The sequence below is a fragment of the Notechis scutatus genome, chromosome 5 (assembly GCF_049901735.1).
Source record: "Notechis scutatus isolate UNSWTSFEM ecotype Mainland chromosome 5, rNotScu1.2, whole genome shotgun sequence".
Lineage (NCBI taxonomy): Eukaryota > Metazoa > Chordata > Lepidosauria > Squamata > Elapidae > Notechis > Notechis scutatus.
Window position 1 is genome coordinate 91,765,911 of NC_142013.1, and position 72,089 is coordinate 91,837,999.

The 72,089-nt window shown below is 39.8% G+C and overlaps 1 protein-coding gene across 2 annotated transcripts; it reads right to left on the reverse strand.

The window, feature by feature from the left end:
- Window positions 1–2,433: 2,433 nt before the first annotated feature.
- TMTC4 (transmembrane O-mannosyltransferase targeting cadherins 4) lies at window positions 2,434–55,748 on the reverse strand. Of its 2 annotated transcripts, none has more exons than XM_026668941.2 (18): window positions 55,583–55,748; window positions 48,876–49,091; window positions 35,695–35,810; window positions 34,311–34,527; window positions 29,938–30,025; window positions 24,129–24,226; window positions 22,043–22,135; window positions 19,121–19,282; window positions 18,238–18,440; window positions 15,749–15,920; window positions 15,526–15,657; window positions 13,079–13,158; window positions 10,885–10,992; window positions 9,866–10,007; window positions 7,334–7,448; window positions 6,299–6,411; window positions 4,725–4,794; window positions 2,434–4,197 (listed from the first exon to the last, which is right to left on the reverse strand). In XM_026668941.2, the coding sequence occupies exons 2-18, from the start codon at window positions 49,035–49,037 to the stop codon at window positions 4,052–4,054; spliced, it is 2,217 nt and encodes a 738-aa protein (XP_026524726.1). In that variant the 5' UTR covers window positions 49,038–49,091; window positions 55,583–55,748; the 3' UTR covers window positions 2,434–4,051. The 2 variants fall into 2 exon arrangements, with proteins under 2 accessions (XP_026524726.1, XP_087823439.1); XM_087967313.1 differs by having other exon boundaries at window positions 3,841–4,197; window positions 4,734–4,794.
- Between the last annotated feature and the right edge of the window lie 16,341 nt (window positions 55,749–72,089).

The following is a 72,089-nucleotide window of genomic DNA, read 5'->3' on the forward strand; positions in this document are numbered from 1 at the left end:
CAATAATTTTAAATGATTTAGGGCAGTAATTTAACTAATTGGTGATTTTTTTAAAAAAAGAAAATATACTTTTGTTAATATAAAGAAAGAGTAAAATATAAAAAAATTTAAACCCACAAATTTAAAATAAGCTTCACCTTATAATGTCTTGATTTTCTAATTCAGAACACAAAATGCAAAGCAATGATGCAGTGACCAGCAATTAGGGTTGTGCAAAAATGTCTCAAGATTAGAAATAATTTAAGCTTGAAACTCCCTGCTGTGTTTGAAATATTTGTTCTAAATTTGACATGGGCTGTCTGGAACCTATAGGAAATTATTTCAAATTTGGCCCAGAGTTTTTGAGCTTCAAATGGGACTTGAAAAATTTCTCACAAAGTTGGAAGACCTTGTGTGATCTCAAAACAACTGCTTCCACATTGAAAGAAGGTATTTGGAGGCCATTTCTACTCAAACTGGAAATATTTTGTCCAATTCTATCAGTAATATCCAGAGTAATATGCAATTATTACTGATACGATAAATACAGTACTACCTTATTTGGTTTCAGTTAAAGCAAATAAAGGGTTAGATTTAAGTAGGCAGAAAGAATGTGAAGAGAAGAAATTACAGGAGAGACAATTGGAAAGAGGAGACATTAGGGAAATAACCAGCATATAGAAAAGAGAAAATGGATAGCTCTCATGACAATCGTTCTATAATTATGTCTATGGTTCTCTTGATTTATTCTTTTAAAGAGCATGCTCTTATATCCTGTATTACCTGTTATAAATATTATCACCAAAGTCAAGTTTTACTTGTTCATAATATAGTGATCCTCTAAACCAGGGGTCTTCAAACTTGACAGCTTTAAGACTTGTGGAGTTCAACTTCCAGAATTCCTCCTCCAGTCATGTTAGCTCAGGAATTCTGGGAGTTGAAGTCAGCAAGACTTAAATTTGCCAAGTTTGAAGATCCTTGCTCTAAACGTCTAATGTTATGTGGGAAAGACCTTAGAAGAAATGACCAAGAAATGCTACCTAGGAAATGATCAGAGACAACATTGTCTCCAGCTGAATAGTGACAGGAGAAGATGTTCAGAAGAGACCCTAATTTTTTGGTTTGTAAAGGAGATGGTGGGAGAATGGTACTTTCAAACTTGCAAGATTCTGTTAATAAAAGAGTAGAATTTATTTATTTTGTTGTAATTCTTATCTGGTCCAGCTAGGAAGGCTGACAAAATGGGACATACTGTAGTTTCTATTCTAGTAAGCATCTGGGATGCTCTCATGGGCTGGTCTAAGACAGCTCTACTAGGAAAAGAACTGATAAGAAATAAAATCTCTTTCTCTCTCTCATTTTGGAGGGTGGTTATAACATCTTGAAAAGTATTCCTTTGCCCACTGTGTTCCCATAACAGAATAAATTATGCTATTTATGATCTAACAAATTCAGTTTTGCCATAAATTATCATCAAATGCTAGGAGAATTTTAAAATCTAGAAGATTTTGTAATCAAACCCCTTATTAAAATGCTGTAGGTCAGGAAAAACTCACTAACCAAATGGTTTTTTTGAATATCATAAAGCTTTTACAGCCTGTGACATTGATTTCTATTGTCCAATCAGATATTTTGTCTGACAAGACTGATATCTACATCATTTTTTAAAGTGTTTTTTTAAACAATAGACTTTTGAAGGCCAAGAGACCCTTAATACTTGTACATAAATAAACCGAACTGTATATGGGAACATAATTTGAATAAACACAGTTGTCACTTAACATATGCAAGTACTTCAGAAATGATTATATCTCTATCTTGAATCTGTTCATCTAATGTTGAACAAATGAGAGGACCTGAACATATTTAAAGCTGAAAAAACAAAATTACAATATCATGGTACCCTCAAAATTGCATTAAGCTACATGCATTGCAAAACACAGAGGTTTCCATTCCCAGAGAATTGCTCTTATTGAATGAGCATGAATCTGATGTAACCACTGTCTGGAGATATACATATCAGCAGGAAGAAAGGCAGCATGGAAAATGAAAAATAAATGCGGAACACACTTACTTTATTCCAGAATCTTAGCCCACAATTCCTACTACTTCTATAATGAAATGAATATGGCATGTGGACTTTCTAGCTATTTAAAATATTCTCTACAAAGGTGACCCCCAACCTTTTGGGCACCAAGCACTGGTTCCGTGGAGGGTGGTTTTTCTGGAGTGGTTGTGGTTTCACACACTACTTGGATCCTGCGGGTGCACAGATGAAGGTTTGCTCGCTTGCACAGCCTGGTTCCTGATGTGCCATGACCCGCTGCTGGTCCATAAACCAGGGGTTGAGGAACTCTGGTCTATAATTATCTTGTGGGATGGAATATTAATATCTAAAAAAATCCATGATGGCTAAAACAGTGCAATGCTGAATAGAATCTATTTGTTTGAATGTTTTAATAAAGTGTGTGGAACCTCTGATACAGAAGTCAAGAGGCTAAAGAATCCTTTAAAACTCCTCTTCCCATAGTGGTCCTTCTTTCAGAAGAAGCTGAAATTGGGGACTAAGAGTCTAGAATAAAGTATACGCATATCATATTTATTTCTTTTTCACTATCTTGGCTCAGTGCATATCCTTTTCTTTGTCTTCAGCACAGAAAAATAGACTCCACCAAGAATAAATATGGACATGGAAGAACAAACTATTTCCTGATCCTTAAGTTACTAGACAAAGTTAGATATAATACTTACAGGTGACCTTGCAATATATTTTTGGCATCTCTACACTCATCAAGAGGAAATGAAGAAACATCAAGAAATTGTATGGATTTAAGCTGTTCATAGGACCACAAAAACAGGCACCAGCATATCAAACCCATGGGAAAAAAACCCTTTGTCTGAAGTTGTAATGAAGTGTTGAAATAATTTATGCAACCTTCCAGACAGGCTCCTGCCCCCAATTTTACAACTTCAAAATAGCAAACCCTCCTTTGTATTCCAGTCAAACACTGACTTTAACCTGAACCTAGGAGCAGCATGAATTCAAAGAATTCTTGCAGTGGAAAAATCTCCACCGGCTATATCTCCTTTTCAGCAGGTTTATTTACAACCCATGGACAGCAATTAAAGCCTGGCCAGATGAAAGCAACTTCAACTTCTGTACTATCGAAGCAAATCATCTCTTCATCAAATATACAAATCAATCTTCCATGCTCCAAGTTCTGTCCTTATTACAAGGTCATCTTTCATACAGGTAATCTTTGACTTAACAATTGTCTATTTCAAGACGGTTCAAAGATATGACAGCCTGAAAAAAAACTTACTTACGACCCACCCTCAAAGTTACGACCATCAGACCACCTTTGCAATCATGTGGTTGCAATTTGGGCTCTTGGCAACTGGTGCACACTGATGACAGTTGCATCTTCTTGCGATCACGTGTTAACTTCTCAGCTGGCTTCTCACAGTCCAAGTCAATTGGGGGGCGGGGAGCCAGGTTTGCTCAACGACTTTGTAACTTGCTTAATGTCCATGGTGAAACGGTTGTAAACTCGAATCCAGCCATGGGATGTCTCGCTTAACAACCGCCTCTCTTTTGGGACTGAAATTACAGTCCTAATTGTAGTTGTAAGTCAAGGACCACACGTACCAGGACTGCACTGGAATTCCTATTGAAAGCTAACAGTTACCATCCATTTCCATTTCTGAAACTGGGGACAGGTCTCCGTCCATAGGCTGTGCTGAAGACTATCCTCCAACTCTTCATTTTAACGTGGACTCTACCAGTGCAAATGATTTAATATCAGTATAAACATTCATCAGATTTTATCATTGATTCGAAAACAAACAAACCGCAAAAAGGAGAAGCAAGCCCTTTTAATTCTCTAAATGAAATATTCTAAACTAAGACGTTATTTTCCCCCCTTTGAAATTTTAAGGCTAAATTTCAAGACACTTCAGAACGGCCGATGTTGTTATGTTCTGTAGTCTTGGGTGACAATGCCTCTCCCTGGTGATCCGTAGCCACGTTATATGCAATCTGCATTCAAAGCCTGAGAAGAAACCTCAAGCATCACCCTTTGTTTTGCAGTTGGTCCAGTTTCTTTTTTAAAAGGCTGTAGTTTTCCCTGGTCCCAGCTGCTGTGGGATCAAGCTTCAGAGAGACTTCATAGTGTTTCTTGGCTAAGTCAAAATTTCCCCAGCGATGGTACAGCACAGCTGAAACAGCAAAGAGGTTTTTTTTTGTTAGCAGCGTTGTTGACGAACAGACAATCTTGCCAATTACTTAGAAAACATTAAAACATTTGGTTGGCTGTCGGCACTGTGGCAGCCTGCTCTGTAGCCAGCTGGAGCAGACATGTTTGGAGCCACGCGGGCCAAGGAATGACAAGAGTAGATTGTGCTACAGCCATAAATGGCTTTTTTTTTTTTTTAATCAGGAGAGCTCATTGTGATTTGCAAGTAGAGGACAAACCAATTTGCCACCACTGACATGCACCACCTCTGGGCTGCAGCCGGTAGCCTGCATGGTTGGTCTGGGATACAATGTGAACAGCTTGACACTATTGAAAACCCGCTCTAAGAACTCCAGTATCTTGTTGGCAATTTGTTTAGCAAGCAGGCGGACGAGAAATCTAGCTTGCAGAAGAATGCCTGCAAGAAACTGAATGTGGAAAAAAAAAATTCAACCAGTGTCTGATTTTTTAAAAAAAAGTTTGCACCAGGGGAGCTATAAAATGTCTTACCCAAATTACCATGGTAACTGGCAGCCGTTGGATTGGCTTTAATTGCCTTGTGGAACAAAGCTTCAGATTCCTGAATAATTCAGAAAAAGAGATCAACAGGACAAGCTATTTTTGTAGTGCCTACAATGTCAAGTGCAACCAAACACTCCCAATTACCTCATGCTCTATGGTCTATTAATGTGATTATGTCACCCTATTTTTCCCCCACATGCATTCACACTTCTACTTCCCTCTAATGGGACAATTCACAGGCCGATCCAGCTGTTGGTTGGTAGTTTCTGTCAATTAGACAGTAATTACTTCAGTGTTGGTAAGAACACAAAAACACTTGTGGGCTCCATTATAAACCTCATACAAATCACTACTTAAAACCAACGCATGTACATTCAAACAAATTTAGTCTTAAGAAAATTGACGGTATGAATCTAAGATTATGATTGTGATTGGACACACAAGGAATTTGTCTTGGTGCAAATGCTCTCAGTGAACATAAAAGAAAATATACATTCGTCAAGAGATTATGTGGATTGTTCCATTTAGTTACTTCTAATCACATTATAGTATTTGTATTTGAGGTAAATTCACATATTTCATTTGTAAAATGTAGCAAAATCTCCCCTCCCCCCAGAGTCAACAACTCTAACCTAAAAGGATTTCTAGCTTGCCAAAATAATTTTCATTATTTCTCTAACAAACTTTTGTTTCCTATCTGTTCATAACTCTTCTCAATTTTCCCTTTTCCCTTGTGGCTGCAAATAACCTACCTATAGTCTAAACAATTAAAAACAGTGGGAATTGTCATGATTCATTTTTCAAAATGATTTCTATAAAGCTTCATGAATGACATCCTTAAGACTTTAAAGACTATATTCAAGCCAAATTCCTTTTGTTAAAGAAAGCAATTATTTAATAGGAAAGATAAAGAGAACTGTAACTGCATGCAACCTACATTGTTTTAAATGTTTTTATCATAATTAAAGCAGGAACAAATAACTATTTTGTATTTCCAACACTTTTTGAAATTGATGCTATTTTTATTACAAAAGGTAAATACATGTAAAAAGTAGCATCAAATTCAAAAAATTGTTGAAGAACAAAATATTTTTTCTATATTTATGGTTTGAGCTTTTCTTGCATATAATAATTATTTGTAATAACTGAGACATATTTGTATCTGGATTTTGGATTTCCCTAGAAGAGACTCATGCTATATTTCTATCTTCCCCCTAATTAAAAAGTAAAATAAAATAGTGCTTCAGTTTAGTCAGATTGAAAAAAATGAAATTGACCTGGTAACAGCTGTTTAGAAAGTGTCATCCCACAACCAAGCAAGCCATTTGAATAGGACTTACATTTTCTCTTAAGATCCCACCCCCTCCCCTGTGATTTGGGGGGGGGGGGAATCAACTCTGGGTATCAATACATATTTTGCTGTGTTGGCTTCCAAGTTAAACCCACTGCCAATCTTTTCACTGAATCACAATTATGAGGACATACTTAATCCCCGAATCATTGAGAAATAATATTTGTAGGAGTTATCTATCTACAATTTGTGATTAGAAAAAATGCTTTACCTTATATTTCTGTGATTTCCCCAGTACATTTGCCAGCGAAAACATAATAGAATGATCATTTGGTATTAACTCCAAAGCTTCCCTTCCAACAGTTTCTGCTTGTGCCAAGTTCCCTAGGAACAAATTAAAGGAGAGAACGAGATGGAATGAGGATGAATAATTATTTTTAATCATAAGAAGATGCTTAGCTATTTTCCTTAAAGAAAACAATTAAGAACAAATCAAATAATAAAAAATGAATTGCAAGTGAAGAGAAGACCATTAAAATTTGTACGGCATTTTTTTCTAGATGTAAAATATAAAATAAATATTTGGCTACTATGCTTTTAAATGCATTTAAAACAGCTTTATTAGGATGTGAATATAACCAGATTAAGAAATCTTCATATCAAACACAAAAATAAACTGAAGAACACCAACATGAAATGAAAGGTTTTTGTGAGCATCCTGGAGGCTGTTGGAGAAAAAGAATAGAAAGAACAACCAGCAGAATGAAAGATTTTCTAGCTGGTTAGTAAATTGACAGCAACTAGAATGATTCTTTCTCCTTTTTTTATTGAATTTTGTTTGAAGCTAATCAAATTAAGACTCTTAATCAATTAATTTCATACTGAAAGATCCAATCCATCATGAAATAAAACTGACGCAATACATTGTGAGTCTTTTTCAAAAGATGGTCGCCTGAAACCTCTGTATTTGTTATGATTCCAAATACTAGAATGTAATAATAAATTTATTTCTTGTTTAATTCTGAGATTTGGCCCCAAGTACTGAATCATTACTTGCAAAAGTATTTTGGAACACAAGACATTAATGGAAAACTGATGTCTAAGGACACACTTCTGGCACATTGGCAAGTTTATGTATAGTTTGTGAGAGATGCTGTTTTACAGCAGCTGTAAAATCTTGGGTTAGCGACGTTCTAATTCCTATTTTAGAATTAGAGCCCGAGATCATATAACAGAAAACAATGGGCTGGAAATCTAAACAAGTTGTAGAAAAAAAAAATACTCTGGAAAAAAAAGCGGATTGTACCTGTATTGTCGAGCAATATAATCATGTTGTTCCAAGCCAAACTATGTTGCGGTTTCAACACTGTGGCGTTTCTCCAAGCATTCAATGCATCTATGTGGCGATTCAGATCAGCATACTGAAAGGAACACAGTTGGCCGTGAGATAACAAGCCAAGAAAAGTAACCCTTGCTCAGGTCCCACCGTATGAGAGTCTCTGCACACCAAATAAATCTGCAATGTGAATAGCTATAATTCCAGAAAAATGTTTTTTTATAAATGTGAAAGAAACAAATCTACACTAAGAATTGCACATAATTGTGTACAGAATAGAAGAGTTTGTATATTTTCTGAACCTTTGCCCCATTTTCTACTAGACCTTCTGCTTAGAAAGGTCCCCAGTCTGTATGCCTTGGGGCTGTGTTCTGTTTTGGGTTTGACCCTTAAAAGGGGCTTCAAAGTACATAGCATCTCATAGACCCCCCCCCCACCTGCAATTCTTTTAAGAAGCTACCTCTCTTTCCAGGGTAGTGCCCATTGTGGGTCAGTGCTTCTGCGCCCTCCAAAAGCAGAGAGATTGGGAGTGTCCCCCAAAGGACCTCCCTCGCGTTTAAATCAGAAGGGCTGCACATTCTGATTTAAACATTTAAACCAGGGGTGTCCAACCTTGGCAACTTTAAGACTTGTGGATTCAACTCCCAGAATTCCTCAGCCAGCTTTGCTGGCTGAGGAATTCTGGGAGTTGAAGTCCACAAGTCTTAAAGTTGCCACGGTTGGACACCCCTGATTTAAACAGCTCAACATTCTGTGCTTCTCTTATTTCAGAAGGAAGATTAGCGTTTATCGATTGAAGAAACTGATTGACTTTTCCAACCGATGTAATCTAAGTGTCTTACATGTTGGAATGCAAAGCAAACAAGCGAGCAAAACAAACAAAACAAAACCACAAACAAAAACCACCAGCATAATAATAAGTACTGTGCAAAATTTGCCTATTATTTACATTTATCCAGTTACTGTCTGGAATATCAAGGTTGGTTTAGGAATAGACAAAGATGATCCACCCATAGTTTATAATCCACAACCTCAAATATGCTTTTTGTAACCTAAGGAGCTCCCAGGACACTTCTGGAAGGCGGGGGAAACCCACATTTTCAGGTTTGGGGGGGAATTTGAGTTTTGTCTAGCAACAGTGATCTTGGGGAGGCATAACATACCTATCTGTGGCATTCACACAGCATCACCAATCCCTAGTTGGTGCTAAGTTTTTGCATGACAGTACAGTATTAAGAAATAAAATTATTCCTCACCCCCCAAAAGACTGCCAAGAACAGCAGCTGGGAGAAAATTAGCAGTGGTATCTGCCAATTTATTACTGATTTCGTTAAAGAGCATTTATCCCTACTATTGTTTGATTAATACTCTCCTCTAGCCCTTTTCCCCTAGACTTTGAGATTGTTCAATTACAGGTAGCCCTCACGTTATGACCACAACTGAATCAAAAATTTTCTGTTGTTAAGTAAGGCATTTGTTATGTGGCCCATTTTACTAATTTCTTGCCACGGTTGTTTAGGGGAATCCCTGTAGATGATAAGGGAATAACTGGTTGTTAAGTAAATCTGGCTTCCCCACTGACTTAGCTTGTCAGAAGGTCATAAAAGCTATCACGTGTCTCCAGGATGCTGCAAACCATCATAAATATGAACCAGTTGCAAAGCATCTGAATTTTGATCATGTAACCAAGGGGAAGCTGCAAAGGTTGTAACTGAAAAAATGGCCATAAGTCTACATTTTTCAATGTCGTCGTAACTTTGAATGGTTACTAATTGAATTGTTGTAAGTCGAGGACTACCTGTACTTCAGTAATTATATAGGTCAGCGCCTCCCCAACCTTTTGGGCACCAGGGACCGGTTCTGTGGAAAGGTTTTTCCACGGACCAGAAGGGACGTGGTTTTGCATGCTGCCTGCATCCTGTGGATGGGGTTTCGCTTGTTTGTGTGGCCCGGTTTCTGGCATGCCACGGACCAGTGCCGGTCCATCGACCAGGGTTGGGGACCCCTGATATAGGACACAGTGTGCTGCTAATTTTTACCACTTTAATATACAGTTTTACATATTGTATATTTTTGTATATACAGTACAAGAAACTTTTAGTTCCTAAACAAGAGATTTTACTTGAGCATTTCTGGGACACCAGAAGAATCAATGTGAGCTTTGGTTTATATTTGTTCTGATGCAATCCTATATTATAATTCACTTCTATTAAAATTAAGGCTGCAACTTCAGTGTGTGAAAGAACCTAAAGAATCTTTCTAAACAAGTCCGAAGTCCAAGAAGGTACTCTCTAATAGGCAACTGATCAACATTCAAAACTCACTGCATCTTACGTATCAGTGTTTCCTCAAGCTTGGAAACTTTCAGATGTGTGAACTTCAACTCCCAGGTGTTTCTTGCTGGGGAATTCTGGGAGTTGACAACCAGAGAACTTAAAGTTGCTAAGGTTGAAAAAAGGCTGATCTGGGATCATTAGCAGAAAGATAAATAAGTACACTTACTAAGCGTCCTAGATTATAGTAACAATCTGGGTATTTTTTCCTGTGTCTAATTGCAGTCCAGTAGCTTTTCTCTGCTTCTTCATACCTTCTTAAGCTATTCTGCACTATCCCTAAATTCATCCATGCTGCTGCAAAATCAGGCCTAGGCAAAGAGAGTTGTGAACATTTTAGCATATTAAATACAAGTACAGCTTTGATGCCCCTTACTTATTTATAAAATTAAAAATGCAATCTGAATTTAAAACTGTAAAGCAATTTAAGTATTTTTGAAAACAAAACAATAATTTAATAACATAGTACATCAAGGACAAAGGGAGGGGAGAGAATAATTTAAATACAAGAAATAGAGACAATGCACTTAAAGCCAAGCTGAATAGAATTAACCTACAACTAAAGAGAAGGAAACATGTTCTATAATCCAGAAATCACTACGGAGAATCTTTGTTCTCATTGCTTCTCGGCCTTTTGGCTAAGATCAAGCTCAGAGAATCCTTGTTCTGTGCTCGAATTAACCTAAATTCTCTTGTTAGTGGGATTTAAAGAAAGGCATCTGAATACAGAAGGATGGTCCTTCAGCTACCTTCAATCTAAATCCTCCTTATGCCAAAGAAACAAACTAGAAGCCAATGACTGGTCCCCAAAGTTTACGACAAGAAATAATATAGCTCCATTTTGTAGTAGCAGTGCTATTTGCACAACCTTCAAGGGCAAATTTACTCAGCAAAACACTCCATTCCAAAGAAGGAATGTTCTGGGAAATTCTGGAATCTTCTCTCATCTCAACCAGACTTTTAGAGTCTAGACCATGTATATACACCATAAACCATTTATGAAAAACATCCTAAAAAAGACAGCTTTGTGCAATCTGGAGGAGGAATGTTCTAGAGTTTCCTCTAATGAAATACATTACACATAACTGCATCACAAAGTATATTTCAGAAGATTAACTAAGAAAAGGTCCAGGTAACACCACAATATGTTGGTGACCCACAGCTATATTTTTGGCGTTCAAAACATACTGTATTTGAACAGCTAGTGAGAGAAGTTCTTCAGCTTCATGAAGTTCATTTTTTTCTTTCAGGATATTTCCCAAGTTGTTCATAGCGTGTACGTATTTAGGATTCAATCTGGGATTGAAAAGACAAAAACAAATAAAAGAATTATTCAGTCGAAAGAACCAGCTCCCTTAATGTTGTCTACACAGCCATAATTCTTCTCTTCCACCTGTCATTTTTATAACATTCGAAGTCAGATGTAGGCATGTAATAACACCTCAAGCATGTATTAAACTGCCCTTATCATCCCACTCAGGACTGGATTACTGAACACCACCACCCCAAATCAAAACGAAACAAGATAAGAGAGGAAGGAAAAACCTCCAAAATGAACTTCAAACACAATTGTTTCCATGTCAATGCCTTTTTGTATAGCTTGGCTTTCATCTCATCAATGCTTTACTGCTCGCTAATGGTTGTAGAGGTAGTCCTTCACTTATGACCGTTCGTTTAGCAGCCTTTAAAGTTACAAATTAGTCACTGTACTTATGACCCTCTGTACTTATGACCCCCATGATCAAAATGTAAGAGCTGGACAATCACATCATTTATGATGGTTGCAGAGTCCCCGAGTCATATGACTGCCATTTGCAACTTTCCGTACTGGCTTCTGACAAAGTCAATGGGGAAAAGCCTGATTTCTTTAGCGACTGCAGTAATTCACCTAACATCTGTGGTAAAAAAAAAAGCTTGTAAAATCTGGCCGGACTGATTTAACAAGCACCTTGCTTCGTGAGAGAAATTTTGGCCCCAGTTGTGGTTGTAAGTCAAGGACTAGCTGTATTAAGGACAATACCAGAAAGCATAGCTTCACCATTAATTGAAATCTGGAACTAAACTTCCTCACTATTTGATTTTTTTTTAAAGGCAACCGATTTATTTCAAAAGAGAATAACCAACATTTTCTATGCTGTTTACAGTAATTCAATAATTCTGAATCTTTATGTCACTTCCAGGACACAACTGTCTTGCAATCTGCTATCCATGTGGTAGCACACATTCTAGTAATAAGATGTGGTGTCAACGTTCAAATTTGTCTTCAAATTTTACAGATATGTAATTTTATCCAGATAATACAATTGATGTTTTATAAAATATTTTTTCTGGACCACATCACCAATATTTTTAAATCACTGGGTTAGTTTCCAAATTCTGCTAAGCCACTTTTATTTTTTATTGTTTTATTAAACTAGATAACAGATAACAGATAATCAGCATTGGAAGGGATCTTGTAGGTCATCTAGTCCAACCCCCTGCCCAAGCAGGAGACCCTACACAATTTCTGACAGATGGGAGTCCAACCTCTTCTTGAAAGTCTCAAGTGATGCCGCTTCCACAACTTCCAAGGGCAAGCTGTTCCATTGGTTGATTGTTCTCACTGTCAGAAAGTTTCTCCTTATTTCCAGGTTAAATCTCTCCTTGTTCAGTTTCCATCCATTATTCCTAGTCTGGCCTTTGGGTACTTTGGAAAATAGCTTCACTCCCTCCTCTCTGTGGCAGACCCTCAAATATTGGAAGAATGCTCTCATGTCTCCCCTAGTCCTTCTCTTCCCTAGACTAGACATGCCCAGTTCCTGTAACCGTTCTTCATATGTTTTCGTCTCCTGTCCCCTAATCATCCTGGTTGCTCTTCTCTGTGCTTTTTCTAGAGTCTCAACATCTTTTTTATAATGTAGTGACCAAAACTGGACGCAGTACTCTAAGTGTGGTCTTACTAAGGCTTTATAGAGTGGTATTAGTACCTCACTTAATCTTGATTGTATCCCTCCGTTAATGCAACTTAGGATTGCATTAGCTTTTTTGGCTGCTGCTGCACACTGCTGGCTCATGTTTAGCTGGTTGTCCACTAAGACTCCAAGATCCCTCTCGCAGTTACTGTAAGGTAAAACTAGTTTTACCTTACTGTACTATAAAATCCCAGCCACTGTAACATGGTATATTGTTAAGCATTTAGTCTGTACTAAACTACAATGGTTCATTCAACAACAAATAGTTAAAACAAACACAGCTTAGAATGTATTTCCTTAATACATCCTCAATATTCTATTATCACGGCTGATGATCTTTCTGATGGTCAGGTTCTTACCCTGTATCTGATTTCTGCTTTTAAAAAACAAGCCAACAATTAAAAAAAACACACATTCCAAATCATCCATACCTTACAGCCTCTCTGTAGTAGCTGATTGCAGCACTTTGATTGCCATTATCAGCTAAGTTTTTGCCAACATTATAATGGACCTGGAAGGGAAGGTCAGAACGAAATCATTCTAGGCAGTGATTTTTTTCCCCAGTGCATATATGGCTTTTGGTTCATAGAAATTTGATCTGGATGATTGTAACAATTTTAATAGATGTGTATTTTTATTCATGTATTTTAACATGATGCTTGGTATGCCTATTGAAAAAACAATTGATTATGCGAGAGACAGATGTAATTATACTTCATAAAACAAGAGCTGGGGGGGAAAATAATAGAATATTGAAAGAGCTCTTAACTTTAAATGAAAAGGCTCTGGAGACTATCCAGATATCAGGAACACTTAATGGGACTCAGAACTTATCCTCACCACCAGCACCACTTTCAACGGCCATATCCTTATCAAAACATTCATGTACACCAGGTGGACAACTCCAGGAGAAATGCTACAACTATATGTATCCTAGTTTCCAAACTAGTGCTGCAGAATTCTAGCTTATTTGAAAGCCCAAAGATATTTTTCTATCAGATATCCTTGCTGCAATTTGTTGGAGAATGAAAAAAGATTCTCAATGGTTAATTGGTTTGATTATGGAACTTGTTCTTTGATAATGAAAATGCTACACAGAAAGTGACTAATAAGATTGCATTTTGATTACATATCTGAAGTCAAGTAATTCCCAAATGAAAATCAAATTGATGCTGATATTGACTATTGGCTGTGATGTTTATGTCAGATTTAAATTTACTATATTTTCAGTTTGTTCTATAATTGCACTTCTCATGTAGTCAATCTCAAATAAATAATGATTTCAAAATTAAATCTAAGAATTACAATCTTTGTAATTAAGAAAACAAAATTAGAAGTTTCATAAACAAGTTATGTGACTAGAATGGATTGCTTTCTGCAAGAAAAATGTTAGAAGACTAAGTTCAGCTGTGTGTTAGAATATGATTAGTCAATATATTTTCATGTTTTGTCTTGGTGGGAACTATACTCCAAATTAAATTGAAAATGTGTCCCCTGTTTCAGGAAATATTAAAACACAATACCAGATTCTATAAATATTTATTATAATTACTAATATAAGCCCATATCCATACAGAACACTAAGGGGAAGATCTATTGTTGGATGTAACAATCTAAGCAGAATATTAGCTCTTTATAGAACTAAAATACTTTTTTTCTGCTTTGTTTTGATTTACAATATCACATTTTCTTCATATTGAAGCTTATATTCCAGATTTTCTCTCATTAACCTGCCTTTTGACATATTCTAGAGGAAGACTTAAGGTAGAATAGTAATAGTTCTGCTGCTCACATTTTAGACATAAGCAACTGTAATGAGAGTAGGATGAAGATCATGTAACACCTGTGCCCAGTGAATACATTATTAACAGCTTTATTAACAATGTCCAGTTGCTTTTAATAATGCCGAAAATCAGGGATTGGCCCAATTTCTGAAACAGCACCTCTGCACAAATAACACAAAATCTGAGTTATCAGCAACTATCTTGTGCTCGTAAGTAAACAAAATCTTCAACACCAATTCACTCCTGAGGATACTAGCTTAAGAACTGTTAAGCTTAGAAGTAAAGTAGTATAATTTATTCATGGACCCTTCTTATGAACAGAACATCCAGATCAAAAAGTGTATGAAAGCATTGGAAGTTATTGATCTGCACAATAAGGGATATGTACGCCACAAAGCCACTTGTTCACTGGATTTATTACTCTTAAAAAATGCTGTACAACTTGCAACTGTGTGCCACACACCACTGCATCACAAAAGATCGTGTAATCCTCATCATTTTTTACCTCACTCAATCATCAACAATATTCAAATTAATTCTAGTGATGGAGAAGCAAAATCAATTTAAGGCCTGAAGGCAAAGCTTTAATTCAGGCAAGATGCCCATGGCATTTCAGAAATCAAGACTGTGTTAATTAGTGTGCCTATATCCAACCAATAAAATTGGGTGTGACATCCTCTCTAAAATACACAATGAAGATGTTCTTGTTTTCCTACTCACGAAATATGATATACTATTCTTATTATTATTAGCTATTACTAACACAGCAACTGTAACACAGCAACTGTATAAAAACCGTTTAATGTGACCTTGGACCTTTTATAGAATGTAATAGGAATTTTCTCCCTAGGGTCCTGTTTTCCAAGTAGGAAATGAAACAATAAAAATGTATACAGAAAACAAATGAACTGAGACAAATCAATAGGAATAAATGCCTTCACTAAATGTTCAGGTGCTATTATAATTATTAAAACTGCTGATATAATAGAGACTAATTCTAAGGTGATTTGGCAAGAAGTTAAATACCAGAAATGATAATTATTTGCCATAATAGAACAATAGAATTATTGTTTTTAGAAAACACAAACGCTTACTTTGGCATTCAGTGGACAAACAGACAAGGCACTTCTAAAAAGCTGCTCCTCCGATCTCCATTGGTTACTACGGATGATGCAACGCCACACATTTATCAGTAAGAGGCCCAGCAGAGCCGCAACCAACAATTTCTTGAGAAAGAAGACACATATTAGAAATCTCAGCTTTTAAATCTCTTTTCCATTTTTTTTTGGCCAACCATTAGGATAATGTTGTTTGTACCTTATTCTTAACTTGTTTACACAACAGGCAAAATCCATACGTAATCAATATGCAGTAACCAATACTGGGGAGATAGGTGACCCTCTCGGCAACAACAAACCCAACTCTAAAAAATAGGTTACTTGCAGGAAGAAAAGGAATGATGAGAAACCCCAATCCCAGGGTAAGGATTCTGAAATGCAGAAGAAAAAAAATATTTTACAACATGCAGTAAAACTCTTACTACAATACATAGGACACGAGTAAGTCAATTTAGATTTGCCCTGAGATATCCTAGCCTATCCAGCCCTACTTTGCCAGGGAGCTCTGCTATCCCCTTTCCATTCTTACCATATGGGTCCACAGGGGGAAGTTAGGAAGCAAGTGATGATGAAACATACCACAGCTACTGCAGGGGTGTCAAACTCAAGGCCTGTGGGTCAGATCCGGTCTGTGGGGTGCTTCAATTTGGCCTGCGGGGGCGGCCTGGAAATAGCAAAGGACCGACCTGCAGTGCCTCTGGCAGCTAAAATGGTGTGTGGCAGGGCTAAGTGTGCTCCCATGCCCATTTTCAAACTGGATGGCCTCCTGCAGCGCTTTGCCAGCCAAAATGGGCTGCGTGGGGGCTGTGCATGTGCTGTTTTGGCTGGCAAAGTGATGCAGGAGGCCGTCCAGGCTGAAAATGGGCCATGTGGGGGCCATGTGTGGACCCCTGGTGCCCTTGGCCAGCAGGATGCTACAGGAGGCAACCGTCCAGTCTCCCTCCCCCCGGCCAGCCCATGGAGGAGAACTACAATGCTGATCTGGCCCTCGAAGAAATCCAGTCTGACACCCCTGTCAAACTTAAGGAGATCAATTCCTAAGAACAAGCTTTGTGGCTTTATGCCACTAAATGCCTGTTGCATTTCCATAAGTTTCCATTCCTCAGAAAGAGTTATCGTGGGAAAATATCATATAGGCTTCTCAGCACGGTCCTTAACTTCCAGTATTAAAGGATTACAAACCATTTAGAAAGAAGTGATTCAATCTAATAATTCTAACTATGCAAAGTGAAGATCAAAACTATCCTCTTTATTTTGAAGAAATTATTATCTCTGTATGGTAGAAGATCCTGTGATGACTGCTATTTAACTATGAGCTTCACAGGTTTAATACAAGGTCTTTTTCATTATTCTTTTTTTATCATGGACCATGGCTTTCTCTTTTGGGTCTTTTTCCCATATCAATGCGTCGGCACAACAAATCAACAGCCTAAATCCAGCTATTTCCTTTTAACGTTCCGGGGATATTAAAGACCAGTCCTAGACATCATTCATATTGCATATCTGGAACAAACACATTTTGATGGCTGAGAAAAATATCAGTATCAAGGAAAATGCAAATATCCAAGTGTAATATAGTAAAGAAAAAAATATCTGTTTAGAGTAAAAATCTGCAGAACAGAAAGTGTGCAGGTATGTGGAGGGATGGATGGGTATTAAGCTAAATAAACTACATATTTATTCTACGGTCTCCTGGTCTTTTCAATTGCCTATTGAAAAACCTTCTGTAGAAATGGATCTCTCCTAAACAATGTGAGATTGAGTAGTGGAGGATTTGGCACAGGGACAGGATGACTGTCTTCAAATAGGCTTATACTGTATCATAAATAATCTCCCCCCAAAAATCATAGAACGAAAGTTTTCAATTTCTTCCCAGCAAATTAGCCCACTTCCCTTTCATTTACATTATCAAGACAATTCTTCCTTGCAAGTTATGGAACGATACAATAATGCACATAATGTGTTCAAGAACAGTTCAAGAACTGTCATGCACGTAAGATTATTATTTTTAAAATAATTCTTGTTTTAAAAATTGCAATCTCAAACAAAGCAAGTGTTCACAAAAAAATGTCTAATTTGAACCCCCGTCTCTTTTGTCAATTAAAACAATTGCAGATGAGACAATCATAACTGACTATCTAATCAACACAGAAGTGTAAATACTTTTACAGAAATCGTTTAACAATTCAATTCTGTCAAGCAACTTTCATTTGTTTAAAATGACAGGATGTTTTCCCACTATTTTCCCTGGATCTGCTTACCAACAAAAGAGTAATCATCCTGGGGCAAAATTCAATTTAAAACTAACACCGCCATTGTCAATAGTACTTTTTTTAGTCTCCTATTTTTTTTTGTTTTGCCAGAGGAACAGTGTTGAAAACATCACAGATCAATTATATGTTATTCTGAGCACAAATTATTATTTTTACCTCCTACAGAGTTAAGGAGCTCGAAATGTCCTCTCACGAGGAAGATAAAGCAGTCACTTTCCCCTTCAAGTTTTCCACCCCATGGCCAGTGGAAATGAAGATGGCTCAAATTAGGAAAGTACTGCTATAAATATTTATTGGCACTGTATTTGCTAAAAAAATATTGATTCCACAATTCCACAAAGAGGAGTGGCGGTAGATGTCATGCAGTAATGTCTTACCAACTCAGGAGAACCATAACGTGTTGACCCGAATTTACCTTCTCTTTTGGCCATCTTTCGAACCCAAAGCTTGACACGCCAGCACAATTAGGCACAGCCAAAGAAGCACCAGAGCAATTATTCTCCAGTCACTGACTGATTTAATAAGGGGTACGCAGCCCATTGACCAATCAAAACACAGCCACCAGGGACACAGCAACAGCCAAGCATTCAGAGAATAGTAGTAATTATAATTTACAGCCTGTCAATGAAAGGGAAAAATTTATGTATATATATAACAGCTTGTGGACATATCAAAAACAGAGAAGGGAATTAACATTTCACCAATGAATCTGAATTTCAAGGAAACATCTTCAGCTACTTAAACCAAATCGAACACAAGAGACTTCACAGAGATTCAACCAGCTGGTGAAATGTAAGTAACATAATGTTATCTCGGTGTGAGCAGAATTACCTTGCTGGTCAAGATGATTTCTCTTCCTTGGGAGGTTAGGAAATAATGTATGTGTGAATCACAGGCCACCATGGAAAGTTTAAAATTCAAGATGGCTGTTGTGACCACACAACTGGAACCAAGCCTCTTGTGTATATGTTATTAAAAGGGGCACAGATTCAATCTGGGGGATGACACCTCTGTTTTCTTTTCTTTGATTTCAATCCCTCCTCCTTGTTTTGGCCTGGTATGAATTGATCAATCACATGAGATCCTGGTCCACCCAGCCTCATTACAGTCTATTTTGATCAGCAACCATTTCCAAGATCTCTGCTATACGTATTTTTCCCAAACTATTATTAGCATGGATGGAGCTGAACAGGGAACTCAATTTATACAGCATATTCACTGTGCAACTGCTCTGTGCCGTGGTCTGATTTTTTTGTACAATCATTAATGTTGGCAAAATCCCATATTTTCCAGCTTACCCTTACAAACGGACTGGCTGCAAATGAAGCTGGGTTATCCACTTCTGTAAATGCTGGAGGTCCTGTGCCCATAATTTGCCAGCGGGCGTATAGAACAGTGGCTCCTCCAGATAACAAAAGAGTAATTCTGAAAAGAAGTCCTTTTCTAAACACCGCTAGGTTCTTTGAAGAAAAGGGAAATAATAATTATGAAAAAAAAAGAAAAGAAATCGAAGTTGTTAACTGCCTTTTACTCTTAAAAGTAGAAACGGAGCAGATAAGTATGCACAGACTGGGTAAGAATGAGAAACGTTAACTGGCTCTCATTAAAAACAATTGTAACAGCCATTAAAACAACTGTGGGAGAATAGCAATAGTATCAGACATATATACCACTTCACAGTGCTTCATAGCAGTGGTGGGATTAATTTTTTTTTTTACTACCAGTTCTGTGGGCGTGGCTTGGTGGGCGTGGCAGGGGAAGGATACTGTAAAATCTCCAGTCAGAGGTGGTATTGCTGGTTCTCCGAACTACTCAAAATTTCCTCTACCGGTTCTCCAGAAACTGGTCAGAACCTGCTGAACACCACCTCTGCTTCACAGCCCTCTCTGAGTGGTTTACAAATGTCAGCATATTGCCCCCAACAATCTGGGCCCTCATTTTACCGACCTCAAAAGGATGGAAGGCTAAGTCAACTTCTCAGCTGGTCAGGATCAAACATATAATAACAACCATCTGAACATGATACAGCCATCTTGCATGCTCCCCATGGGATCCCCAAGGTTTTTGGACAAACCGTGTTTTAATTGCTTTCCAGAAAGCTGGAAGCATAGATGGTTTGGATCATGGCCCAAATTACATTCCATAGCTGTACAAGAATAATGAATAAAAGATATTGATAATACAATTCCTCATTATAGAAACATCTATGTAGGTGTTACTGCTGGTTGAATTTATGTTTGATTATGTTTATAGTACTGTACCACAATAGGGAAATTTAAGAAATAATTCTATAAATGTCAATGCTTATCTATTTCACAAGCTTAATAATGAAATAAAGGATTCCACTTTTACTGAAATCAACAGAGAAGACTTTTGGAAAGAAATTTGGTGGAAATACTGCATTTGGCTAATTTTTTTAAAAAAAATTATTTAACATTACTTTCTACATCAGAGGTGTATTCAGCAGGTTCTGACCAGTTCTGGAGAACTGGGAGTGGAGAACTATTCAGAGAACTGATGGTAACCTTCCCGCAGGAGTGGAGAGGGAATGGAGATTTTACAGTAGCCTTCCCCTGCTATGCCCACCAAGGCACACCCACCAAGCCATGCCACACCCACCAAGCCCCGCCCACCGAACCAGTAGTAAAATTTTTTGAATCCCACCATTGTTCCACATGTATCGATACACTTATTTTGAATATGTCAATGTGAAAGTATACAAACCTCTATATAGTATTGCCATTGCTTTAACTGTTCATAATTTGAAAAAAGTATATCTTTACAATTTTGATAGATATTAAAAAATATATATAACTGTCATGTAACAGAATTCAATAGTAGTCTGGAATGTATTTAATTTTTTTTTATTTTATTTGACAGAGAATATTATTGGTGTTTAGTATTTGACATTAATAGCATTCTATAATGTTTTGAATTTGTTAGATGACATGCAATCCTTTATGACATCTGGCAGTTATGTGATACTACTATTCACTGTGTTTGATAACTGAGAAAACAAATTAAACAAGGAAGAAAGCCAATATTACAGTTAACAGTCAGGTTTCAAAAGCTGTGGACAGATGTCACATTAAAGCTTTGATATGATACTTAATTTGGTGTTTTATAAAAACATTCAGCCATATATAATGTTTATTTTTTTTTTACTGTTTATTAAACTTGCCCCCTATTGGTCATACAATATGATTGAAGTGTGAGGTAAAATAAAATATGCAGTGCTGTCAGATCTTTTGGTGAGAATACAAGTCACTTAAGTGAAATGGTAATGTAGAAATTTGATGAAAACAAACAAACAAACTTATTTGATGACTTCCATAGGGGCAATCAGAGTAATTTTTGCAGAGAAATCTCTCCTACGCTGACTTCCTCTACTGTTGCTTTCCAGAAGTTTTGGATTTTAGTTGAGAACCTTTATATCCAATCTATGTGCATATTTATGAAAAACCATGCTCCTTGCATTATATGTCATGCCTAACTGAATAGGTACATTAAATATTATTTAATATTACTACTTGCAGGAACTTCTAGATTATAATGAAAGATCCAAAGAAATCTATTGCGGGTGTTGGTGTATGTATTCTATTTCTAAATTTAACATTCTTATTCCAACTATCATTTTATTTGGAGGTAAATTCCACTGAAATAAATGGAAACCATGTGCTGAAAGCAAGATTAGGATAGGCAAGAGATTTAAGTAACTCAGTTGAACAGCATTTTGAAATAGCCTAGATTTAAAATAATGGCTTTTTAAGGTGGGGAGAGAGTGGGGGAAGGAGGGAGAGGGAGGGAGGGAGGGAGAGAGGGAGGGAGGGAGGGAGATTTATTGCATGCTAACATTCTCTACCAAAATCAAAAACTACTAACAATGGAAGCAAATGGTGATAGATAATGGTCAATGGAATTCAATATGAACTAGACTTAGAATTGCTTATGGGCGCAAAGGGACTCGAGACTGGTTGACCCTTCTCTTGGGCTCAGTCTGGTCATCTTTTACAGAAAGGCGGTTGTGCCCAACTGTTTTCCTTCCCCATAGCTTCTTGCTGGCAAGGCAATCAGTTGTGTGATGGCATGCGAGCTGCCAAGGGGTGGGAAGCATTGTCCTGACTTCTGACCCTAATGGGCAGAGGCCATTATAGTCATAACTCAAGGACTATCTGTATCTCACACAATACCTTATTCAATCTAAAAACAAAGGGACTTACCTCTACTGACTTGTCCTTATGAAGTATCTTCAAAACAACTTCCAAAATATTGAGCCTGTTGATCACGACAGCATCAAACAGAGCATTTAAACCCTAAAAACACAGAGAACCAAGTAAGAACGAGAGAAAGAATATATACAGTATATCTTCTTTGTATGTATGTATGTATGTATGTATGTATGTATATGTATGTGTATATATATATATATATATATATATATATATATGTGTGTGTGTGTGTGTGTGTGTGTGTGTGTGTGTGAGAGAGAGAGAGAGAGAGAGAGAGAGAGAGAGAGAGAGAGAGAGAGAAAGAAGATATATATACCGGTATATATCTGGGGTAAAAAGAAAATCTGGAAAAAGAGTGGAACTTTTGAAATATCCAGTATTTCCTATCTATGAACATTTCACAGTACGTTTATTAAGCATTTTTCTGAGACACTTTTTTGGTAAGCATTCTCCAAAATAATACAAATTATGTTATATGATTTCAATTATTTGTATGCACATGTGTCTGGGTGCACGAGATTATCCCAAAATAAAATCAACTTTATTTAGTGGTGTTTAGCATTTGGTAAATACGCAGCCTCATTTTCAGCAGTATAAAAGTTGTGAAGTCCAATCCATTTATCTATTATCAGGAATGTCCTGTTGATTTTAGTGGGACTTACTTTCAGATGACACAGGAGAGAACAGTAGTTTTAAAGTGGTAAATAAAAATCCACAACTTTTGTAGCAAATTGAAACGGATATTCAGGAAGACTCTCTTTTATCCAGTATTAAGGGCTCACAACATATCTGATAATCCAGTTAAACTCTGTATATGACCGTAAAAACTCTGAGCTCTGATACATAATATGGGAATATTCCCCATTTTGCAGGAAAATCATCTTATACATTTGTCTTGAGGAATTTAACAAATTCCAAACATATTTTTGTTTACAATTTTACTTTGGAGGAAATGGCAGTTCCACACAGACCTGCACAAGTGTGGTTTATTTCAATCAGTTAGCAAAAAAAGTTTGATCCTAGTTTAATCTAAATTTGGATAAACAAATGACAATTTCCCAAATCTGCAAATAATATAAAGGACCTGACTGCTGTCACATAAAAAGCTTTCATTCTCTTCAAAAGTCATCATTAATAAATCATTATTTAGCAATGGGGGTCAGGAGGTCAGTTGAGACCATGAGGTGATACTGATTTACTGTGGATTGGTGCTGTGCTCAGTTGCCACTATGTGCTTATTATATTGTTATTTTATATTGTGTGTTTTTTAAACTCTATCTTAGCTGCATAGTGATTTTAAATTGATTAAAATATACAATAAATCCATAATTCTTTGAATAAATAATCTGAACTACAGCAAAATGCAAATGTCTTGGATTAACCAGTAAATTGCTGGTTCTGAATTCTGGATCATTCTGGAAATTGATCCTGGCATTATTAGAAAATATTAAATAATGGAAGACTAACACATACACACATAAAACTGATAGATGAATCCAGTCATTTGTGACTTGTAAATCATTAATTATATTACAGCATACTAATATGGATAATAGAAATATAGGTATAGAGATATATTTCCCAGCAATGCAAGTTTGGTACGATGTTTTATAATTTAATGTTCAACATCCTAAGAAAAAACATTTTTCTCTATATATCAAAATTTTTACATTTTTTGACATGCTCTGTCAAATCTCATAAAATATGCTTAAATTATTTTTGTTTCACTTCAAATCATGTAACCCAAATACAGATGATGAGATGAATGCACTTTTTTGAACCATATTAATATACATTTGAAAATGTCCATAATTTTCCAGAAAAACCAAATCTTTGTCAATATAGCCAAACCATAATTAAATCAAATTATGGTTTAGTGCAATGTCTGGTCACTCATGACAGCAAGAATAATAATGAATAAGAGGAAGCAGAAATGTACCTTTTGAAAATATTCAGAGCAAAAGAAAGCTTGCTGAAATTGTCAGAAATCCTGAGTAATATGGAAATACAGGAAGTGCATCTGGGTACAACACCGTAGTTACCACTGAACTGAGTTGCGAAGAAATGTTAAAATTACCAGTACTGTGACTCCTTGTTCTTTGCACAGCATCGCCATAGTACCAAGGAGAGCACTCAGCAAAACCCAACCGATGGAGAACTGGGTTCCTTCTTTATCTATCAATTTTAAAAGAAAAGACAAGAGAGAGAAAAATGACAGTCTATACCAAGGGTGTCAAACTTGGGGTTCCCGGGCCGGATGAGTCACGTGCTACAGTGGTGGGATTCAAAAAAAATTACTACTGGTTTTGTGGGCATGGCTTGGTGGGTGTAGCATTGCTTGGTGGGCATGGCAGGGGAAGGTTACTGCAAAATCCCATTCCCTTCCCATCCCACTAACCTGCTTTCCAGCTCCGTTCTCCTGTGCAAGGCAACAAAAGAAGACCGAGCCGATCAGCTGGGACTCGTGAGACAGCGAATAGATGGGGGAGGGGCCAGTCAGTGGTGGTATTTGCCAGTTCTCCAAACTACTCGAAATTTCCGCTACCGGTTCTTCAGAACTGGTCAGAACCTACTGAATACCACCTCTGACGTGCTGGCCACGCCCACCCCGTTCAGTGAAGGGGGAAAAGTTGCAATATGTCACATGACGATGTGATGACATGAGTTTGATACCCCTGATGGTTTTTTCCAATGTTTTTTCAGTGATGTTTTTTTTCAATGTTTAAGTGTTTTAAAAGCACTTTCAGTGTGTGTTTTTTCCTTTGAGAGTGTACATGCATCTTTATTATATCTTTTATTTTTTATCTTTTTATGGTTTATTTAAAAGCAGCAGAAAAATAAAAAAAAAGATGTTTTTTTCACTTTTGTACACTAAATGCCCCATTGCAGATGTCTAAAGGACATGGTTCTCTTGTAATGTGCTTAATATTTTGGACCCAAGTAGACAACATGTTGGCTTGCTTTAAAATTTCTTTTAAAAACAGCCACTGTCCCTGACTTGGCTACTTCCGCAGAATGGATTTCTAACTTCTGAACTGCGTTCCTAAGCAAATCCACCTGAACTATCTTTACTTACCGCCATCTTAATAAGGAAGAAAGATAGTGGCAATACGTTGATCCTAAACTGATACGTTAGACCTCAATACCTCAATAGATGTAAGGTCTAGATAATTCCATTGCCCTAACCTTTTAGTTCATGCAAAATAGATGTACTTTTGGAGAGTAATTCATGAGAAATATAAGAGTTTCTTTTTTCAGATCTTTGCACCCAGGACCAGCCTGCTTGCTCCATGCTATCACACAGTTTGAAGAAGCTGGGTGCCCTTATGGCTAAGATTGAAGACATTTTGCTTTTTAAATCCATCAATATCAGTCAATCAATCCAATAACCTGTAATATTTTCATTGCCAGCATATTCTATAAAAACCAAGATATATGTTGCAATACTCGAAAACAATAAATGTAGCTTTTACATCTCAATCTTCAAAAAAGTAAAGCAACCAAAAAAAGTGCCAATTATGACTCCAAAGATACACACATGCCAAGTGTGTTAATCAGTTTAATGAAGCACACATTCTGCAACTATGCTGTTTCTCCCACCATGATCTCCTGTCAGAGAATGGAAATCATTTGTGGTTGGCACCTGAACCTAGTTTAAACTGGTACACCATATTGTGGGAAGGCATTCTGCCACCCTCAGCAGATGGTCACAAACTTAATGTATGCCAAAGATTTGCAGCAAGCATTTTGATTCCTGTTTCAAACACTACAATGCCCACAAGTGCTTCTGTTATTTTATAGAAGAAATCTAGCTTATGTAATTTGATTATATTCGTACTGTAAGGAATTTCTAGATTTACTTTACCTTTCAATGAAGTTGTTCCTGAGACAGAGGTCGTCTATAGGTAGTCCTTGACGTGTGACTATAATTGAGCTCAAAATTTTTGTGGCTAAATAAAATATTTGTTAAGTGAATTTTGTCCCATTTTTCGATCATTTGTGTAACGGTTGTTAAGCGAATCACTGCAGCTGTTAAGTTAGTAACACAGTTAGGAAATGAATCTGGTTTCCACATTGACTTTGCTTGTCAGAAGGTCACAAAAAGGGATCACATGACTCTGGGACACTGCAACCGTCATAAATATGAGTCAGTTGCCAAACCTCTGAATTTTGAGCACGTGTTGTCTGTGGCAGGGGTTGCCAACCTTTTGGACCTCAGGGACCACGAAACTCATAATTTTAAATCCTGCGGACCACTAATATGAATTTTGACTGATGTGGGCTTGCTGACATTGGTGGGAAAGTCGATCCCATATTCCAGAGCTGCAGTGGTCACAGGACTGGCCCTTTGGTCATCCCGGAGCAGCTGCTCCTCCAGTCCATGGCAGGCCGATGAACCCAGGTGGAGGAGCAGCTGCTCCGGGATGACCAAAGGGCCAGTCCTGTGACTACTGCAGCTCTGCAATATGGGACCGACTTTCCCACCAACGTCAGCAAGCCACCCCGGGGCAGATTTCTCTCCCCTGACATTGGTTTTACCTTCCGGTTCCAGCTGGCGTGGCTACTCAAGGTAAAGTTTGTACTCGGCCGAAGAGTGTGGGCCAGCGAGTGGGCGGGCCATGTAGACGGCACAGCCCTGTGTTTCCACGCAGCCTGGATTAATTGCTTTGGGGGGGGGGGTTCTTTGGGGGGGGGGACATTTCTCTGAAGACCACCAAAATTTTCTCACAGACCATCAGTGGTCCCCAGCCCACTGGTTGGCGACCACTGGTCTATGGGGTACTCTAAGTTTGAAAAACGGACATGTCACTTTTTTCAGTGCCTTTGTAACTGCACAGTTGCTAAATGAACTGTTGTAAGTTGAGGACTACCTGTATTTAGATTGCAAGCTCGGCTGAATATCCATATCTGAAGCCTCTTACTATGTTGAACGTCTGTAACTTGCAGTCTAAACAGACTTCAAAACAGGCAGTCCTCAATTTACAACCCTCCACATAGCAACCGTTCAAAGCTACAACTACAATGAAAAAAGTGACTTACAAGTGTTGCAGCATCCCCAGTCACATGATCAAAAATTCAGATGCTTGGCAACTGGCATGTACTTACGACAGGTCCTCATTTGCAACCTTCCCAGCTGGCTCCTACAAGCAAAATCAATGGGAGAAGCTGAATTCACTTAACAACCTCATGAGTTACTTAACAATTGCACTGATTTGCTTAACAATCAGGATTAAAAGGTCATAAAATTGGGTGGGACTCATTGAACAACCATCTTGTTTAACAACAGAAATTCTGGTCTTAAATGTGATTGTAAGTTGAGGACTACCTCTACTTCACTTGTTGTTGTTTTTAAAAAGAGTTAGATTTTTTTAAAATCAGTTTTTAATCTATTTAAATCATTTTTTAAAAAATTCCTTGACTTGACAATAGGGTAACCAGAAAGAGAGCAGGACATCCGAGGACAACTCTGATCTTTACCGGTGTGTTAAGGATCATGTTTAAAATAATGTGATTTTTCATTCCATTTTAATATCATTTTGAATGAATGAATGAATTCTTTATTGGCCAAGTGTGATTAGACACACAAATAATCTGTCTCGGTGCATATGCTCTCAGTGTACATAAAAAGAAAAGATACATTCATCAAGAATCATAAGGTACAACACTTAATGATAGTCATAGGGTACAAATAAGCAATCATTTTATATTTTATAACATTAAAATAACATTACATTATTTTAAGACGTTACCATTTGGGCCATGCGATAACAACAGTGAAGAAGAATGAAAGAAAACCCCACAGCTATTTTCTTCATCATTCGCAAGCACTATAGATTGGAAGTTTGTTTGGGTTGGCTAGCTCCTCCTGATGAAAATAATGCTGCATCCTCTCCCCTCGCCCTCCCCCCCCCTCAAAATCACAAAACTGAAGCAAGCAGTTTCTTCCCTCCGTTTGCAAAGTGGGGGGGGAAGGGGGGAGCATTATTTTTGACTGCTAGAGGGAGCTATCACAGTCACAGCTTCCTCTGCTAGCATCAGTGTTAAAACGCTGCTGTGGCTTTGTCTTTTATTTGAGCCCTTGCACAGGGGAGGGAAAGAGGCCATGGAAAGAGGCTGAGGAAGACATCAAAGGCTGGCTTGGTCCTGCTTAAGCATTAATACTAACTACAGCTGAAAGTCTAGTTGCCATGTGAAAAACTGGAAAGAAGAGACTGGGAGGCCCACCTTCCTCAAAATAATAAGAGAACCCTAGGGATTCCTATCGCTCCCAGCACCAATGTCTGAACCCAACGTTTATTTTCTAGGCAAGGAGATGAGTCAGAAAACACAGAATAGGAAAGCTCAAAGCAGCCTAAGACATCTTAACCAAATGTTTGTACACCATATAAGGCATGGGTACATAAAATGCATGCTACTGATGATATATATGGACGTCTAAAGGACCAGCTTTAAGGTTTGTGTACTTCAGCTCCTAGAATTCCCCAGCCAGCTTGGGGAAATTGAGTCCACAAGTCTTAAAGTTGCTAAAAGTCTTAAAGCTGCTAAAATTGGACACACATACCCCGGGTCTAAAGCCTTGTCCGCACAGCATTCCTAGAGTTAATTAGCTTCTTTAAAACAGTATCAGCATGGAGAAGTGGTTGGTTTTGTCTATGTTTGGAAACTAAGCAGGTTTCAACTTGGTTAACATTTATTGACATTCTAGGACTACATGCTAGACTGGAAATTAAAAAAAAAAAACTTCCAGAAGAAAGAAAGAAATGGTAAAATATTTCCATGAGGCTGATCAAAAAAAAAAAAAATGGCATTGCAACAATTACAAGGAGTGTAAATCGACTCAAAGGTGAAAACAAAATATAACTGAAGTTTTCCCCAAACATAGGAAAAGTTTTAATTGCAGAAGTTCTGAAAAATCACGCGTAATCTCTATGTATAATAGTGCAAATTTATTTTGGCTCCTTGTTGCCTAAATTTCCAAGATTCTTCCAATCAGTCATTGAAATTGAAAATGAAAAATCAAGGCTGTCGCTAATTAAAATACTGTTAACTCATACGTGTCGTGCCCCCCATCAGAGCCTGAATCCGCAGAGGAAGATGAGCCAGAACTGGAGAAGGCGGAGATCAAGGGGGCGGCTTTGTTGGCTTGGGAGGAAAATGGGGAGGAGCAGGCCCAGTCAGATCAGGGCCTTTCAGGATTGGGATGGCTTGTAGGCAGGGAGTAATGGGGTTGGGGGGGGCAGGATGACCAAGAGAGGCTAAGCATTGAACATGAGAGACAAAGCTCAGGCGATGAGCAAGGACCAACCCGCTCCTGATCCTGGAGCACAGAGAGTGGAGGGAAGGTGAGAACAGGGCAGACTGACGCGACTACTCGGGAGAAGACTTCCCTGCTCCACAAGGCACACCTGGAGACTGAGACTTAAGGAGATGCTGTGGGAAGGGAACAAATGCTAAAATTCCTGGAGTGTTGAGTGCCAATGTTTGACCTTTCCTGGAGTCCTTGCCTTCTTTCTGGATTTCTTGCTTTGCAGCCATGGTGCTCACAGCGTTGGGCTGGATTATTTGCAGCTTGAGGTGTGTGTGTGTGTGTATGTGTGTGATCACTTTGCTCTGGGACTTGCCAGAAACGTGGGAGCATTTGGTGAAACTTGGAGCAATAAAGGGGTGGTCTGAACTGCCAGCTGCCCGTGTTACCTCTGTGCAGTGCCCTGGTTCGTCACAATGCAGGTGAGTTGGGAATGGAGATGAGACAGACAAAGCAACATTTTGGACATGCTGATTTCTGAAAAGAAACCATTCCCCAGTCTTCAAACTCGGGCCTTATGTTCATGTTTATTGTCCGCTGGCATAGCCTACCCAAAAATGTTCAGGAGGAAAGTACTTACTCTCTTTAAACGCTTTGCAGTAGCCAAGAAAAGATAACAGGAAAAACAGGGCACATAAGAGGTCTGCTCTGCCAACGATCCCTGCAATCTTAAAATGGAAAGGAAGAAGAGTTCAGGGTTTAGTAAACAAGCCTCTTACCCTCCACTCAGACAGCAACAGTCTTTTAATTTATAAGTAGTCCTCGACCTAGAACAGTTCATGTAGTGACCATTCAAAGTTACAACGGCACACAAAAAAGGTGACTTCTGACCATTTTTCACACTTACGACCTTTGTGGTATCCCCATGTTCACCTGATCAAAATTCAGACGCTTGGCAACTAGTTCATACTAGTACACATTGCTGTGTACCAAGATCATGTGGTTCCCTTTTGCGACCCCATTGACAAGCAAAGTCAATGGGGAAACCAGATTCACTTTCTACAATCTGGTTACTAACTTATCAACTGCAATGATTCACTTAAGAACTGTGGCAAGAAAGGTCATAAAATTGGGTCATAAAACTCACTTAACAAATGTCTCACTTAACAACATAAATTTTGGGCTCAATTGTTTTTGTTAAGTTGAGGACTACCTCTTATACAACCATCCATACCAGAGTTCTGGGCAAAGTTGTGCCAATATAATCAGAGCTACACTAGACTGAGAACCTTTTCATTTCAGTACGAGTTAATGAAATGCTTCACCTCCTCCCTAGGTCACCCTAACTCTACTAAGAAGTAGAGAGAAGATACAACAATTTGCAAAATCCAAAAACCCCTGCCATTATGAAACACTTTGGGGCTCCATTTTAAATTTCATATACCAGAGGCCCATGATGGCGAACCTATGGCATGTGCCACAGGTAGCACGCAGAGCCATTTGTGCGAGCACGCGAGCTGCAGGCAAATTTACCTCACTGCGCGCCTCACAGCTAATTTTCGGCTGATTTGAGGCCTTTTTCAGCCTCCAGAGACTTGAGCAAGGCTTCTGCAGGCTTTGCAGGCTGAAAACTAGGCCCATTTCATCACGCCCTGTTTTTCCAGAAATACTGGAAGTGACGAAACGGACCTAGTTTTCGGGCTGCAAAGCCTGCAGAAGCCTTCCTCAAGCTTCTGGGAGACCGAAAAGGCCTCAAACCGGGCTAAAATCAGCTGTAAGGTGCAGTGCAGGTAAGGTGGTAGTGGTGGTGGATGGGTGGATGGGGATTGCACGCGTTATGCGTAGGGGGTGGGGCGGCACATTGCCTTCTGGGTGCTGGCATACGAGTGCGAGCATGCAAGTGCACGTACAATTTTTGGCACAGGAGCCCAAAAAGGTTAGCCACTGCTGTCCTAGGCAATGTATGTCTCTTCCTCACAAATATGCAGTGAAGTGTGAAATGTATAACATTTTTATGGAAAATGAGTTTGTTAATAATGAAAAATGTATACCAACTAACCCAATATTAGAGAAGTCTCAGAAGTTCAACATTAAATTTTTTTCATTTGATTACCCTTTGCAAATGTGTGCAAGAAATCTATATATTGTTTTCAAATATTTGTGTGGGTTTATGTGTGCTTGTGTGTTCATAATAAAAATAACAGCCGTATATTTTTATAATTGGGTTCTCAAGAATGATTATACACAGTAGTTCTCAGTTTACAACAGTTCATTTAGTGATCATTCAAAGTTACAACAGCACTGAAAAAGTGACTTATGACTGTTTTTCAGTCACGACCATTGCGGCATCCCCATAATCAAGAGTGGGATTCTACCGGTTCTGTCTGGCTCTGTAGAACCGGTAGCTCTGAAGACCAACAGACATAGAACCGGTTCTGTGTCTGCTGCTGTTTTGGCCCACCCACCCGCCTGGGCTCTTACCTGACCTTTATTTCCTGCTTTTTCAACCTCAGCTGCTTTGCGTGGCACAGCTGCGGTTGAAAAAGCAGGGGGAAAAAATGCTTTTTCAACTGCTGCGCACTCATGCGCAGTGCTGCTCAGCTGCCCAGGCAGCAAGCTGATGATGATTCACACGCGCGCATGCGTGCAAAGCACGCACGTGCATGCAAATCGTAAATCACTGAATCGGTAATTACACCAGTTGGATCCCACCCCTGCCCATAATCATGTGATCAAAATTCAGATGCTTGGCAATTGGTTCATATTTATGAACTTTGCTGTGTTCCAAGGTTCAGCGTTCCCCTCTTTTGACCTTTCTGACAAGCCAAGTCCATGGGGAAACCAAATTCAAAGAACAACTGGGTTACTAACTTATCAACTGCAGTGATTAACTTAACAAATGTCATAAATGTAAGTTTGGGGCAAAACTTACTTAAGAAATGTCTTACTGAACAACATAAATTTTGGGCTCCATTGTAGTCATAAGCCGAGGTCTACCTGTAGTTTTTGAAGATCAAACTCAGATTCACAGATTCTAGCCCAACTTCCTACCTTTGTAGGAATTTGCTCTTAGAGTAAGTGAGATAATAATGTTGCTTATGCTCTGAGTCAATTTTCTCTAACTGGGGTGATATCCAAATGTGTATTCTTCAGCTCCCAAAACTTCTCTTCTAGCTTGGGAGAGGGTGAGGGATCAAGGTTGTGAAAGGATACTCAAGGATACCAGAAAAATTTCCAATGGATGACAAACTTACCATGATTTATCCTAGGACATTTTTTTTTTCTTAAAAACCTATCCCACGTGCCCTTTAAAAGTATTTTCTAGTGCCCCTGGCAATATCAACCAATAGTGGCATGAAATCCCTGAGAGCCATTTAAGCAATCACATGGGGTGGAATGACTGAATTGTGTAGCCTGGCTCTAGTCAACCATCAGAGGGAGAAGACAAATCCTTCCTCTCAACAATATTCTGAGAAGAGAAGTCATGATGTTTTCCCTTCAAAATACACCAGGGAGGAAATCATGAACTCAGAGATGTCCACTGGCAGACTGGAACTTCTTTATGAGCCACAACCCACCCTTCTTCGGCCATTTCCTATACTTTTGATAAACAGCCTGGAGGACACAGGGGAGCATTCAGGAGACCTCAATGTCTGTGAATGTTTCCCTCTCCTCACATACATCTTTGTAAAATCATTAAAAAAAAGGGAATCTCGCAAAAACCAAAAAAGCATAGGTCTACCACCCACACTGTGTAGTGTGTTACTAATATGTACAGGCCTCACATGCAGGCTCAAGAACAAACGCACCCTCTTGGTTGACCTGCTCTGATTTTACTCTTGCACAAACTCTCCTTGACCTCCCACACTGACTGACAGTGACATGTGTCACTGTTTAACCACAGGATCTTCATCCGATCTGCACCCCCCAAGAGTTGCAGATTTCAGAGTCACGGCACTTTCTCAAATAGGAGATCCACACTCTACCAACCCCTCTGAGCAGAACCAATTTCAGATGTTGTAGTTGTCATTAAAAAACAACAACAAAAACAAACCATTTCATAGCAAGACATTGCTTCACATATGTAAATGGCAGTCATAGACAAGACTAGATCAAACGTAAAGGCCCAAAGCATCTGACAGGATAAGCAGTGATAAACAAAATGGTGTCTCCAGACATCAACCTAAGCAGACACCCATGGCTCCCTACCTTATCTCAGTTTTATGAAAACACCTTATCTTCATTGGCATGTTCCAAATGTGAAATATTGCCCCCAAAATTGCTTAGTATAAACAATTCTTACCCCCCCAAAGACTACTCAACTAACAACTGAATTGTGGCATCAGATTAAGTCTCTGTTCAGAAGTGCATGGAATGGCTATCCTCTTCGTATGATATGGGAAAATAACCATAGGCCTCCGGCTTCTATCCCAGTGTTAAAATCTGAATACCATAGTTCTTGTTTCTCAGAGAACCCTTTAAAGAAACAGATTGCAAGGATCTGCTTCTGTCTGAACCACATAAAGTAGATCATATGAACTGCTCCTGAGAAATTTGTTTCAAGAAAGACATTGGATATAACCAATGCAGCACGTTTTGGGAGGTGTTTCGGTAGGAGATTGACTACCAAGGATTCATAAAAACTAGGGATTCTGCCATACAACAAGTACTTACACTTTCTCCTAGTGAAATGCTATCATAGATCTCCCCAATTATGGATACACCATGCTGTCTTTATGCCAATCAAGATACACTTTAAAAATAAATAATTATATAAGTTATCAGCATCTTTTGAAACCAAAATCTCTCTGAGGGATTAGTAATATACCAGAGATGTCAACGCAAAGGACATGAGCGAAGAGAAGTTGCAACATAAAATCAGGTATGTTGTATACAGACACACAAACAGAGGAGTGCATAAAAGACAGGTAATTTGCAAGCATACAAAAGATTAGATGATGGAACCCTAACGCTTCTGAGCACTTCTCAACACCTGAGTCATTAGGTACTTACACATTCAGTGTGCACAGGATGTACGGCAAACAGCAAAGCCGCTAGGAAGGAGGATTTTGGGACAAAGTTGAGCCTTCTTCCTTTATTGGTGTAGTGCAGCCCACCCAATAATATTGAGAAGACATCAACAATTAAGACAGAAATAATACAATGGAGTATTATATTGATGATATGAAAGCCGAATGGGTGGAAGCCTCCAGCTAAAAGGTAATTAATCCTATACAAGGGAAGACAAAAAGAAAACAGTGAAGTTAAAAACAGGAATAAATGAAATTAGAATATGTTGAAATAATCCAAAAGAGTGCTTTATGTGTATGCACAGAGATGGCAGTGCCTGTGTAACTTAGTATAGAGGAGACATTGAAGGGAAGTGACAAACAGGGATGCAAAAGGCAAGCAACTTAACACTTGGCCTAGAAACTAGCACTCCTGTTTCTGAAGCATAAAAAAATAGGAAAACAGGTTCTTCTCAATCCAGAAATAGAAGATCCTTTTTAGAGTTTTTGGTTCTTTCTTCTTTTTCACATGCGTTCTCCTTTTCTTTTCGACTTCCCCAACCAGTGATTCAACCTGAATTCCAGGATAGTTTCTAAACCTCTGTTAGTACCAGAGCAACATTAAAATAGTAGCAATCAAGAAGAGTGGTTTGAAGTCAACTTAATGCGTAAACGGTAGACTACGTGTCCTGCACGCCAAAGTTCCCAAGTTTAATCCTAGGCAATTCCGAGTAGGAGTGGAAACCTTGCCCCCATTCAATATATAGTAACATGGCACATTGAGTGGAAATGCCCCTATTTATTTATGTTTATAAATAAATATCTACATTGGAACTTATCCCATGACCACCAGTCCATGGACTTGCAAAGGAAGGTTGGAGATTACTCACTTCTTCCTCAAGAGATTCTGAGTATGTGGATGTGACAGCAACTGTACTATAGTGGACCATATATTCCAATGAAAACCATAACACAATGGCAGCCTTCCAGCCAAGAGAACAAGGCAAGCACTAATGAAACTACATGTTGTGTTAAAAAGTTGCTAATATGGTTTGTGGAAGCAAGCACAGTATATTCAGGATTCTTAGTGATCTAGAAATGAGGCCCAAATTTTACTTATGAGATACTTCCAACTGTCCGTAACAGAAGAAGCTATTCTATACTAGGATGTTCATAGTTGAGGAACCCCAAATAATGGTCACATATTATAATCCACCAATAGATTATGCACCCAGATGGGAAAATCAACCTATATTTAAAACACTAAATGACACTTTATTTCACTAAATAGTCAGTATCTCAATTAATTTTATCCCCATTGATGACTCCAACACCACCAACACCCCCAAAGAAAGAAAACAATCTTAAGATAGCCTAAAATGTCTCACCTGAAAGTCAGTACAGTAAGTGGTCGATAAGATTTGTGGCTTGTATTGCTATTGAGTTTATTCCCCCAAAAATCATGATGCCACAGATCACCAAGTGGGGTTTCAGCCCTTAGATCCTGAAAGAAACGAGGCCCAAATTTAGGTGATCATCATGGCTCAGAATCTGAGCTCTAAAGCTCTAAATCAAAAGAATTGTTCAGCTGAGATTGTGCCTAGATTGTGTATATAATCCTTTCCAATGCTCAATCACTACTTTTGAGTTGGAACAACACTCTTTGAAACTTGTTTAATGACAAAAAAAAGATTCTGGAAAATGAGCAATTTCATTCTTATTTCAATGTCTGTAAAACATTTGGATAAGGTGGGGTAAAACACATTAGAAATTAAATAATGTGAAATAACTACTTGACAATTTCACAACATCAGGCAAAGAAGGCAAGTGCATTCCAACTTAAGAGAGCTGTATCCATGCAGTAGATCTCAGGCTTGACGAAAACTCTCTTTAGCAAGATGGCAGATTGACTGATTATGAGCCATCAAATTATTTTTTACTCCTAAAGATCAATCAATCAGAATAGAGCTGGAAGGGACCTTTGAGGTCTTCTAGTCCAACCCTCTGCTCAAGCAGGAGACCTTGTATCATTTCGGACAAGTGGCTGTCCAGTTTTTTCTTAACAACCTATAGTGATGAACCACCTATAACCTCTGAAGGCAAGCTGCTCCACTGGTTAATTGTCCTCATTACTAGGAAGTTTCTCCTTAATTCCAAGTTGCTTTTTTCCTTGATTAGTTTCCATCTATTGTTTCTTGTCTTGCCTTCTGGTGCTTTGGAAAATAAATTGACCCTCTCTTCTTTATGGCAGCTCCTCAAATACTGCTATCATGTCACCCCTATTCTTCTTTTCTCTAGACTGGCTATATACAACTCCTGCAACCATTCTTCATATGTTTTTGTCTCCAGGCCCTGAAACATCTTAGTTTGCACTTTTTCCAATAATTATTAAATAATATATAACAATAATTATTAAATAATAATCATGGAAGTCACAAAATTACACCAGGAAAGAAAGGAAATATTCTCATATTCTCTCTTTGAGGGAGATGGCTAGTTCAGAAATGTGCAATATAAATTTAAAAAATGTACCCCCCTTTTTAAAAAAACCCACTATATACCATCATTTTCAGCCTGTTACAGCTTTGTATAATCAAGCCTTCCCACAGAATTGCCATTATAAGCATATGGTAGTGGAAATTTTGAGTAGTTCGGAGAACCGGCAAATACCACCTCTGACTGGCCCCACCCCAGTCTATTCTCTGCCTCCCGTGTCCCAGCTGATCAACTGGGTCTTCTTTTGTTGCCCTGCACAGGAGAATGGAGCTGGAAAGCAGGTTAGTGGGGTGGGGAGCAGAGGTGGTATTCAGCAGGTTCTGACCAGTTCTGGAGAACCGGTAGTGGAAATTCTGAGTAGTTTGGAGAACCGGCAAATACCATCTCTGACTGGAGATTTTACAGTATCCTTCCCCTGCCACGCCCACCAAGCCATGCCCACAGAACCGGTAGTAAAAATTTTTGAATCCCACCACTGTTTAACACCTTGGACACCTAGGGAGCACACTGCTCAACACAGAAAGGAAATGTATTATATAAAACAATAAAAAATATTTTTTTAAAAAAGAAGAGGCAACTTTCAATAATATTAACAGAAGCAACAGAGGAGAAAAAAACTATTAGGCATGATAATGTTTGTATCCATTGCCAAGGTGAGGTTATATACCTACCCAAATACATGCACACGCACATATACACACATGTATGTGAAAGAAAGAAGGGCTAACGATGTATTCCATCCTTTCAGGAATGCATTTTTACACATTGTTTTGCATCTAGGTTCATGAACTTCGAGTATCACTCTGCACAGCACATACATTTGGAGTTCTTCCATCCATTTGGTTGTCTTAGTTGACTGTACAAGAGGCAAGAACTAAGACGATGTATTGCCTTCAGGAGCAAGATCAGTTGTAGAAAACGAGAATGCGTATCAGAGATAGGCAAGGTAGCATTTTCCAGGTGTTTGGGACTTCAAGTCCTTTGCCTCTCACCTTTTATGGCAAGTAGCAATAAACCATGAGTTGGAGTTCCAAACATCTACAGCAGTGATCCCCAACCTTTTTGACGCCGCGGCCCGGTACCGGCATCAGCTGGGCGCCGCCATCTTTTTTTGATGAAAACGTGTTTCCGGTGAGCTTTCTACCCGGAAAAGCTCACCGGAAGCACTTTTTCATGAAAAAAAGATGGCGGCGCCCAGCAAGCCGCGGCCCGGTAGGAGTTGTTCCGCGGACCGGTACCGGTCCGCGGACCGGTGGTTGGGGACCCCTGATCTACAGGACATCCAGTTGTTTACCTACTGATACAGATATTCATTTGGCTATCAATCTCACTGAATGGCCTTTCCCTCCCAGTGTGGTTCATGTTACTACCAATACCTTGTTAAGTACTAGACAACTGTACAAAGCTAAACTAATCACTTTCCATGCTGGCTGGAAAATTCTGGGAGTTGAAGTCCACAGGTCTTAAAGTTGCAATGTTGGACATCCCTGATGTAGACATTGATCCAAGAAAACTTGACAACATCCAAGCTCTCATCTACTACTGGGGTGACATAAAACCAGCAAGAAAGAACAGTACTGAGCAGCCGAGATGACATGTGAAAAAAGTAGGGATTCCATTATGGCCAACATATTGCCTTTTTGATACATCCCTTGCCCTACAAAAGATACCTCACAGCAAGAAGTTTAAGAACTATGTTAGATTTAATTTAATAATAATTTAATTAAATTATTAAATAAAATCTTTGTGACTATTCCCTGTGTATTTAATTATTTTCTTCTTTTGTTCTATTAAAATGATAATTACCTGCCACATTTGAAGGCATTCTGAAAGAGTGTCCAAGGTATGCCTGTAATATCTTATAATTAGCAATTGGGAGAAGGATGAAATAAATCAATTTGTTGAAATCCATGTTCTATATTTTAAAGCCTTAAAAAGTCTTCATAATTGTACAGCTTGATCCTCAGCATGTTTATTCAGAAGTGAGTCATAATTTAATCAATTTCTCTGATTAAATACTTCAGAGGTAGCAGGAACATATTAATATATTTGTTCTGCACTAATAGAAGTATTTAGCAAAAATCAGCAGGCAGTCTCATTACATCCATAAGGCAGAATGCAAACAATAAGAAATTATTCATGCATGCTGCCCAAAGTATTACAATGCTCAGGAATAATGTATTCTTCAGCTTATATATCCATGGGCTTTTTTCTCTTTATCTTTAGTAAATACGAAAAACAGGCAAAGCAAACCAAAAGCTCAGAAAACAGTTTGAAATGAAATTCTGGCATCGGTGCAGTTTGTATTCTTGTTACTTTAAATAGGAGAAGGATTTTGCTTGGACAAATGAGACAATGATAAACCTCTGTAAAAATGCCTGACTTGCTTTAAAAAAACAACAACCGTGTAAGTGGAGTTCAATTAGCAAACGTGGTCTAATCCACTCTGTCATTAGATTTCATTTTTAGTTAGTGAGTGCCTTTATCAGGGCATGTTCAATCTTTCTGGGAGTTGATTTGACAGGAAGCCAACCAACAGTCTTATAATGCATTATAAGACATTGAATATAATATTCAATGTCTGGAATACTCTACCTGACTGTGGTTTCTTCCCCAAACCCCAAAAACTTTAACCTTAGACTGTCTACTATTGACCTCACCCCTTTTCTAAGAGGTCTGTAGGGGGCGTGCATAAGCGCACAAAAGTGCCTACCGTCCCTGTCCTATTGTTTCTTTTTATTTTTCTTATATGTATCCATTTCATGTATTCATAACTATGTTTATACTTATACCTGTTATCTTATAATCGCTTGACAAAATCAAATAAAAATAAATAAAAATGCTTTAGAGACTAAAAATATCCATTGGCATATCCACATTCAAGATCCAAAGATCGCTACAACAGATGGATTCTTTACAGTGTTTCTCAACCTTGGCTTTAAGATGTGTGACTTCAACTCCCAGAGTTCCTCAGCCAACTATGCTTCTTTCCAGTATGTGTGTCAGATCTGCCATCAAACCGCTTCAGCCCTGCTTCGCTTTGCTTTGCTGGCAGCCTGACATAAAATGTGGGGAAGGGGAATGGGAAGATGGGGGGGGGATGCCAGGAACCAGAGGCACCATCGAGAGACAACGGTTGAAAGATCCAAGGACACAAGCCTGGGAATGGAACGTGAAACGCCCATTTAAAGAAGTGCCAAAATGTGGAACTGTTACCAAAACATCAAATTCGAACCTTATGGGACAATCACCAAGATGATCAAGGGGGAAAATTACCAAGGCTGTGCAGGAAATCCTCAGATCTGGCTTTGCTACACTGAAACCCACTTGGCTTCAGTAAAAATAGATCTTTCACTACAAATGGAGTCGAGGGTCTTTCTTTTCTGCATATCCAAGCTGGACAGGCCTGATAATGTGTGCATAAAACTGCAGTTCTGTCTCTTAGATGGGCACTAGGAGCTGATAGCTAGAAGTTAGTATAGAGCACAGAACTTCAAACATGGGTATTTTGCAATGTTTAGCACTGGGTGAGAAGAGAATTTGTCAATGGGGAGGAGCATAGACTTAAAAATATGGCATTTTATAACACACAGAACTGTCTGGACCATACTTCTGTAAGAAAGTACAGTGTCAACTCATAAACAATTTTGTATACACGTCTTATAGTTGACAACAGAAAGAGGGGGGGAGTTTCAAAGAGAAGGCAATAGTGTTCGAAGACTGATTAGATGGCTGAAGCTTCTGCCACGAAAAAATCTAATTGGAGAGCATGATTGATGACTCTTGGCTATGGACGTTTTTCGTTGGATGATACAACCAGAGGGGTGGGTGGAAAAGCAGGATCAAGGGTGACAGTGAATTACTATCTCAGAGTTGGCTACGCCCTGGTTATTGCTGGACGTAGAATGGTAGCTTCAAATAAATCCTCTTTAGTTTTGGGAGTGTGACTCGAGGCTCATGATTTAATTGGAGTAACTGCCAGAACCCTGACACACAGAGCACTATCCTGAAGTACACAATATAGGTTGTCCTTAATTTACAACAGTTCATTTAGTGACCATTCAAAGTTACGATGACATTGAAAAAAATGACTTATGATCGTTTTTCACACTTATGACTACTGCAGCATCCCTATGGTCATGTGATCAAAATTTGGGGGCTTGGCCACTGGTTCATATTTATGACAACTGCACTGTTTTGGGGTCATGTGATCACATTTTGTGACCTTGAAAGAAGCAAGTCAATGGGGAAGCCAGAGTCACTTAACAACCATGTTCCTAACTTAACAACTGCAGTGATTCACTTAACTGTGGCAAGAAAGTTCGTAAAGTGGGCAGCACTCACTTAACAAATGTCTCACTTAGCAACAGAAATTTTGGGCTCAATTGTGGTCATAAGTCAAGGACTACCTGTACTTTTTCGTTTGCTGGCTGAGACAAGTGTGCCACTCACTTAGACGCAGACTCTGTTCTTGATACATTTGTTAAATTTTGAATGTGATCTAGGGCAGGGGTGTCAAACTCATGTCGTCACGGCATCATCACATGATGTATCGGGACTTTTTCCCTCTTTGCTAAACTGGGCATGGGCATGGCCAGCGCATGACGCATCCGGCTCGCGGGCTGGGAGTTTGACAGCCCTAATCGAGGGAGATAATAGGGAAACCTGCACAAGTTATGAAGAGCAATTGATTAGTTAGGTTCCTTTCTCTTGCAACCCTTGTTCCAATGCATATACTTTTAAGTATTTTCAAGATAAGGTTGAACAGGCTAGAGTTAAATCCTTAATAAATAAAACCATTCGACATCAGCCAACAATTTCAGAATATTTACAACAGAATTCCCTCTTCAGTTGTTTCCCTCAGTTGTGTACGAAGTGTATTTCAGGTGTGTATGATGCCACAACTGCAAGCTTCATATTATAGGGCTTAGATTGGTTGCTGGAGTTTCTCAAACAACTTGTAAAGTTGTCACTTTGTGAAAGCTCATACATCTCAAAGCATGTAAGAATAGGCTTGTGCCAATAAAAATGACATCAATCTTGCAGCTGATTTACTGCTGCAAAGCTTTCTCCAACCTAACAACCAAGGAGTCGGTGTCAAGAGGTCAGGTTTTATGGATTTCCTGTCAGGAGTCCTATCCATTGAGTTTTGAAGAAGATTACGCTCACCTAATTGGCCACAGAGTTATATATCTGATCTGACAATGTTGTCCTATACCACATCTATCATTACAGACCAGCATGACTCTCTTTCCTTGGCAGTGGGTCTTAAAACTTTTATTAAAGTTTTTTCTGCAGCTCTGCTACATGAGGCTTCCGATGCCAGGTAATTAAATGGTGCCAATTCTGTTGAAACAACTATGGTATTCCTAGTGCCTATCATGTTCTATCATATTCTTATTTTTAAAAATTATCATTCCTGTACTCTGGACATTTGATGCCAACTAGTTTCTTACTGCAATCTTGAATGGTCCCCGATGTGATAAAATGTTGGCCTTTCCAGAGTAATAATGGTAGGAAGGAGAGCCAATGGTAGAAGGAGTCTTTTCCCCTCTTCATACGTAGGTACCCCCAAACACAGTAATACAACTTCTAGGCCATGTACTACTGTAATTAATACTCAAGCATTCTTTATTGCTAGACCATCAGAAAAATTATGTATTGATGGAAACCTAAGTTGTACTCCAATTCATTTATGACAGGTGGTGGAATGCTACACTGATTATGGCCCCTTTATTTGAAAATGAAAGACTTCTACCTTTTACACCTTTACTACATTCTTCTTATAAATAATAGCAAAAAACCCGAAAGTAGTTTTGTCTAATAGATGCTGGGCAAATTCCTCCACTGGTTAAGTACTAGCGATGTCCTGGGCATCTCTTCTCCTGTCAATTTCTTTGTAAATCAGAGGGAATGGTGGGATCACCGAGAAGAGAGAGGTCTCGTGGGCATTATTTGATCCAAGACCTCAACCGCCCCCTTATTCCAAGTGACAACCAAGGCTTCAGATGGATCTTATAGCAGAACAACAGGAACAACTTCAGCTCCCTCTAAAAGTCATCTGGGTTCATCAGTTTCAGGAACAAAACAATATAATGGGTATTGCCTCCCTGCAAGTGGATGGTGGCACTGGAGAATGCCATGGAAATTAGGGGATGATCTGACTATAACAAAGAAGACACCAAGAGCTTGCCCATTTCACATCACGTAGCCAATGCTCTGACAGAAAAACTGGATCCAAGTATGACCACTGCCCCATTTCAGGCTCTGAATGACCCAGGATAGGCCCATGGTCATCATGTTAGCCATGAACTTCAAAGCCAGCTCAGACCTCACTCCTAGAGAAGGAAGATTAAAGTCCTCCAGAACCATAAATCTGGGGAACTCAACTATCAGCCCAGAAATGGAGTCAAGAAATTCAAGTAGGGAGATTATATGCAGGCTGGTACAACAGCTACACTCCAAACTGATCCCTAGAGACCAACTTGGTGCAATGCTGTGAAGGAATTAATTACTGGATGACAATCACCACATCCACACCCCTGACACCCCTGGAGTCTCAGCTAATGCCACATGCCAAATCTCATTCGGCATATTTCTGAAAAAGCTAACATTTCCATTACTGGACCTAGTCAGGTCTTATAATACATGCCAGGTCTGCCCTCTCATCAATGATTAAATAGCTGATGAGGGAAACCTTATTACAGACCAACCTGGTCTCAGTAGAAGTGGACTGGGCCACTGATGGTCTACAGACAGAACAGAGTTTAAGTCAGGGGTCTTCAAACTTGACAGCTTTAAGACTTGTGGACTTCAACTCCCAGAATTTCTCCTTCAGTCATGTTAGCTCAGGAATTTTGGGAGTTGAAGTCCACAAGTCTTAAACTTGCCAAGTTTGAAGACCCTTAGTTTTAGGAGTCAAATGTAAAACCAGACAATGGTTCCACATTCTCTGAGAGTGGTTCACTCCCTGTCTCTCACCATCCCTCTCCATGTACATCACCACCAAGATCCCCAAAACCAAGTCCACCAAGACCAAGGGTTGGGAACCTTCCATTTTCCTCACCAGAAATCCTTGGAAAGGAAATTGGGCACTTGAAGGTACTAAAGCTTCACCAGTAATCAGATCCATCAGGGTACCCAGTTCCCACCTCATACTCACACACCTTGGCCTATTCATAATAGGACTCCACGAACAGATAGAGCGTCCTTCTTCCTTAGGGCTACCCAGAGGGTAGACAAGGTGATATCTGTGGGGAAAGGGGGCCCATAGTATCCTGCACCTTACTATAGCTCTCACCTGCCCAGCTACCACTCAAATTCTTGAGCCTCAATGGCCAACAAAAGCATAGATGCATAGGAAGGGACCAAGCAATGGGGAAGGACTCCAGCAGTCCAGCCTCAATGGAAGCCCCAGCAGTAGCCAAAAAAGTGTCCAACAGTAGCACCCATCCAAAGACACTCTCGCAAAAGCATCTAGCAGCATCCTGCTCCTCTGAAAATACGAAACAGCCTGCTTCTCTGGAAAACAGACTGGGAGCTGGAGCCCAATTTTAAAAAAATGCTGCCAGGTCCAGAAGGCAATACCAAACATGGTTTGCAAAATGTGCCCGCAAAAACACTGCATAACACCATAAACTGGGCAGTGCAGTAAAGGAGTAAGCATGGCCAGAATGCTGTGCTCTAGTTCAATTCAGCTTGCTTCCAACCTCCGTTCTGAACAGACCTCTCCCTCCAAGAAAGTGCTTTAATCAAACAACCAATGCACAAGTATCTACAAACACTCATGAGGACAGCCCAATAGCTCTCTCTCTTTCCGCCATCTTAACTGAAAACTGGTCACATCTGGGTCCTGACTAGGAAATCTAACCCATCTTAATATTACTTTGAATAGGTCTTGATTCTGATGTGCCAAAAAAAAAAAGACCCCACTACTTCCATCTGTAACAACAGCTGGCTACCAGTTCAGCCACATGTGGCTTCAGCTTTCCTGGAATTTGTGGCGCCTTGTTTCCTTGTGACGGGAGGTGATAGAAATGCTTAGAGTGACAATGAAAATTGGCATACGGATAACTGTGGAGCAGGAGATCTGACAGCCACATCACCTTGGCATTCAATCTCGGCTGACAATTTTTACATCACATCAGAACACTCAGAACATATGCTTTAGAAGCAGTTGTGTGAATCTGACTTAACAAAAAAACAAACAAGAGTCACAAGAGGCCAAGAATCCTGGGAATACATTCGTCTAAAACTGTACTCTTATTATACGGAGTCTATCATGGAAAAAAAAAAATCCTGTTTTCCTTTCAGCTTGACTTAGCACACATTCATTAGACAAATTATGTGCATATGATTCTGTTGGATCAGAATCTCCACACTTGATTTTCAACAGCAGTCTTTGCGTTGCAGGCTGTAACATTTGGCAAAAGACGCATTGTTCTAATTAACACATGTTCCGAGAGAGGCACTCTGCCTCAAATGTTTTATTTGATCAAATGTTTGCCTTTCTACACGCACCAAAGATAAATCATTGCTCCATGTTTTAAAACAAGACAAAACAGAGAGATGTTTATATGCGCTAGGAAGCCTCTGGAAGACTGTTTGAACTCCATGAAATCCAGTGACAGCTGGCATCACAATGCAGAGATTGCCCTGCGGGAATAAACATTGGCTGCTGTCGAAGAGAAAGAACAAGAGCTAATTTGCTGGTGGAGAAATCAAGATGGCTGAGGCAATTTTCAGGGCCCAAGTAGGCAAGGTGCTGTTTCTGGGCTTCTCAAGGAAAGGAAGCTACACAGGTGGGCCTTGTTTAAGGATCACCAGCAAATACAATGAAGCAGCCAGTAGGAAGTTGGAAGTGGTGGTTATGTGAGGTCCCACTGTGCAATCCTTGATTTAAAATGGCAACTGGGACTTTTGGAACTGCTGTCCCTAAATAGCATGGTCATTTTTTAAAAATTTACAACCAAACCCATTAACAATAGTGTCCCAATTAATGGAGTTTAATCAAATATCTTTATTATGGTCATTGACTAGCCCGTGATGGCGAACTGATGGCACGCATGCCAGAGGTGGCACACAGAGCACTCTCTATAGGCATGTGAGCCATTGCCCCAGCTCAGCTCTGCCGCGCATGCACACGCGTGTCTGACAGTCTTTGGGTCCATGCCACGCATGTGCGAGGCCGGGTGAACACATGGGGGGGGAGCACTTGCACGGGGGCAGGGTGCATGCATAGGGCACCCCCGGGGGTGCATGCGTGGAGAGTTGCATGTGCATGTGTGGGGGCATGGGGGTTGCGCACGCATGCGCAAGGAATGGGCAGGGTGCATGCACGTTGCATTTTGGGGATGTGTGCGCCGAAAAGGTTAGCCATCACTGGACTAGGCCTTAAAGGAAGTCTGTTTTTTATCTATAGGTACCTCATCAAACTGAACAGAATTTTTTCTTAATCTCCTATACTCTGAAGTGACTTAGAAAGGATATGTTGGTAAAAGGAAATCAGTGGCAGCTCCAAATTTTGGGGGGTTTGGTGGTCAGAGAAGAAAGTCAGAGGCAGGTAGACTTCATTCAGCCAGCCTTCTTTTCAGAATACTTGGATGGTTGACTCAAATAATCCCTTTCAAAAATATTTGGCAACAGAACCAAACAACTCCCTCCCTGAAGGCTGATCTACCCCATGCTGACCATGGCTGTCCTTCCAATCCCTCCTTAGGGAATATTAGAGCATTTAGGGAACATTAGAGCTTTAGGAGGGACGTTTGTGCTCTCTCAGTGGCCACTCTGACTTTAAAACTGGAGCTCCAATGTATCTAGAAAGGAGACGAGGTTTTGATCATGTGGCCACTATCTCGACTTTTGATTCCTCTCCCAAAGATGACCCAGGGAGCAGCTGTAAAGCAGGGAGGCCAGGAATGGACAGTGGATAATTTGCAAAAACATGGACCTCAGAATGTGCCTGCTCCATCCTAAAATTAATTCCTGGAAAAAATTATTGAAACCACTTCTTTTCTCCTTCTTTATGAAAAGGCAATGCATACTTGTATTTTTTTCTTCTCTTAGCTACTTCAGGGGCTTGAAAACACAGAAAATTAACAGATTATATTCTTAATTTATTTCTAGCTTTCAAAATTAAGTTGTGATGGAAGAGTAAACAAAGGATCTGAAATCAAGTTCCAAGCTCAACTTTAGGACTATTTCACATAGTACAAATAGTCCTTGACTTATGACTTGAAGTTATGATGGAATCCTCTCCCCCCCAAAAAAGGTATTAATTATTCAGTTTCGAAATTATTATGCCCCCCCCCTCACCTCCAGTTATGTGACTGCATTTTCAGTGCTTGGCAGCTGACCCATATCTACAACTATTCGCACTGTTCCTCGATTACGTTATATAATTTCCCCCAAAATAGAACACTGCAAACAATGATTCACTTAGCAACCACTTTACAACTGGTGTTTGCTAATGACCACTGCAAAAAACTTTAGGTTGATTACATTGTACAACTGTCAAGACTTATGACCACAATTGCCAGGTTCCATTATGGTTATAAATCGAGGATTACCTATATACTAAAAATACACTTTCACCATTATGAAATAATCAGAGTTACAAAGACAGTACAGGTAGTCCTCGACTTACAACAGTTCATTTAATGACCGTTCAAAGTTATAACGCCACTAAAAACAGTGACTTATGGCCGTTTTTCCACAAATATGACCGTTGTAGCATCCCTGCAATCACATGATCAACATTCAGATGCTTGGCAACTGGTTCATATTTATGACGGCTGCTGTGTCCTGCCTGGGGTCATGTGATCAACTTTTGCGACCTTCTGACAAGCAAAGTCAATGGAAAAGCCAGATTCATTTAACAATCGTGTTATTAACTTCACAGATGCAACAATTTACTCAGGGGTGGGATGCAAATATTTTTACTACCGGTTCTGTGGGCCTGGCTAGGTGGGTGTTACTAGGCGGGCGTGGCCATGTGACTGGATGGGCATGGCTTCTTTTTTTTGCAGGTCCCCTCCTTTTGCTTCCTGGAAGCCGCCTGGGAGGCCATTTTTGCTCCCAGGAAGCTTCCCTGAGGCCCAGCTGTGCCGGGATCCCCCTCGCTGTCTTACTGCTTCGCCCAGGAGGCTTCCCTGAGGCCCAGAAGGCAAAACCTGGAGTGCCCCAGGCACACATACATACACCCCGGCACACCCCTTTTTGCCTCCTGGGCCTCAGGGAAGCCTCCTGGGCGAAACAGTAAGACAGCGAGGGGGATCCCAGTACAGCTGATCGTCAGAACAGCTGGTTTACTACCGGTTCTCCAGAGCCGGGCCAAACCAGTAGAATACCCCCACTGGATTCACTTAACAACTGTGTCAAGAAAAGTTGTAAAATGGGGTAAACTCAATTAACCAATGCTTCACTTAGCAATATTAATTTCTGGCTCAACTGTAGTCATAACGTGAAGACTACCTATACCAGTCCTGGTCTTCTTATGCATATATTATCCTTATGTCACGCACATCTTTCCATCGTTTGTAAAAAGTTTGTAGACCTACAAATTAGGTTTCAGATGAATGATTTAATTGATACAAATATACACAACAGGAAAACAGAAAAAGAAATATAATATACATAAAACCTACTACCAAACCTGAATCTGAATGAGTTGAACAAAGTATATTTGCACCACAGTTCCTTCTTTTTCATCCCAACAACTGAATGCAAAAATGACCCTATTTTGCAGCAACTCTGTTACTGAAAGTATACCACAAATATACTGTTATTTGCCATATTTGTCTTCCTAGATGACAGAACAACTTCAAGTACTATTTTAAGACTGCTGATGCAATATAAAAACACAGTTTTAACTTCTTTAAGGCATTTTCTTTTGCATTTTTTCAAATTTATACTGTAAATAAGTTACATTATATTCAAATGTGCTTTTTAATTAATCGGAGATGTAGTCTAAATCTGTTTAAAAGGTTTTCATCTGATTAATGTAACCAATTATCGGAAGCACGAGTAAAACTGCATCCCTTTTTAATTCTATTTACAACAATACATCACTAACCTTATTGTTGATTATAGCTTCAGAGTCATCAAAGACAAAATCTCCATCATAGCTGTTCACAAAGCAGATAATGGAAAAAAGTCCCACAATGGTTTTGGCCCAATATGGTGGAAGGGTCAGGAGTGGTATATCATGGTCCAGGTTAACTTCTCCCTGCGCCATTCTGCACACTTCTGGTTAAGAATTTGGAGTACCAACATTATGCTGGTTGTGAATCTAAAAGACATACGAAATAAATGCATAAAGAACCAACTCAGCCCTGGGCTACAAATACTCTCTTCTATCTGAGGCAACTCAACTTGACCCATTTTTTTATGTGTATTTACTAACACATAAAAATATTTCGCTGTCTACTTGTTAACACCCATGGATGGTACATCATTTGTGACATATTGGTAGTTGGAGGAGAGGGGGCTGTATGAGGAGAAAATAAAATAAAAACTCCTTTCATTATTATAAAAAATCTTTTTCAGCTGCATATAAAGGTGTAGTTTAAATGTCTTTGATACTCACTAAGGATGTAATAAGCAACAGCCTGAGTAAGTTATTGTAAATATTCTGTTTTTAAACAACTACTTGGCAAGTGTCTGCATCCAATACTTTAAGATTCTGGAACTCAAAACCTATTTTCTATAAACCTAAATTATTTTTTTAAACAAAGATGATGTAGATGACTGCCTATCTTAAATACAGGTAGTCCTCAACGTACGACCACAATTGAGCCCAAGTTTTTTGTTGCTAATTGAAACATTTGTGAAGTGAACTTTGCCCCTATTTTATGATCTTTTGTGCCACAGATGTTAAGTTGTTAACATGGCTGTTAAGTAAATCTGCCTTCCCCACTGAATATGCTTGCCAGGTCGCAAAAGGTGAACATATGACCCTGAGACACTACAGCTGTCATAAATATGAGTCAGTTGTCAAGCATCTGAATTTTGATCACATGACTACAGGGATGCTGAAGTGGTTGTAAGTGTGAAAAACGGTCATAAGTCACTTTTTTCAATGCCGTTGTAACTTTGAACAGTCAAAGTTGAATGAACTGTTGTATGTTGAGGACTACCTGTAATACAATTGTGTGGCCAGGAGTGGAAATACTATAGTTGCATGTCATAAATGTAGTGATATTTCACCCTGTGCTGACTGATGACCTCATTCAGAAGTTCCATGCAGATGTTAAATAGAAATGAGAAATGAGTAGAGACACTGGACACAAGAAGTCCCAAAAGTGATGGCTTCTTAGGTGAGAAGAGAAACATCTTCAAAGAAAAACCAGGAAGTCCGGTTGCCTCTTGAAAAAGCATCTTTGGGCAACCATGACATGGATGACTGAGAATCTTCATCCACACAAGAAGGTCTAGGGTTGGGCCTTTTCTCCCCTATCAATATTGAAAGAGGAAAGCCACTATAATGGCGGTTCTATTATCAATTCCTGAAGCCAATTCCAGAAGAATATTATGGTTGATGGTATCAAAGGCTGCTGACATTTAGGAAGGCAAAAATGGACATGGGCCCCCTCCTTGAGACCTGCAAAGGTAACCCACAAACATGAACAATGCTATCTCAGGATTGTAAGCAAGCCTGAAATCTTATTGAAAAAGGTCCAGCATGATCTTTCTAAGATCCTATAAGAAGAACAGAAATCCTGTGGCCTTTCAAATTTTGCTAAACTAGAACTCCTTGACACTCGTGATCAAACATGTCCACTGAGAGTACAATCCACATCTGAAGAACTGTAAATTCCTTAGAGAGTAAAGAGAGCAGAAAGTAAAGAGAATGGCCTTGATGGAGACAACCATTACCAAAGCAACAAGGAAGGAAATATTGTTTAAGTCCAGACAATGAAAGAGGAATGCAAAAAAGGGCTTAGACAACACTTTCCTGAGTTGTTTTTCTTCCATTAACAGCTTATTTATTCCTTTATGTAAGTAGTGTTGTCATTGTTTTTAAGAATGTTATTATGCCAAGATACAAGCAGATTTTATGCTAAATTAGAATGTTAAGTTATTTTTATGATATTGAATGAAGTTAGGCTACAGTTCTTCATAACCTTAACTAAGAGTAAATACCTTTGAACTGTTACTTCTAAAAGCCTTTTTAGATAGCTGAATGCAATTCATTTTACTAGAATTTTGTCACGGAGGATAACATGGTTAAAAACAAGCAGGTTCTTCAAAACCTCTAGCACATATGCTCTTGAGATTAATTTGCATCTCTTTTCAATTTTTATCCTGTTAATATCTAGTTTCCTTTTCTCCCTCCAAGCAACTTTTAACAAAATCTATCATCCAACCAACATATGCTTCTTTCCTTGTCCGTATTTTCATCTTTCCTCCCAAATTCTAACTGAATTAACTAACAGTGACTTCATTCACAGAATGATGGAAAATAAAATTTCTGCTTTTGTAGGAGGGCTAGTATGGAATAGTATGGTATACAAAAGATGGAAAGAACTTGACAATACAAAAGCATCAAGAATGACAGTACATTAGTGTGGATAACAAAGAGAGCAGCAAATTCTGCTAACCCAGATTTTCAATGCGGCTTTGAGGAATCCCGAAGATCTCTTTCAAGCTAGGTCCCAAAGGCTGCAAAGTTATGAATGGCTGCAAATTTGGAAGCTTTGGTCTTCATCTGGGTATTTCAGAATGAAATCTTCCTTACTGTTCCTTTCCATCACTAGCAGAGAATTCTTAATTTTCAATAGAAGAGATTACATGTAGTGGAAGATTGAATTGTCAAGTCATTGGTAGATTCTGAGCTTGGTTATTTCATTATCCAACCAGGTAACAACTGGGTGACCTGGTGGAATGAAGAATTGACAAGTAGACCGACTCTTTGCTAATTCCTCTCTGGACAAGGAGAGGATGTGAGATTCTCCACAAGTGCTCCAGACAGTTGCTCTTCACAAGGAGTTGCAAGACAACAGATTCCAGTGGGTTTAGAAGGGTCTAGAATAGGAATCCTCAACCTGTGGGCTCCAGCCCACTAAAGGGCCATGGACTCTTGGCCACCAGGCTGCATAAGTAGTTGGCCAATGCATGTGCGCACATCTCCTTTGCACTAGCGTCACAAGTGCTGCACAGGTTCTACCATTGCAGCCCTCTTCACATGTGTGCATGCATGCATAAAGGTACCTCTTCCCCTTCCAGGCCGCCAATCCAGAAAGGTTGGGGAACTCTAGAATAATGAGCTGCAGACACAAGGGTGAGTCTACTTCTTCATGGGGCCCCTTCCAGCAGCCAACCCACCATGGCTATAAATAAAGGGAAAGAACACTTAAATTTGACTTACTAATTTAGAATGGGCCATAATATTTTAATATTAAAAAAACCTGAAGAATAGACTCTGTTCAAAAGATCTCATGGAAGAAGAACAAGTTTTATTGGATAAGACAGGGACTGATCTCAAAGTAGAAAGCAGATTTAAAAAATGACATGGAAAACATGCTAAACTAGACATACAAGAGAAATCACCTTAAGTCTTAATAGATGTCATTAGACAAGAGATACACAAATAACAAACTAAGAGAGAGACCTGGGTAATTTTCTGAGAAGGAACAAATAAAAATAAATCAAGTTCTAGGATATTATTTGAAGGGATTAAAGATCAAGACAATTAAAAGTGACTAGGAATATAAAGTTGGTTTATTTGATCAAAGATAAAATAGCTATATTGTTATTTCTGGTAACCCTTAATGGACTTTTGCTAATCAGAACTGAAATGATGAGGTTTCAATGATTTGTTTATAGATAAGAGATGGGATATGGGAAGAAGAGATAATTTGCTTCATTTTAAGATAAGATGGTAGGTTACTAAACTGTTTATATTTAAAAGACCCAGATTATTGGGGGAAATATGCTGACTCTGTAAACCGCTTAGAGAGGGCTTTAAAAGCACTGTGAAGCAGTATATAAGTCTAAGTGCTATTGCCATTGCTATAGGGGAACTCATTTTATATTTTTTTCTTTACTATATTATTTTTTTCTTTGTATTAATTTTTTATTCTTGTAAGTGTATTTTTTTAAAAATAAAATTGTCATTAAAAAGAGAATATGCCTTATCTCTTTAATATGTTGCTTGCTTTTGCAAACAAGTATATATTAGATGACAATAGTATAAGAGGGGTTTGAAATGAATGCTGGCTGCAAAATACATTTTAAAATTGTCTTCCTTTATGTATTTCTCTTACTCTTAGGCCTATCATCTCAAGGAAACAAGAAAAAAAATTCCACTACAGTTCATACCCACAAGCTCTTTGTTTACTGAACCTAGATAACCCTGTCAAAACTTAAAATACTGGAACGCAGATCTCAAGGGGCCTCCAATTTCACTTTACTGATCACAATCTGTGACCCTATATTATTGGGGGAGGGGGAAATTCAAGCAAAACATTGCAATTCCTGTGCTAAATAAAAAAGATTTCTTAATGATTTTTAAAATTTGAGATAGCAAAAAAGGAAAGGGAAAAGAAAGAAAAACCCAGCTATGATTTGACCAACAGATGACACCAGATCTCCCAAGTAAAGCCCTTTCTGAGAATGGGGAATAAATTAATTTGTAGTGGACATTAATTGGTTGAGTCTACAATCCAGCCACGGTTACTATAGCAATATCTTCTATATTGATTTCTATAAAAATACACAAAGTGCCATACTCTGGCTAATTATCTTCTTGTTTTTATGCTATCATTGCCATTCCCTTCTGTTTTAAAGGCAATCTTCTGGGCAAAAACAATTTAGTAGGGAGAAAAGACAAATAGGAGATTAATAACAATTTTCAGCAAAGCTATAATGGAGGTTCCCAAAGAGAAGAGCAGAATACCATCTTTTTCTAGGCAAAGAATATCCTTTGGAACTAAGTTTTGAAATTCTCCAGAATGAATCCCTCCCCCACTCTCACACACTGTAAATTTATTCAAATGAGATGTGTTATTACGCCCAAGGATATGTGTGTGTGTGTCCTGCATTCAGAACACACACACACACACACAAACGCACACACATCCTATATATCTCAACAGAAAGACTTAGGGAATTCTATTCACCTATGCGTGCCTATTTAGAAATATGTCCCACTGACAATTGGTACAAATGGTTGAACAATAGGAATAAGATTAATAGAGATAAGAAGATTGTAGATAAATGTATATAAATAAGATATTGAGATTTGTATATGTATTAATGATGTCACAGTGTTGTTAAAGATGAGAATAAGATTTTTAAAATGTGAAAAAGCATAATAAAAATAAATAAATATGTCCCATGGGATTACATGAAAGCAAGCATACACAGTTGATCAGGAATTTATCTGCATGGCACCGGCATACACGGAACTTTCTGATGTGTGACCGAAAAACTCATCACAAAATTTTAAAGTTGGAATATGTCCCATGCATACCCCTCAAATTGGAGGATTGGTTCTACACATTTTGCCAGCAGGAAATTTCCATTGTGGCAGGTGAATCCATTCCTAAAATGGACTGACCAGGAAGCCTTCATGCGGGTTGTCCCAAAGATGCTTTTTTTTTTTTTTTCAAGAGGCAACTGGTCTTTCTGGTTTTTCTTTTAAGACGTTTCGCTTCTCATCCAAGAAGCTTCTTCAGCTCTGACTGGTTACTGAGGGAATAGAATCTAGTCAGAGCTGAAGAAGCTTCTTGGATGAGAAGCGAAACGTCTTGAAAGAAAAAACCAGAAAGTGCAGTTGCCTCTTGGAAAAAAAAAAAAAGCATCTTTGGGACAACCATGACCTGAATCATCTGAGAATCTCCACAGACACTTAACACGGGTTGTCTATTGAGATTCTCAGTCATCCAGGTCATGATACGCTTTTTCAAGAAGCAACTGGACTTTCTTTTCTTTCTTTTTTTCCTTCGAAGGCGTTTCTCTTCTCATCCAAGAAGCACAACTCAGGTGACTCTGAGCACCCGGACAAACCTCCAAAGGGGCTTCAACGACACTCCAAAAAAAGAATGCAAACGACCAGCTGTCTGTCTGTCTGTCTGCAAGGAGAATAAATCCTTCCATTCCCCACCATCCAGTCAGAGCTGAAGAAGCTTCTTGGATGAGAAGCGAAACGTCTTCAAAGAAAAAACAAAACAAAAACAAGAAACTCCAGTTGCCTCTTGGGGAAAAGAGAGGGGGGGGGAAAGCACCTTTGGGATTTAACGCAGATTCTTTAAGCTCCTAGCAAAGACCGGCCGCGGAAGGTCGGTTGGAGGCAGGTCGCCCATGGCTATATCCGGTAGCCTTAAAGGCCGAGGGGAGTCACCTGGGAGGGGAGCGCAGAGAAGTTTTTGCGCGGCGGTGAGGTGGCGGGGTGGGTTCTTCCCGGGAACGTGGAAGGGACGCTTTCCCCGAGTCCGCCCGGGGGCAGAGAAGCAGGTCCTCGGGAAAAGGTCGCGGCCGGTTATAGCAGCGCCTCCGGGGCAGGTAAAAATAAAAAAGGAGGGACCGAGCGGGCGCGGACAGGCAGGCGGACAAACGCCTGAAAAAAAGTGGCGGGGAGAGCCGGACCCCCGCGTTTGCGGTGTGGCTCCTCCGGCGATTCCTTTGTCCTGAGCGCCGCTCTGGCGGAGGGAGCCGCGGAAGAGCCCCCTTTCCCTCGCCGCCGCACGCGGGGATCCTGGTTCCCCCCACAGCCCTGCCCGTCCCGCGGCCGCCGCCAGAAACCGCCCCCCTCCGCGCCTCGCCCCCGACGGGCTTTACCTGCAAGCTGGAAAAGGAGCCCGAGCGGCATCGCCCACCCGCGATGGGGAACTCTGCCCTGCCTCCCTCCCTCCCTCCCTCTCCTCAGACGGAGCCGGGGATGGGCGGGCCGGGGAACCGGTCGACCGAAGGAGGAGCCACCCTCGCCTCCTCGCTCCCGGAAGGCAAGCACCGGGCGGATTGGCTCGCCTCCCCCCCCCGCCATCCCCCTTCTCCGCCCCTCCAAAGGACCGGCCCCCGCTCCTTGACGGGCGGAGTGACGTCTGTGGGGCGGGCGGGAAAGAGGCCGGGCGCGTGTGGTGGGCGGCGGGAGGGGGGGAGAGAGGTCGAATCGCGTGGAATTATTATTTTTTTTGATGGTGGTGGTGGTGGGGGAGTGTTCTGCGTGGACGATTTAGCTGGGAATGGGAAGTACAGCGCGATCCTAACTGGGTGGTGTTAGCTGGGAGGGATTCTGTAGAAAAGCCTGCTACGTTCCTTAGGAATAATCCCAGGCAGGCAGTTAGGCCTTGGGGGCACAGACTTACTTAAATACTACTGCAGGACTACCTGTAGTAGTAGTACGTAGTTAAGTAAGTTTGCGCCCAAGGCCTAACTACCTGCCTCATCCTAAGGCTACATTGGAGCCCCAAATTGATGTTGCTAACCGAGAAATTTAAGTCAGCATTGCCCCATTCTAACTATCTTTCTTGCCGCAGTGATTAAATGAATCGTTGTTAAGTGATTAACCCGGTTGTTAAGTGAATCCAAGTTGGCTTTGCCATTTCAGGTTGCAAAAGGGGATCATGTGACACACACCCCCAGGCGCTGCAGCTGTCATCAATATGAGTCAGTGGCCAAGTGTCTGAATTTTGATCACAGGACTATGGGGATGCTGAAGTGGTTGTAAGGCTGAAAAACAGTCGAAAGTCATTTTTTTTCAGTGCTGTTGTAACTTTAAACAGCCATGAAATGATCTGTTGTAAGTTGAGGACTACCTGTAATCCATTTACCTTGATTTTCTGGCAACAATAGAATTATTTATTGGCCCAAGTGTGATTGGACACACAAGGAATTTGTCTTGGTGCAAATGCTCTCAGTGTACATAAAAGAAAAGATACATTCATCAAGAGTCAAGAATCATAAAGTACAACACTTAATAATAGTCATAGGGTACAATAATCAATCAAATCATACTAGGAAACAGTCAATGTAAATCATAAGGATATAAGCAACTTATAGTCATACAGTCACAAGTGGGAGGAGATGGGTGATAAGTAGTGATGAGAAGATTAATAGTAATAGCAATGCAGACTTTGTAAATAGTTGGGCATTGTTGAGGGCCCTTTGGTCATCCTGGAGCAGTTGCTCCTCCACCTGGGTGCACTGGCCTACCATGGATTGGAGGAGCTGCTCCGTGATGACCAAAGGGCCAGTCTTGTGACCACTGCAGCTCTGGAATATGGGACCAACTTTCCCACCAACATCAGCAAGCCACTGTCAGTCAAAATTCATATTAGTGGTCCACGAGATATAAAATTATGAGTTTGGTGATCCCTGAAGTCCAAAAGGTTGGCGACCCCTGTTCTATAGCGTCGTTTTGAGGGTAGGAGTTGAAACAGTTTATGTCCGGGATGTGAGGGGTCTGTAAATATTTTCACAGCCCTCTTTTTGACTCATGCAGTATACAGGTCCTTGATTGAAGGTAGGTTTATAGTAATCACATGCTCCCATGGAGCAGCGCAAGACAGGTAGAAATTCATCCTGAGAGAAGAGTTTTTTCCAAATGAGATGAGTTATTGCTGTTGTTACTGTTATTATTACTGTATTATGCAATTGCCCTACCACAGGGACGGAAAATTATGAGGGCTATAAACGGTGAGGTCTTCCTCTTGGCCCCCTCCTATATTGTACTGTATTTCTTTTAGAATTTCTGAATTTCTTTTAGAACTGTCCAAGGCTGCCCAACAGTGGTGGGATTCAAATTTTTATACTACAGGTTCTGTGGGCGTGGAAGGGGAAGGATACTGTAAAAGAGGAGTCTTCAAACTTGACAGCTTTAAGACTTGTGGACTTCAACTCCCAGAATTCCTCCTCCAGTCATGTTAGCTCAGGAGTTCTGGGAGTTGAAGTCCACAAGTCTTAAACTTGCCAAGTTTGAAGACCCTTGCTGTAAAATCTCCATTCCCTCTCCACTCCACTAACCTGCTTTCCAGCTCCGTACTCCTGTGTAGGGCAACAAAAGAAGACCCAGCCGATCAGCTGGGACTCGGGAGGCAAAGAATAGATGGGGGTGGGGCCAGTCAGAGGTGGTATTTGTCGGTTCTCTGAACTACTCAAAATTTCTGCTAGTGGTTCTCAAGAATTGGTCAGAACCTGCTGAATACCACCTCTGTTGCCCAATCTACAAGGACAGGTTTTTTTAATACGTCAGTAATACAGTAGGGCTACCAGAGATTAATTTAGCTTTACAGGGTGGTGATGGGGAAAAACAGGCACCACTTGTGAAGAAAATAAAATACATGAAATTCAGCAATTTTCAACTCTGTAAATGCTGGAAAGTATCATGTTTTTAAAATGAAATGCGATACTCTAGGAAGCACCAACAAATTGCTGTGACTGCAATTGGCTGTATAGTCTGTGCTTAAACATGTTCGGAAATGAAAGCTAATAAATTTTTGGAAGCACCTCCTGGTCATTGTTTAGTTAAACTGCTTTTAGTCCTGCTTTCTGGAATAATAGTAATAGATGGCCACCATTCTGCCTTGCCTTAAACTTTTTTCCCCAGCTGCTAAAAATGCATGAGTATAACTTACTAGTAGGGTACCTGTGCTTTGCTACGAAACTATGTGATCGGGCAAATTTTTTGGGAGGAAAATAAGAGGGGGCAAATTGTGCCTCTGCCTATCAGCATCCATCGGTATTCATCTGGCTAGCGTCCTGTCAGTGTGTGAGACAGTTGAGGACTGTTTGGAAACTGAAACAGTATTTGCTGTGTGAGCAAGAAGGTGACAGCAAGGAGCCTGGGCATGGCTTAGCTCAACTGCAGTTGGAACATATTTTTTTCAGGTGGGGAGGGGGAGTAGAACTCCTTAGCATCAGAGCGTGTTAATAATAATATAGGAAATACTAATGTTCATTAGTCATTTTGAAAAAATCCTTTCTTAGTGAGCACCTAGAAGCCAAGAAGAACATTAGCAGGGGTGGGATTCAAATTTTTTAACAACTGGTTCTGTTGGCGTGGCTTAGGTGGTAGGCATGGCTTGATGGTCATGTGACTGGGTGGACATGGCTTGGTGGCCAACTCAATATCACTCACATTGAGGAACGCATCTCCTCGCCTGGCCTCTCGACTGTGAGGATGATGCATCAGTCGTAAGTGTGTAAAACGATCATAAGTCACTTTTTTCAGTGCCATTTTAACTTTGAATGGTCACTCCACACAAGCAAAGTACCAGCAAAAGAGGGGGGCAAAACTCAAGAGAAGTTCCTGAGACAGGAAGTCTAGTCCTGCCAAGAATGTAATAAGGGTTAATGGAGAGGCAGTTTCTGTAAGCAACACCAGAATGGTTCCTTCCTGCCTTCCTTACAGGATTAGGCCAGTAATTTCTTCTAACAACTGGTTCTCTGAATTGCTTAGAATGTTAACAACCGATTCTAACGCGTGATCAAGTACACACTTGATCACTTTCCCAGATTTGCCTCATAGCTGGAAATGAATAAAATTTTAATCCCAGTTAACCTAGGCTTAATGTGGCTTTTCTTCCTTTCTCAGCTTGGAGTGATCCAGATTACATTCACGTCAAACAAAACAAATAGGGAAATGGCAGTCTTGCTGTAGTGAAAGTTGTATTCCAGAATATTTTGAGTGGAATATTTGAGTGACCACTTGGCATGGCTGTTTTCACAATTAATTAAACCTTGGTATAGGAAAAGTGGCTTGGTAGAATATCTGTTGTGGTTAGCTGGCAGCAGGTGCAGATGGTGGAGGAGAGCGAGGACTCAGATGAGGGGCCAGGACCATTAGGTAGTGGACTGCTGCCTTCAGAGATTGTGGGGGCTGGCAGCAGTGATGAGGAGGTTCCCGAGGAGCCTGTGCCAAGTGCGTGTGCGCGCAGGATTGATCGTAGGAGAAAGCAGTTACAGCAGCACAGGTGACTCAGGAGTAAGGCTGCAAGGTAATGGCCCCTCCCTCAAGAGGATAAAAGCCAGGTTTGAAGAAGCATTCTTTGCAGAAGGCAAAGATGCTGTGAAGCTCAGCTTCGTGGACATCGTAGTTAGTATTTGAAAACTCTTGTAAACTAGTTCTTATCTCTGGGTTTTTGGCAGCCTTGACAAACAACTTGGCAAGGCTCTTCCTTGTCAGAGCTAATTAGTTAGAAGCAGTCTTTTATCTGTGAAGAAACAGAATTCATAGATGAAACCTTAAAAGGTGGGGGCTGCTGCCTTTGTCCTGTGTTTGCGCCCTTGGAACCAGGTTGGGTCAGAACAATATCTGATAAAAATGAATGTACTATTATGCTATGTTTACTTTAAAGAAGACTAGATTAGGACTAGAAAGAAAGGCATTCTGAATTGTCCAGGTCCTCAAGGAGCATGAGACTGCATTCAGAGTGAAAGTACTTTTGCAAAAAAAACAAAAAAGCCTATCACATGGTTAGCTATTCCCTAAAACGATATTTTTTCTTTTACTTCCTGCCCAAGAGGTAGAAACTGCTAAAATACTGTACATAGCAGATGCCACACAGCATGTTAAAACAGAACTGAAATGTGTGTTGCAATAATGATAAGTGGTAATATTCTCTATTGTGCAAGGATATTGCATGAAAACATATCAAAAGGCTGGCTGTGATGCCCCTTGTTTTTCTCTGTAAGAATTCTGCACAGTTCTTGATAGCATTTGTATGGTATTCCTTGCAAATTCTCTATCTCCCTTATACTCTGTCATATAGAGGTGACTGTTTCATTCCCAGTTTTAAGCGAGCAGGTAATCATATCACTTTTCTAGTATTATCTTTCTGAGTTCTACTGATAGAACACTTCTTTTGGATTTTTGAACAGGCAGTCCTCGCTTAATGGTGGGTTGCTTAGCAATGCTTTAAAGTTCCAATGGACCTGAAAAAGGTACTTATGACCCGAATTTAATGTTCTGATACCTGGGGGCCCTTGTGGTCAGATGACAGCATTTTGGGGACTAAGCAACTGCCCTGCATTTTTGGCTATTTAACAGACTAACAGAATTTAACAGAATAACAGAGTTGGAAGCGACCCCTGGTCAAGCAGAAGACCCTATATCTGTGATGGTGAACCTATGGCACGTGTGCCACAAGTGGCATGCAGAGCCATTTGTGCTGGCACATGAGCCACAGGCAAACTTAACCTCACTGCGCATGCGCGCACCTCACAGCTGAATTTTTCAGTTGGTTTGAGACCTTTTTCAGCCTCCCAAAGGCTTGGAAAAAGCTTCTGTAAGGCTTTTCTGGCCTAATTATAGGCCCGTTTTGTCACTTCCTGTAATACCAGAAGTGATGAAATGGGCCTATAATTCGGCCTGAAAAGCCTTGCAGAGGCTTTTTCCAAGCCTCTGGGAGGCCGAAAAAGGCCTCAAACCAGCCGAAAAATCAGCTTTGAGGTGCAGTGCAGATAAGGGGGTAGCAGGGGAGATTTCGCGCACATGCGCAGGGGGTGTGGGGAGAAGGGGCGTGCATTGCATTCTGGGTGCTGGCATGTGAGTGCGTGTGCACTGGTGCATGTGCAATTTTTGGCACAGGAGCTCAAAAAGATTAGCCACCACTGCCCTATATGATTTCAGACAAATAGTTGTCCAACTTCTCCGTAAAAACTTCCAGTGTTGGAGCACCCATAACTTCTCGAGGCAAGTTGTTCCACTGATTAATTGTTTTAACTGTCAGGAAATTTCTCCTTAGTTCTTGGTTGCTTCTCTCCTTCATTAGTTTCCATCCGTTGCTTCTTGTCCTGCCCTCAGGTGCTTTGGAGAATATGTCAAACCCACCCCCCGCTTCTTTGTGGCAGCTCTTTAGATATTGGACCACTACTATAATATCAACCCAGTCCTTCTTTTCATTATACTAGACATACTCAATTCTTACAACCATTCTTTATATGTTTTAGTCTCCAGTCCCCTAATCATCTTTGTTGCTCTTCTTGGCACTCTTTCTATGGACTCAACATCTTTTTGTATCACGCAGGTGAAAACTGATGCAATATTCCAAGGGTGGTCTTACCAAGCTATTATAAAGTAGTATTAACACTTCATACGATCTTGATTCTGTCCCCCTGTTAACACAGCCTAGGACTGCGTTGGCTTTTTTCGCAGCTGCAGCACACTGCTGGCTCATATTTAAGTGATTGTCCACTTCATATCCCTTTTGCAGTTCCTACTATTGAGCTAGGTATCACCAGTGGTGTCTATTAGTCCAGTGGTGGCTAACCTTTTTCAGCTCCCTTGCGCGCCATGCATCTCTGCGTATGAGCGCACGATCCCGCACGCCGCACATCTGCGCATGTGCACGCAATTCCTCCTTTGCGTGCAGTGCATCTGCGCATGAATGCACGCCTCCCCGCATTCCCCTCCGCCCCCTGTGCATGCGTGCCAGATACCCGACAATCAGCTGTCAAGCGGTGGCGCACATGCGTGTGCAGTGGGGCTCTTCCGGGCGACCTCTCACATGCCGGGGGAAATGGTTCTGCGTGCCACTTCCGGCACGCATGGCATAAGTTTGCCAACATGGACCTAGTCTGTACCTGTGCATTTGGTTTTTCTTGCTAAATATAGACCTTTACTCTTCTTACCACTGAATTTCATCTTGTTAGATAGGGCCCAGTGTTCATGTCAATCAATCAATCAATCAATCAGAATAGAGCTGGAAAGGACCTTGGAGGTCTTCTAGTCCAACCCCCTGCTCAAGCAGAAGACTTTATATCATTTCAGACAGGTGGCTGTCTATTCTTAAAAACCTACAGTGATGAACCACCTGTAACTTCTGAGGGCAAGCCTGTCAATATACTTCTGTTATCCTGAGCCTATCTTCTGGAGTATTGGCTATTTTCAGGCTATTCGTCTGCAAATTTGATGAGTTCGCCTTCTATCCTCTCATCTAAATCATTGATCTGGATGCTCAGACTGGAAATGAAGGAATGCCCACTTTCCACTAATGACTTCCAGTACAGAAGTTCATTAACACCAGGGATGGGATTCAAATTTTTGAACAACCGGTTCTGTGGGTGTGGCTTAGTTGGTGGGTGTGGCTTGGTGGTCATGTGACTGGGTGGACGTGGCTTGGTGGTTATGTTATTGGCTGGGTGTGGCCAACTCAATATCACTCACATCGAGGAACGCATCTCCTCGCCTGGCCTCTCATGACTGTGGGGATGCTGCAACAATTATAAGTGTGAAAAATGGTCATAAGTCACTTTTTTCAGTGCCATTGTAACTTTGAATGGTCACTCCACACAAGCAAAGTACCAGCAAAGGAGGGGGGAAAAACTCCAGAGACGTTCCAGGGACAGGAAGTCTAGTCCTGCCAATAATGTAATAAGGGTTAATGGAGAAGCAGTTTCTGTAAGCAACACCAGAATGTTTCCTTCCTGCATTCCTTACAGGATTAGGCCAATAATTTCTTCCAACAACCGGTTCTCTGAACTGCTTAGAATGTTAACAACCGGTTTTACCGAATAGTTGCGAACTGGTAGAATCCCACCCCTGATTAACACTCCTCGTACCATAGCCCAGTTTGCACATTCAGATCCCTAATAACCATAAAATGTTCTTGTGAGAAGGACAATTCTAAATTCATTGTAAAGCAGCAAGGGGGATTTATTTCTCTTGTATCTGCCGTCACATACATGTTCTTAGTTACGTAGTATAAGTGACTAATTGTGCTATATCCAAAGATTTCTAATTTATTTTGCAACCCCCTTCTCCGTTTTCACACTTCAGATTGAATAAGAATCTTTCCTGCGCTTACTATTTAAAATAGATATTCACTGCAACCAGTTTTAATTTTCATATCAGTTGCTAAAAAAATATATCCTAGGGTAGTGGTGTTCTTGCATCTTGACATCCCTCTTTTATCCATTTCATTCTTTTCATGAGTAAACAGAATATTAAAATCATGTATTCATTAAATAGGGAAGGAAAGTTAGTGGAGATGTCTCCTTTCCCATAATTTCCCTCTCATTTTTCATGTTCCAAATTGTCCCACAACGCCATATGAATATGAATATCAGTTATACAGTATAGCTACTGTCATATCTCAAGAATCCTAATATATATGAGTGTCTTGCAGACTTGGAGTGTCTTTCCCGAAAGGGCGCAAGGATTGTGTGGAGGTTAAACCAGCTTCATTTTTCATTTGATTTTTGCTACACTGACCGAATGTTCCTTTCTTTTTCCTGGCTTGCCCTGGCATCTGATCCTCATGCTGGTGCAATGAACTGAAGTTTTAGGAGATGGCAATGAGACAACTCTGTCATTGTCACATTGAAGTTTGGCTACCTGCTGTGTTGGCCTTATACAATGGATGTTTATGGAGGAACTACCAAAAGAATAAAACAACATACAGTATTTTTTTTTAAACAAAGTTTTTATTTTTTACAACAAACATACGAACAAAACATAAAAACATAAAACCATCTTTCAATTATATACATACAGTGTGTCAGTTGGTTACAATCTTTTGTGCTATCCTTTTTTTACCATTACTCACGTTAAATAAATTCTCACCTTATTGATCTAGCTTGTGCTTATATAATATCAATTATTAAACATTCATTTGATTATTTTTCCATCATTTTATATGAGATATTCTAATTTTCATTATGATTTAATCTTATACATTCATCCAATGGTTATATATTTTATATTGTATTCTATATCAATCTATTAATTTTTATTGTAAAGCTTACCAGTCTATTTCTTTACCATGTCTTTTTATCTAACCATTGATAAAATAAATCTCATATCATATAAAATTGTTTATCCTCTTGTTCTCTAATTTCAAATGTCAATTTACTCATTTCGGCACAGTCCATAATTTTCTTAATAATTTCCTCCTGCATAGGTAGATAACCATAGTGGAATTTGTAAATAATATTGTTTTTTTATCTTCTCCCAGTTTAGAAACAATGCTTCTTGAATATAATGTCTTCTAAAATACCCCTGCGTTTTAGTCCACTTATACCAGAGGAAGGCATGCCACCCTAATGTCCTTCTAAATTCAAAAGTCTAGTATTCCTTAATGTTATCCACTCCTTTACCCACATCAGACTTGTCGCTTGGTAGCATAATTCCCAATTGGGCAAAGCAAATCCTCCTCTTATTCTTGCCTCTTGTAACAATTTAAGTTTAATTCTCGCTTTCTTCCCCTGCCAAATGTTTTTTAGCACTATTTTGTTTAAATCTTCAAAAAATTCTTTTCCTAATCTGATTGGAATTGTCTGGAATAAGTATAAGATTCTGGGCAATGCATTCATCTTAATTGTAGATATTCTCCCAATCAGTGATAATTGTAAATTTTCCCATTTTATCAAATCTGTCGCAATCTGTTGTTTAAGTTTGAGATAATTGTCCTCCTTAAGTGTGCTACATCTTGGTGTTATATGTATCCCTAAATACTTAACCTTGTTTGTGACCTGGTTCCCCAAAACTTCCTCCAATTCTTTCTTTCGTCTTACTAACATGTTCTTTGCTAAAATCTTTGTTTTAGCTTTATTTATTTTCAAACCTGCTACTTTCCCATACTCTTCTATCTTTTCTATCAGTTTAGGTGCAGACTCCAATGGATCCTCTAATATAAATACCAAGTCATCTGCAAAAGCTTGTAATTTATACTCTTCTTTTTTAATTTTCATTCTTTTTATTTCTTTTTCTTCTCTGATGTTCCTATTCAGCACTTCCAGCGTTAACACAAACAACAGAGGCGACAGTGGACAGCCTTGTCTGGTCCCTTTTCTTATATCTATAAAGTCTGTTAACTCTCCATTTATCATAACCTTTGCAGTTTGTTTATGATATATCGTTTCGATGGCTTGGGTAAATTTTTTACCAAAGCCCATTTGGTCCAATTGTAACAGCATAAAACACCAATTCACATTATCAAAGGCTTTTTGTACATCTATAAACATCAGAGCCATTTGTTTTTCAGGATGCGCCTCATAGTATTCCAGTGTATCTAAAATTATTCTCGTATTATCTTTAATCTGTCTCTTCGGCAGAAATCCATTTTGATCAGGATGAATAAAATTGTTTAAATATCTTTTCAGTCTTTCTGCCAGAATTGAAGCAAACATTTTATAATCTGAATTTAATAGTGATATAGGTCTGTAATTTTTAACTTGCTGTGGGTCTGTGTCCTCCTTCGGTACAAGTGTTATATATGCTTCTGACCATCTTTCGGGTATTATCTTCTTTGTCATAACTTCATTCATAATTTCTTACCTGTCAGTCTGTTTCTACCTTCAAGTTAGCCCAAACGGTGCGTTGTAGTGCAACATTTTGATTCGAGGTACCTAAAACCAACTAACTTAAAAATTCATTTCAAGAAATGTGACTCCCATTACTCCCATCATATTGAAATTTCCCCGGAGTTCAGGCCACTTTTATTCACAAAGTTGTGGCATACTGCAGCATCCCTGCAATCACATGATCATTATTTCTGACATTCCCTGCCAGCTTCCCCACAAGCAAACTCAATGGGGAAGCTGGCAGGTAGTCAGAAGTCACTCCCACTTCTGCTGCATTTTCACCCATCCATGTTGTCTATGTAAGTGGGGATTATTAAGATATTAGTGTAATATTATTAAGATAATAGTGTTATTGAAGTTTATTTGCCAATACAGTTATTTTTCTATTTGTGATCATGGTATGGTCCACATTGGGGTGAAAAAATATGGTCAGCCTAAAACTTAATGTTAATTCTGGTCATATCACAATGCACTTTGTCGCAAAGGATGACCCAATGGTTCACAGGGATGTCATATACAGTATATGTAAATTATCTTCTTACCTTATGGGTGGTATGTGCTTGTCTTAGTCTCAGGTCTTATATTAGAAGTCTGAGAATTTGAGAGTTCTGCTGTTCCTAGCACTGAGCTAGGAACAGTATCTTAGTTGTACCTAGCACTACACTTTTCTGGACAAAGTTCTCCGACATTATTCTTGGAATCTGTTGGAGTCACTTTCCCAGTTTAGGAGCCGTAGTCCCAAGTCCTCCTATCACCACTTGAGCCACATTGACTTTTACTTTACACATCCTCAGTATATTCATGAACTGGAATAGAGCATGGTAACAAGGTCAGCCAATGAATAGGCATAGCAACTAAGTCAGCCAATGAGGACTGTTTGGAAACTGAAACTAGAAGTAGCCTAGGCGTGGCTCTATATTAAGCTCTGCAGCTCTGAAGCTATGTTAAGCTCTGAGTCTGTCTATTGAAAATGAAACTGCTTCTCTCCTCTTGCTTGCTTGCTGAACTAAAGAGAAACTGATGACTGTTTCTGAGCTGAAGTTGAGTTGTTTGTAATATGTCTGCTTCTGTTTGAGTTTGCTCCATGTTGGGGAAATCTACAACTGGTATTGTAAATTTTACTTAATATGTTTATAAAGATGTTAAATGAAGCATCAGCCATCTGTGTTTACTTTTCTGGCGCTGAATTTACACTGCAAAATTCTGAACACATCCTCTCTAGCTTCTCCTTCAGGCCCTGGTACTTCTTCAGCTTCTCATACTCCTTCCTGATGTTGTTGTCACTTGGCACCGCTATATCCATCGCTACTGCTGCCGCCTTGTTTACTATTTACTGTGTCTGTTTACTATTACAATGTCGGGTTGATTGACCAGTACCTACTGTGTGCCAGGATGTGGAAGTCTAATGATCTTAGCCCTTATTCTCCATGACCTTCAGTGGACTCTCTCATCTGAACTTGGGAGAGTCTAGACCATACACCACAAATATGTTCTTGTACATAGTGCCAGCTACTTGGTTGTGTCCTTCAGCATATGTTATTCCTCCCACCTCTTACACCTTGTCACAATGTGTTGGACCATCTCTGAGGCCTCTCTGCATAGTTTGTGCCTTGAATCCTATCTAGTGTGGCTGACCCATTCTTCTCTGGATCTGGTGTTTAGTGCCTTTTCTTGTGCTGCGATGAGCAGAACCTTGGTGCTGTTTATCCAGCCCCTTCAAGCTTCATTTTTGAGATAGGCAGGTGAAGCATTACCGCAGGGGTCCCCAAACTTGGCAACTTTAAGACTAGTGGACTTCAACTCCCAGAATTCTCCAGCCAGCTATGCTGGCTGGAGAATTCTGGGAGTTAAAGTCCACTAGTCTTAAAGTTGCCAAGTTTGGGGACTTTTGCATTAGGGGGTCTTTGTCTAAGGTCCCCTATTGGTAAGACAGGTGCTAGGTGGGATTTGAATACTGGCCTCCCATGTCAAAAGCTCTAACCATTATGTTGTCCAGTCATCTTGGTTATAAATTAGAGATAGACATGGAGATGGAAACGGAGATGATGATAGACATGCACTGTTTGCAGATATTTCTCTGTAAAAGATTTTGCTGAGATGAGTGGGAACTTTTCTACAAGAGAACATTATGGAGAGATGTGTTGAATTTTCAGCATCATCTTCAGTTATTACTTAATATTTGATGCTCAGCTAATTCAGAGAAATTCTGCAGAGGAAACCATACCTACTAGGTTTTGTAAATTATATTTTGTATCCAATGTTATCTCACATTACTTTATTAGCATAAATATCTTAGGATCCAGAATAAAAACCCCTCATTTTTTTAAGAACATGCGCTCTCCCTCCCTCCCTCCCTCCCTCCCTCCCTCCCTGTGTGTGTGTGTGTGTGTGTGTGTGTGTGCCAGTTCTCACTTTCTAAAAGGCTTTCTCTGCTACCTGCTAAGAACTACTTAGAGGCATGCTGATTTTGACCCTGGAGGTAGAATTTAGCCATGAACAAGTAGTGGAATCCTGTAGTATTCGTGTTCCCTGCTGAATTGAATCCACCTTCCTGATACAATAGGGAGTAAGAATATTTAATAAGCACATTCTTATTAAAAAGTAATAGAAAACCAGGCAGCAATCATGTCAGGCTTTCAGAGCTGTTGCTGTCCAATATGTGGAATAAATCTCACAAAGCGACGAAAGTTTTGAATTTCAAAAAGTCTGAATTGCATCATAAAATCTCTCGAAATACCTTGCAGGGTTCCTGGTTTGAGACATACCAACTCCGGCTACATGTGATATCACTACAAACCATTTCAGTTCACTGCTCCATCCACCTCAGTCTTTCCTGCCATCTACTGAATTAAATACAATTCGTAGCTATAACAGGCAGCTCACCTCTTTCTTCCCCTTCTAATATCTGCTCTATATTTCTCTTCCGTTTTAGATAAACCCCGGAAACTAAAGAAAAGTGTGCAACAATTTGTCACAAAAAGCAAACAGAGATCAAATCAGATCAGATAAGACCAGATAAATAGAGATAAGAGAACAGGCTCAGTTCTATTATTAGTTAAATTTCTACAGGTACAGTAGTAAAATAGGCTAGGGCCCTGATGGCGAACCTATGGCACTTGTGCCGGAAGTAGCATGCAGAGCCATCACTCTGGGCATTGCCAGCCGTCACCTGTTGCCCTTCCAGGTTCCGGTGTGCCAGCTGGTCTTCGCAAGCGCAGGAATGCCGTAAACCGGAAGAGCAGGTGGCCGGCGTGCATGCGTGTGCTGGGGAGCTGCTCTTCTGGTTTCTGGTGCTCCCGCGCATGCACACTCTTGTTTCAGCACTCAGTGCTGAAGAGGTTTGCCAACACTAGGCTAGGGGAATTCTGGGAATTAAAGTCCACACATTTGGTAAGGCTGAGGAAGACCAGTTTAGAGGATGCTGTGCCATAGCAGCAGTGAGGAAGGAAGGCCTTCCGGTCGTCTTGTTTGCAAGAAACAGGAAATGGTGCCATCTTGTTTTACATCCCAAACAGCAAAATGTTTTGCAATGACCCAGGCGCAGAAGTTATGAAATGCTCCTTTGGTAGTTTTGGCATCTCAGTAAGCAAGTATTTCACATTGATTCCTGCCCAGAAGGTAAAGGAGAGTCTCTCAAATATGCTTCGTAGTAGTTGGTTACAATGCCATCTTTGTTTCCTTAACTTCATTGATTTATAAGTGACATCTGGTAAATTTGTTCTCAGTTGAATCACGTACGTACAGTATGTATGTAAAAACATGCTTTGTATAATTCAGTACAAATTCCTCAAAGAAACAAAGCTTCAGACGAACTCCCCCCCTACTCCAAAAGCCCCTTCACTAAATGACTGCCGATTGGCTGGAAGAATTATATTGAGCAGATGCTATGCAAAGCAGCAAGGGACACCCTGCTATGAACATAATATTGGTTTTGGCTCTCTAAGTTGATCTAAATTTAAAATTGCTTTAAACGGTTTGATTTCTATATGCTGTAACAAGAACCTCTCTATTGGCAGACCCCATAGAAAAATTGAAAATAGAAATAGAAAAATTGGCTCCCGCTCTTCTCCATTATGATTTTGGTACCACCATTACTTTAGATTCATCAGAGTATATGAAAGTAACCGAGATGGACATTTCCCTCTGTAATTTTACATGCTGATCAAAAAGCTAGCTAACACCAATCATTGTCCCTAATGTTTAGTTGCTTTCTTGTGATGAAAATCTCCAGGCAGGAAAGTAGCTTACTTTCAAAGTACTTGCTAGATAACTGCTTGGCCAGTTGGTAGTACATTTTCTCTCGCTCCTTGTTGATATCCTGCCAATATTATCATATTGGTCTTCTAGCAAACTGGAAAAAGGAGCAGATACCCACCATTTAATAGAAAGGAAGCCTTGATTCTCATAATAGAGAAGGCTGTCCTCCAGCCAACTGGCATACGTGAGACTCATTAAATGCTCCTGGAGAACAAGAAAGAGACATGTATTTATTGCCATCCTTGCTTGCTGAAATGGAGGAGAGCGAGGGTGTAATTCTCTCTCTCTCCTTTTCCCTCTTCCCCCCTCTCTCTACCTACTTTTGGAAAACCTTTGGATGACTTCTGAAATTGCTGGATTATGGTGATCAGGGAAAATGGTACATTTTGCTCAATCTCTTTCCATGAAGCATTCTGAGTTGTGCAGTTCTCATTCCAATGGTTGTTTCAACAATGCTTACAGAATGATGACCTGCCACCATTACTCAGGTGGTAGTTCTGCCCAAAGATCTGTAATCATGGTCAGCATGATAAACTTAACAATGTGGTTCAGCTTTAACAATTGGGCATATTCAACCACCACACCAGAATGAAGAAGTCAACTGACTTTTAGAGAAAGGGTTGTAGTTTGCAAGCCTACATTTAATTGTTCAAATAGAAAATTTGTCACTTGTTTTGCCACTTATTAAATTAAATGTCATTTATTGAATCTATAAGACTATCTGACCCTATTACAATCCCAATTAGGAATTCCTCGTTAAAAGGCTTGCTAGGCAGAGCCTGGCTCCTTGTAGTATTTTGATTAATGGAAGTCACCCAAGATGGTTGGCATTTTTAGCAATGTTATCCAACATGATCTGAGTGGGCATCTGCTTGCCTAATGCAGTTTTCTTGCTCCTTTATCTCTCTGCAGCATTTTCTGAGATGGGAAACATTTTGATGTGGCATGAAAGCTCAAAGGAAATAAGAGGATAACAGAATAACAGAATTGGAAGGGACCTTGTAGGTCATCTAATCCAATCCCCACCCAAGCAGGAGACCCTACACCATTTCTGACATTTCTTGAAAGCTTCCAGTGATGGAGCAACCCAGAATGGATAAGTTCTGAAAGTATACTATATGGGATAAGGACAGAGGTGATATTCAGCAGGTTCTGACCAGTTCTGGAGAACTGGTAGTGGAAATTTTGAGTAATTCGGAGAACCGGCAAATATCACCTCTGACTGGCCCTGCCCCCATCTATTCTCTGCCTCCCGAGTCCCAGATGATTGGATGGGTCTTCTTTGGTTGCCCTGCAAAGGAGAACGGAGCTGGAAAGCAGGTTAGTGGGGTGGGGAGGGAATGGGATTTTGCTGTAACCTTCCTCCAGGAGTGGGGAAGGAATGGGATTTTGCTGTAACCTTCCCCCCAGGAGTGGGGAGAGAATGGGGATTTTACATTATCTTTCCCCTGCCACGCCCACCAAGCCATGCTCACAGAACCGGTAGTAAAAGTTTTTGAATCCCACCAATGGATGGGAACTTGTAATATATGGATATTGTATTATAGCATTGAATCTATGTGAAATTTTCAAGTTGCATACAAACCATTTCTGGGGAAAACACTAAGAAATGCAAGGCTTTCTAAGAGTTACTATGAAAGTCTTCATGACAAAGGTAAGTTTCCACTGTTCAGAAGTACCTGACTCTAGGGGGCAGTACTCATGTCAATTTCTGAGCTAAGGGATCCAGCACTGTCTGAAGACAACTTCTGTGATCATGTGGCCAACATGACTATACACCGAGGTG

What these genes read in the sequence shown, in the direction of transcription:
- TMTC4 (XM_026668941.2), bottom strand. Translation starts at nt 49,037, where the DNA reads ATGGCGCAGGGAGAAGTTAACCTGGACCATGATATACCACTCCTGACC. An exon ending in AAGCTATAATCAACAATAAG is followed by an intron (nt 35,811 to 48,875) that starts GTTAGTGATGTA and finishes CGTTTCTTTCAG; the next exon opens with GATCTAAGGGCTGAAACCCC. An exon ending in TTTGTCCACTGAATGCCAAA is followed by an intron (nt 13,159 to 15,525) that starts GTAAGCGTTTGT and finishes CTTCCCTTCCAG; the next exon opens with GTCCATTATAATGTTGGCAA.